Raw genomic sequence first — 50,867 nt, 5'->3', positions numbered from 1 at the left:
CAATGCATCTGACAGCCTTTGCCTGATACATCCCCTCTATGCACACCAATGACCAGTTTTCTTTCATCAAAGATTCTAACCAGTTCTTTATAATCACTACATAATCTCATGTATCATTACAAATCTGGATTTATCCAATGCAGAGCCCAATGTTTGTTTTAAATGATTTAAACTCTCTTGATCCACTGATCTCCTGATTTCTTTATTATATACTCGCAGAAGCACCGGAAGGCTCAGTGGCTCTTGAAGATGACCAGGAAATCCATTCTTTTAATCAGGCCAGTTTCTACCTTCTTTGTGCTTCCATTTTTTCTAAATAATAAATGCGAATCTCACCACAAAAAGAAAAAGTTCGAAGGGAATAATATGTAAACCCCAACCAGTATAAATACCACCAAGTATTTAGGAAGCAAGGCAGAGAAGAATCAATCAGGCCTGAGGTTCCCAATGCTCAGCTGAAATGATGCCTTGCAAATATATATAATTATAGCCAGTCAACGTCAACTCTACCCGGATTCTCAATTGCTCACACAGCAATACTAACCAGTAATCAATATTAGGAGCAAAAAAAGAACCTTTGATGTTGTCCCTCTGCAGACTGAAGCTGAAGCAGCAGTTTACAGAAATCTAGTTCAGAAGGCCGCAGACAGGAAAAATAGAATCAATAATCATCTAAATCTGTCTTATACTCTACGACTTAGATGCAGCAAATAGCACCAATTATCTTCTAGGTAAGCTCTGCCATCTGTCACTGCATTCAACAATTTACCAAATAAAAAAATAAAATAAATCCAGTGCGTCAGCTCATGCCAGTCCATGCCAAGCCAACACCACCAGCACAACACAGTATCGCATGCGCCATCAAAACAGCACAGTATGGACGCTAACCGGTGACTGGCACGCATGCAAGCACAGCCACTTAAATTCTTGATCTTCAATTAAAAAAAAAAAATCACTATCAAACTTATATCCCAGACAACTTCTGACAATAGAACCAATGCAATATGACCTTCACATCTTATAAGAAGAGATACAGTGACGAGGAACATCATAACAAAGGGCAAGCAACTGATATGCTGTTCTGCTGCCCTCATTCTCATGATTTATAGTTGCAAAGGCACATCCTCTTGGGTTAGGGGGCACATCTTTGGTGGCCTTCAAAAGTACTGTAAAATTAATCCAAGGTTACAAAAACCTCTTGTTCCCTTTTAAGTTTCCCTAATATGCATGCATGCGCATGCATTGTCACATATGCAACAAAATGTACCTCTTCTCTTTCTTTTTTTTAATCCATATTGCCGCCCATGTTAATATTTTATAGAAAGAAATAAATGCAAGATGCAGCATTGGTAACATAGTTGTAATATGGGAAATTAATCAATGACAATGAAATAAAATGAAATAGACAAACAACTAAATGCATGTATACCACTAATATGTGTGTGACGAAAGAAGTATGGAACTTCTTCCTCCTGAACAACAACAATGCATTTTAACCTTCTTTTCAGCTAAGAACCAAAAGAAACATGATGACAAAGCAACACCACAACTTTATGTTGCCTTTCATCTTCCATTCTTCTTTTGCCATATTTCAACAGGAAAAAAAAGAAAAAAAGTAGCTTTTGCAGCTACTTTTGCCATGATAACTATACATGCTATAGAAAATAGATTAAGAGATATGAATATAAAACATGGTCACAACCTATGTCAGAGTGATCCTATTTATCTTTTTATGTTCACCATTGTAGGGGAAATCTAGACTAGATATTTGAAAACATCTTTAAACAAGGTAATATTAGCAATGTCCATTCCATTGGTTGCGCCATCTACACCAGGGCTAGAATCGAGTTGGGCTGGGCTAGGCCACATGCCTGCCCAAGCCCACCTCAAAAATTTTTGGGGGGCTTTGGGCCGGACTTAGGCCCAAAATTTCTTTCCAAATCCCGGCCTGAGCCTGTGCCCAAGCTCTGCTTGAATAAGCCTGTTTAGGTTGAAAGAATGGGCCATACCTAAATTGGCCGGATTGACCTGAAATTTTGGACAGAATTGGCCCAAAATGCTCGACTAACCTGAAAGACTCCTCGTAGAATATCCTAATAGTGAATTCTAGCTGGGTTCTAGGCACGAGCTTCGGGCTGGGCCCAAGTCGGGCCAAGCATTGGCTCGAGTCCAGCCTAATATTCTATTTACACCCTATTTTTAGGCCCAAACTTGACCTAAAAAGTCTTGGGCCTAGCCTAAGGCTTGACGTCAAGCCAGCCCAGTCTGATAGGCCTCGGGCTAGCCTAGGTCCATTTCCAGCACTAATCCACAATAGTTACAAACCCAAGGCTGAAGCGTTACATGAAGAAAAATGATCATAAGTGAATTTCCACGCATGTTCAATGCAGCAAGTCAAACTCAACAAACTGGGAGAGAATTCACACCCATAAACCTTGGAGGAACTCTATTCCTAACTTCCTGATAGTCCAATAATGGAAACTCTCATAAATAGCAACATATTGGCATAAAACTACAGCTTTCAAGCCTATGTGCGCAGGAGCAACTTTCATTTTCTATGTTGAGATGTTATGCTTTTATTCAATAAGTTGAATTTCTTGATATTGATTAGCAAAAGATTTATCTTCAGTCACCTCAACGCCAAAGTTACGTACTTCTTAAAGCCTGCATCTTGCTAAAAAATTTCTTCTTGTTTATCCTTAGCTTTTTCAGTTGTGCAATAAACATCATGGAATTCATCAGATAGGAAATAAAGGATCTCCCTATGACATGGAATATTATCTTCCAATGTCTAAGCAGATTTAACAAGTTTGTACACATTCTTGGATAGTTTAGGGCATGATATGGTTTAAAATAATTTCAGGGTAATAAGTCAAAAATGCATCATTATAAGAGGATAATTTATGATGATTTATCTACCTAGGTTGATGTACGGCAAACCAATCGAAATAAAGTAAGAAAAATGTTCAATCCAAGCTGAACTATAAATGCTCTTCACTAGATGTGATAACACTGACCTCAAGAGTGTATCCGAGATTTGGTGCTTTATCCCTGTGATAATTAATTTTTGGCTTGCTTAAGATTGTTGGAATTTCAATAGTAATGTTACATTGGTTGTTTTATGAACATTAGTTGTTTTGTGTATCTGAATAAGTAGGCAAACATGAATGGGGTATCTATTGTCATGATTACTTTTGGTTTGGGTTTCTTCCACAAGTTCAAACTACCAGAGGTAACTAAAATTTCAATTTTTGGAGGGACCATGCACTATTTAAACCTTTTCTCATCTTTTGAGACTTGCATTAGGTTAGCAAAACCTTATCCAGCCTTATAAATATAGAAAGCAATCAAGAGGTTGAATCCATTGGCTTAGAATCAGAAAACATTTTCACATGCATGCAAATCAAGCAAAGCTCAGATGCATCATGACAAGCTAGTTCAGGGCATGACTGTGAGTATCAGTGCACTTAAAACACTCCTCATCTATAAATTATTTCAGAACACTTATTTGAAATCTCACTTTTCAAATCTTTATATTGTTTGAATATTAGTTGGTCCAAAGATTTAATAATTAGTATTTATTATCCTTCAAGGGTCATTATAATATTCACTCATCAGTTTCCTTCATACTACTTATTGGTTAATGCTCTGACAAGATGGCATTTGGAAGAGATACAAGATTGTATGAGAATGTTAATCACCATATGGTAAAGCACTCTGTGGCTACATGGGCAAATGCAATGCTCTAGTTGCCATTGGGAAATTCAGAGTGGGAGCCTAGGCAACATCAAGTAATCCTAGACACTTGCTTCTGCAGTTTGGGTTGGGCCAAGTGCATAGGTTGCACAAGACAAGGTGGATTGAGTAGGGTAAAGCAATTACAGTGTAGGTCAAAAGAGGCTTGAATAAGGGATAGGTGGGTCAAGCAGATTACAAGAATATTCAGTCTCCCTCGAGGACTACAGGTAACTAGAAGAGGCAGGGGCAGCAGACATCAGAGCCTAGTTTCTTTTTCTTCTCCTCTTTTTCTCTGCCTTCTCCACCTCTTATCTCCTTTTCCTCCACTTGCTCTCCTCCTCCTTGAACTGCATAGGCATCCACTAGGTAGCCAGGTGTTAGGGAGGGTTTCACAACTCCTTGTATACTATAGTTGTTTTTCCAAAATTTGGTTATGTAGCAGTTAAACTTGAGAAAAAAAGAACATAAAAGAGAACTTTCTCTTCAACTCTCTCATCTCAATCTTCATGGAAAATATTCATTACCTTTGCTTAGAAAAAAATGTGAGATTTATCTATTTTAAGCACTGTGCAATGGTGTGGGAGTCATGGCAAAGGTTCTTCATATCTTAAGGATGGACTGCCAAAGATTGCAGCATAATGAGGGCTCATTAAATTTATTCTAAAAAGATAGCCTATAACATGTCACATATATAATATGTTTTCTTTATATCACAATTAGGTTTCTACTTCATCGCATACATTTTTCACCACAAAACACAGCTTGGGAATTACTAGCAAAATTAACTAACCAATAGAATCAGTAATAAGACATACAGCTAGGCCATCCTAGTGAAGTGCTTCTAGGCACAATTCATGCATAAAAGGAAAAAAATATTCAAGATTAAGAGACACAAAAACTAGTATATCACTATTGATTTGATTTGTCTGAATCATCATCCAAAAATGAGTCAAAGCAAGAATTTAAGTCCCGATGGAATATCCCGCAGGACACCGGGATGGGGTACCATCCCGTGTGTCAAGACAGGACCATCTAGCCATCGTCCTAGCGTCCCGATCGGCATGTTTTGGGACATCCCCTATCCTAAGTGGTGGGACGGGGCAGGACGGCAATGCATCCCGTTCCATTAAAAAATCGGGACATGGGACGGGGCAGGACGGCAACGCATCCTGTTTCATGAAAAAATCGGGACAACCCCATCCTATAGAATTTAAAATCTTGAGTCAAAGTTAATACCTCACTCCATAGGAAAAGGAAAATCATACAATCCACCATCAAGAGAGCATATAAATAAACTATCTGTACGTATAACTCTATATGAACAACTAATGCACAGTCACTCAAGCAATGCTGCATCTTTGAAGATTAAAGCATTTAGGCAAACATTAAGAAAAAAGCATTTAAGATTCCAATCAATTAACTCATGCTACAATAGGATGCTTATGGTATAGAGATTATTGAAATAGTGTCAAGTCAACTTTTAGGATAGATACAGAGAAGGATAATAGCCAACAGTAATGGATTAAGATATTGATAGTTGTACCATATAACAACCCATGACAATAAAATCATCAATCTTAGAACTAAATAAGAAGACCCAGATCCATTGTTACGGGGGAGATTAAGTACGCTTCACTTTAGAATAAAAGTAATACATAAATTCAATAAACTAGGGGAAGAAAACTATCTTTCCATACATTTCAATCATCTCATATACGCTACATTATGATGAACCACCAAAATGCCTAACAACAAACAAAGGCCACAAGACTATTGGCATTAAAACTTTAGGACAAAACATGAACCCAGTTTAGATTTCAAACAAAGAATCAGACCACCTCGGATCACAAAAATATGAACAAGACAAACAGTCATCATACCTCCTAACTGTACACCATCATGCTCCCTCACTTCATCGGCAATCCGACTGTCTTTTGGCTTGCATCAAATCAACCCCGAACCAGAATCCTATGCTCCCAAATGATAGAGACTTTGAAATCCTCACACTTTTTACCCTCCAAAGAAGGAAAAGAAGCCTTTTTTCCTGGGCTCCTCCTCGACCATGACCGCAGTCATGGTGTCCTGCTCCACCAGCCTCCATGCAGCCTGCTCAAATGCCAGCCCCGCTATTGTCGGCGGCTTGTTGAGGACAAGAGGATATCCTCGATTCGTGCTTTTAATCACCTCTGAGTCCTCTGGAATAACCCCAAGCAGCGCAAGACCGAGCATTTCCTGCACGTCAAGCACCGACATCATGTCCTCCCCCCTTATAAGATCAGTGCGGACCCGGTTGACGATCATCTTGATGTCCCGAATGCCGTCGCACTCAAGAAGGCCAGTCACCCGGTCGGCGTCACGAAGAGCAGTGATGTCGGGGGTGGTCACGAGCACGGCCTCGTTGGCGGGGGCAATGGCAGTGATGAACCCCGCGTCGATGCCGGCGGGGCAGTCGATGAGGACGAAATGGGGTGGGCCGGAGGGGCGGGAGCGGAGGGCGTCGACGACCCAAGTGAGGGCCTTGGCGCCGAAGCCGAGGGGGAGCTTGGAGCGGGGCTTGGAGATGCAGAGGAGCTCGAGGGAGGGGCAGCGGCGGTCGCGGACGAGGGCCTGGTCGAGGCGGCAGTCGCCGTTGAGGACCTCGACGGCGGTGTAGTTGACGCGGTTCTCGAGTCCGAGGAGGAGGTCGAGGTTGCGGAGGCCGGCGTCGGCGTCGACGGCGACAACGGCGAAGCCGAAGCGGGCAAGGGAGAGGCCGACGTTGGCGGTGGTGGTGGTCTTGCCGACGCCGCCCTTTCCGGAGGTGACTACCACCACGCGGGGTGTCTCGCCGGCTAGCTGTGGCTTGCGGTTCCACTGGATCGCGGCGGAGATGGCGGCAGCTGGGGCCCGGCGGCGGAGATGGCGGCGGGGGGCTAGGGCTTGGCGGCGGATGAGAGCAGGAGGAGGGAGAATGTATTGAGGCGAGGAGAGGGCGTGGGAGAGAGAAGCCATGGAGGTGAGGTTTCGAGGTGGTGGTCGCGAAGAGAAAGAGGGGAGGGGGAGGCTTAGAGGCGGAGGAAAAAGGAGTCGATCGCCATGCCGCTTGAGGGAGAGAAAAGCGAGAAATGAACTGGCTTTTGGAAATTGGGGGGTCGAGACGCGAGCCGAAATTATTTGGTCCAAAATTGATTTCGGCAATTAGGTGCCGCTGTTAGGTCAAGTCATGCTACAGGCTATGTTTGAGCCTCTAAAATACTTATACCTACACTTTCTATACATTAAAGGAGAATCCAGCTCTCCACACAAAGAGACTCATATGCATATCTATGAGTGTGCCACATATTAATCTCTAGCTGAAGAAAAAAATGCCACATGTTCACACCTTTTATGCTCCATGTTCTTACCTCCAATAGTCGCTATTCGGACTACATGAGTCAGAGTTGAGGAAGATGTGTTCAACCTTTCATTTATACTCTCTAAGTGTCACATGTCGAGTTCCTGTTGAAGAGGAGAGTAATGATCAACGCCTCCAACATAGCCTCGCGCGCCTTATCTCCACCTGTGGCCTGTAACCGAGCATGGTAATGGTCACCTTAGCACGATCTGGGATGGAGGAGATTCTAGCTTTTCTGAACAGAGGTTAACCCCGCTGTTATATTCTCATGCACCTCACCCCCATCCGAGCCCAATAACTAGACGTAGCCATAATTACCTCGGTATGATGAGGGATTGGGGGCATCTTAGGACAGCCAATCTCCTCCCCTATTTTTCCTGCTCCACCTTGTCTATCTGCATCCTTTCCACCTTTCTCATCTTAGCCTTAACCTTAACTTAGGACAAACACTAGTTGCCAAGATCTGCTCCATCCCTAACCTATAGGGTTTCTCTCTCCCTCTTTCTTTCTTTCCTCTTTCTTTTCGTCAATCTAGCCATTAGGGGTTGCTACCAGGGGAAGGTAGCCTTCCTCTCCAAAATGGTCCATGATGTAAGAAACAAAGTGGAAAGTCGGGGTGGAGGGGAGGAGATGGGGGAAGGAAGGGAACATATCCAAAGAAAAAATCAATAGGAGGGAGAAAGATAGAGGAGTGGAGAGGATCACGTGGGTATGAGACTGCGAATGAAGTGGAGTGAGCAGAAACATAGCAGATGGTGGAAATAGGAAGACATAAAGTCAAATAAAGGGTTAGAGATGAGAAAAAGGAGACGGACGAGGTTGTAAGTCGCCGAGATTAGAGGGCTAGAAGCAGATTATGGGGATGATATCCTACTAGTAGAGGTGATGGGAATGGGGCGGTGGAAAAGCGACCGAGATGTAAGGGTCGACATTTCGAGATCGAATGAGTGCGATGGATATGATGGCTAGATTTTTAGGGACGAATGAAGATGATGGGACAACGAAGGGGCTCCAACCTACATGGAGGGATAGGAGGCAATGCAAAGAAGGGTGATGGGGCGGCAACACGAGGGTTAGGGTTTGTGGATAAGGAGGGTAGAGAAATTTATTTAAGAGGCTAGGGTTTTGGGCTATCCAGGGGCTTCAAGCTATGCAGTGGGTTGGTCGGCGAGGCGGGGCGGCACGAAGGTTAGGGCTCGAGAATAAGAAGTGCATAGAATTTTGTTTAAGGGGTTAGATATTTGGGCGGTTGCACGCGTTTTCCACATGCATGGGGCACATGTGGCCAAAGCTATCTCTTCTTTTTTTTCGAACAATCAGAGCCAAAATCCATTGATTGGACCCAAAATGGTCGAGCAAAATTTTTCTTTTCAGAAAAGATGGGTGCATCTCCTAATTCGAAAAAAATAGATGGTGTGGTTGAAAGCAAAATCGATGTAAGAATCAAGATCTACCTCCCATAAGATTTTAGTTTTTTCATGATTGTTTCTAGTAGTTATGTTTATTTTAGAATCGAAAATATTACTAAGTGGAAGATAAATCAAGCTAATAGTGTCACGCCCCGGACCCGGATCCGTGACACGGCCGTACTATTGCCGACTATCGCCCACAATAGCACGAAGCCTCATACCTGGGTAACAGGGTAGTCAAACCAACCGAATCTTTTCATATGAAAGCATTCTTAGTACATCATGCTGGTCAGTACCCAAATACAGAGCTTCTATGTAGTTTATGTACACAAAAGTATTCTTGCTTTACCCCAAAAGAAAGAAGCCCTGATACCAGATTAACGTGTCTCTGGCAGCTATCAGTGGTAAGGATCTGAAAGAAAAAGTAAATGAACGGATATGAGCTACACGGCTCAGTAAGTAATCCTGCATAATCCTACCGGATCAACCAGTAGACTAAACATGTAAATCAGGGTTTTGAGAAGCTGACATGCATGTTTATCTAATAATCATCCTGGCATAATAAGTATGCAATTTAAACAAAGCAGTAGTGCAAATCACAAAATTTTCATATTATATGCATATGAAACCGTGCCCCCCGGCATGCCGTGGTCCTTTTACTCTCGGATGCTACTGCGAAGTCAGACTCGGCCACTGGCGGGGCCAGCTCAGTTACTATTCAGCCACTGGCGGGGCAAGCTCAGTTACTATTCAGCCATTGGCGGGGCAGGCCCAATTCCAATTTAGCCACTGGCGGGGCAGGCTCAGTTACTATTCAGCCACTGGCGGGGCAGCTCAGTTACTATTCAGCCACTGGCGGCTCAGTCATTCTCAGTAGCATCTTTGAGCCCATTATAGTGCCTCTGGGCTAGCTAAGACTTTATAAACTTACATGCATAATTAAAATATCAGTATCATCATGTTGCATACATAGCCATAGCTTCTGGGATCATGCAAGTTACTTATGCATTGTAACATATCATGCATGAAACATATATACTTAAAATAAATGCGTAGGAAACATTAATGACATGATCCATAACAGGATTAGGACAGGTTACTTACATTCTTCACTGATCATGCATACAATTCAAATTGTATAAAAAAAACACTGGTTCATCTTATAAAACGTAATACAAGATCTACGATAGGATTAAGACAGATTACTTACATTCTTCACTAATCATGCATACAATTCAAATTGTATGAAAAACACTGGTTCATCTTATAAAACGTAATACAAGATCTACGATAGGATTAAGACAGATTACTTACCTCAATTCGCTTTCCAAATTGCTCAAGTCCAGGTGACAAATCCTTAATCACCTAAAACAACATCATAGGGTTTACATTATTTCCCATTTATTTATTATAAAATCTCTTAGTTCATCATACTATGAACTTACTTGCTTGGATCCCGTCCAAGGATCTAGCCAAGTCCAATTTACCCAATTTAGAGCCTTTGGGGCTCAGTTTAAAACCAGATTGGGCCCACATGGGTTGATTGGGTTTTTAATTGAAGGATTGGGCCTCGTTTATAATTGGGTCCAACCTTTTCTAGCCAATTGGGTCCTCTGTCAATTTACTGGGCCTAATTTAGTATTAATTGGGCCTGCTGGGATTAACTCCACTCAACTGGGTTCGGACCCAAATCAATTTGGGCCTAATTTGGTTCGGATTTGATCCAATTTGCAGTTTGGGCTCGTCCAGACTTAGCACAATCTGATTGAGCTCGGATTTAGACTTGCCCAGTCTAATTGGGCTTAGGTTAGTCAAATTTGGCTAAACCCCCTCTTTTTATATTTTTCTTTCTTTCTTTCTTTTTCTTTTTCTTTCCCTTTTTCTTCCCTTTTTCTTCTCTTCTCCTTCTTCTTTTCTTCTCCTTCCCGAAGCTTCCTCTCCTCCCTTCTCTTTCATCCCGATCTCCCCCTTCCTCTCTTCTCCGACGATGGGAGCACGACGAGCGGAAAGGGAGGACGGCGAGCGGAGGGGGACGGGCCACGACCGGCGGCGTCCGCAGCCAAGCCCCGCGGCATCCCCGGCCGAGCCTGCGGCACTCTCGGCCGCGCCTGCGTCGACGGTGCTCGCGGCCGAAGCCGGCGGCCGCCGCACTCGACGACGAGGATGAGTCCCCTCTTCCTCTCTTCTTTTCCCTCTTCCTTTCTTTCTTTCATTCTTCGTCTTTTCTTCAACCTCCCTTCACCAACCCCCCATATTCTCTCTCTCACTCCCAAACCCTCTCTCTTCCTCTCTTCATTCTTCCCCTGTGAAGGAAGAAGGGGGGTTTGGGAGGGCCGAGCCACAGTCGGCGGTGCCACGGCCGAGCTCGCGGCGTCCACAGCCGCGCCTGCGGCTGAGCCCACGGCCACGCCTGCGGCGGCCTTCTCTTCTCCCACGGGGAAGAGATGCCGGGAGAAGCCGGCGGCACTGCGGGATGCCCGCGGCCGCTCCCTTGGTCTGCCAGCAGTCCCCTTCCTCCCTTCTTTCTTTGTTTCTTTGTTGTCTTGCACAAAACAGGGGGAGAGAAGGCAGGGGGCTTACCTGGCTTTTTGCTGGTTACCGTTGGGCAGTTCTTCCCCCTGGTAGTCCCTCCTTCCTCTTGGAGCTTCAGGGCTCCTTCGCCTTCGGCTCCAGGGCTTCGGCTCTCTCTCTCGTTCAGTGTTCTTGGGGGTCTGTGACTTAGGGTTGCCGGCAGAGGCTTAAACAATTGTTTAGAGGATGAGACCCCCCTCTGAGAGGTCCCATCCGCTCCATTCCTCCCCTCTCCGGGACTGGCCGCCGCCCCCCTGTCTCCGGTGCGCAGGCATCGGCTGCCAGCAGGGGTGAGGGTCACCCTTCCCTGTCGGTCTTATCCCTTCGTTTTTTTTAAACATTATAACAGCACTGCCCACAGTGAAATTTGGGCCCAAACCCTTAACTGGGCCCATTTCTTATTGGGCCTAGTAGGTTGTGGGCCCGGACATTACAAATAGCATGCTAATGTGGTTATTTATTTTTCTTAAAAGCTCATGAGTATCATATAAAATCAGATAGAGTTGCAAATAGAATCGGATATTCGAATATAGATAGGACAGTTGTCTATCCATATCCATATCTTATTTTTTTTTTAACATTTTTTTTTACAGATAAAGCAGATATTAGTCGAATGGTTAAATTTCTATCTATATTGGATAAATTAGGATACGAGAAGAAGATTTGTTTAATAAAACCCTCCATCCTCTCCTCCTTTTTCTGTTCTCGAAGTTAAGTGCAACCGTATTTCGGAGTGCATAAACCTTGGGTGCCATCTTTCTTTGGTTGTAACCAGATGACCCGTCCATAAACGAGAGTGCCTCATGTCATGCACTGTGTTCGTGTGTGTTTATTGAGCTTTCTTCACTTCAGCGAGGAAGCTGAAGCGTTCTATGCTTACTGGACTGAGATGGAAGTTGAAAGGGTAGACAAAAGCTGGCAGGACCGTGAGAGGGTTGAATGAGACCTTCCGGTGACTCAGTATCCACATCTGGAAAGAAAGGTATATTTGAAATCCAAGATAATGCCGCATCTGCTATTCGATATATTATTGAAAATAAGGGGGAATCAATGATGGAGACTAAAAAACTGATTAAAGGTGGCATTGTCCACGAAGAAACCACCCCAAAGTCAAATCACTATGGTATCTCCTACTCCTTTGACAATAGACCGGAGGGCCCTAAACTAGCCCTCTTTCCATTCTTTGGATTAAATAAGACCTTGGGACATGAAACTGGAGCTACAGTCTCGTTTCTGTCCATCAATTGGCAAGCAAACCAACCAGACCAACTTCTTACTGCCACGGGGCAGGAGTTATGAGAAAATGCCCTGGTCTCGGAAGAGATGCAGCATAACGAGCCATTCGTAGAAGTGGTATACTATTAATGATTCAAAACTTCTTGATCGAGTGAAAGCACAAGCACTTCGTTAAAAAAAAAAAAATCTCGCAGATGGAAGGGTACCATACCAAATTCGTGAGAGAAGGAGACTTGTTCAATGATAAAAAAATGAAAACAGAAAAGAACCTTAGGGCAGTCTGTGGCCCGAAGTTGACTTGGCTTCGCCAAAAGGCCTCATCTTCAAAGCCTAGCTCGTGAGGCGTCCCTCTCGCCCAATTTGGTTCATTGCCTGCTTCTGAAGGTTAAGTAGGATCCCCATTTTGGTACAACGAGAAGGAGTTTACCATGGTCAGTGTAGTAAGATTCGTGGAATTAATTATGACCGATTGCTGAGCCCACTTTGGCTCAGCTGCACCGCCTGGGGTCGGGGTGCGAGCCACCCGAGAAGTAAACTGGAAAGGAAACATGAGATGATTTGGATTTTGTTGATTTATTACATAATGATTTTATTGAAAAAGACCAAAGTCACGGGTATCTTTTTTACCCCTTTGCCCCTTTTCCGAGATGAAAAAATAGACAGTGGGCAGAATCTTCATTTTTTTTACTATATATTTTTTGTTTTTTGGGCGTTAGATCTAGGTGGGTTTTCAAGGCTTAGTACGGGGGCCGAAAGCTCCGTTTTCTATACAGAAACCTAGCCGCAGAATGAAAATTTTTTATTGCATGATTTAGGGCTAGCTCATACGACCGAGTATGCCAACATTAAAAGGGCAAATCCTTCTGAGCCAAACAGATCAGGTCAGATATTATCCGATCTACTTAAAGCAAGCAGAGAGATAGATTAGGATCCAATTATTTTAGGTGTTATAGGTGCTGTAGCCAATTGAACTGCTGGGATCCAAAATAGAGTTCTGACAAACTTAAAGTAAGTAAAGAGACAAGCTCTCTATCTCACATTGTATTGAAAGTAAAATCTTAAGAGTTGTAAAAAGTGAGTTTAAATTAGAGGTGGAGCCGGAAAGAAGGAGAATACAAGTCTCTTACCATATAGAAGTATGAATTAGATAGAGATGACGCAAGATGCATATCTTAATATTCCAAAAATTAGAAAATCAAATATATTATTTTTAAAAATTTAATGTATGAGTACATGTATTCATCATAACTAGAAATAGTTTTTTTTGTTTTGTTTTAGAAAACAGTTTAATTTAGTCATGAATAAGAGAAGAAATGTTTAATGAGAAGAAGCTCCAAAAAAAAAAAATAAAAAAAAATGGTGTCCCTCGTCCCTGAAAGAAACAAGGAGGTCGCAGCCGTAAATTCGCCGAAAGAAAGTAGGCTTTTTCCATGAGAAAAGTCGGAAATGAAATGACACGGGCCAAGTACATTTCTATCGCGAGCGCGTTCTAATTTGGGTCACCCCCCATCTCCTGTCTCTCTCTTATATCGCAGTCGGCAAGACGAGAGAGAACTTCCCCCCCTCCCGGCCCTGGCCCCCTCCTCTCTCCTCACATCTCTTCCCTCTTCTTCGATTGGAGTTGGAATTCGATCGATTCGAGCCCTATCCCTTCACCCCCTCCCCCTCCCCGCCCCCCGCCGCCCCTGCACCCCCCGCCCCCCCCCCCCCCCCCACCCCCCTGCTTCGCCGATCGCCGTCGCCGTACGATTCCCTCGCGCCCTCCGATTCAGGTAGCTCCTCTCTGCCCTTCTTGTTTTTTTGTTTAACCCTAAATCTCTAGGGTTTTGGAACCCCCATTCCAAGAATCGAAGCCCTTTCCCGTAGATTCTGTGGTGTTAGGTTAGAAATCTCTAGATTCTGTGCGTTGATCTCTCTTTGCGAGAGGATTTATGGTTATCTGTGTTATCTAACAGGTTTCTGATGGTTAGTTGGTGATTTATCGTGATATCAGTTATCTGTGGATGGTTTTTAGGTGTAATTTTCGGAATCCGGAACTGTACAGAAGTGTAGATTTCACTCCCTAGGCTTTGGCAAGAAGGGGGTGCTTCGTTCGGGCTTTCTTCAGTTGGTAGTGCTATAGGTACCAAGTTATCATTTTTGAGATTGTTTGATTTGTTATGCGAAGTTGAGCTACCTGGAGCTTGGGGTGCATTGAATAGAGGGTGGTTGTGTACTTTTCTGGTTGATTACTTTCTTTGTGCATTTTGTCATCGGGAATGAGTCTGGAGAATGAGGCGCAGTTGGTGCCAGAATCTCAGCTTGAAAGTAAACCCGAATCTCAAAAGTAAGCATTTTTGACTTAGATCTTGTTAGCTTTTCTTAATATATTGATGTTGTTCGTTAAACCCTTCGTTTTTTGCCTTCTGGTAATGGGGCTCAGGCAGTCGAAAATATCCTACACCAGAGATTTTCTGTTGTCATTCAGCGACTTGGATATTTGCAAGAAGCTACCTAGTGGATTTGATGCTTCAATTCTGTGGTATAGTTTGAAACTTTGAATGAATCTATGTTAGGTGTTTGCTCTTCAATCTGACTCTTAAATTGGTTTGGGCTTACCCCTTGTTGTTCTTTGGAAGCAGTGAACTTGATGATGCTTCGAATAGTATACTTGAGCGGCAAAGAGGTCTAGGAGGCTCTTCTTTTCAGGGTCTAAAGCGCAACGACTATGGTTCATTGCCATTAAATAGGTTGGATGGTTCAGGTAACTATTCTCGAGGAAGCTCGGGGAGGTGGGACACCCGGTCCTCTGGGTCGACTGATAGAGATGGAGACTTTCAGTCTGACCGTGAATCTGTTATTCAAGGTTTGTTGGTTGTGTACATCACTTTTGATCAACGAAATTTTTCTTGTAAATGCTATGAGAATTGTTCTGCTCTGATGCTTGCCTAGTGGTTTCAAATAATATCACATCATTTATATGCTTGATGTAACCATTGGTAACTTTTTGTACCATTGATTGTCACTTATGTTCAAGAATTTCCACTACCTGATGGCAGTGGCACCTGCATGTTCATGCAATCAACCATCTTTCATTACCAGAGTTAATTAAAACTATGAGCTCGGTTTCCATTGTTATATCAGGAAATGAATGCAAATTACTGAAAGTTTGAAACAAACATGTTTACGTACATGCACATAATTATAGATGACATTCGAAACAATTGGAGGAAACCTTTTAATGATGCTTGGGTATGTTTGTAGTTGTCTCATTCTGCAAAAGAAAATTTCATATTGCTGAATAGCTATTATTTTCCCGCTTCCTATATTTTCCTTCTTAAACCAACTTGTTATCTGTGGGACTGTCTGATTACTTTTATTTTAATAACTTTTATTTCATAGAGCAGTGCAATTTTAACTTTTCAGAAATATTGCTATATTTAGAATGTTTGTGGATAATTTCGTATTTCAGGACTTCTCTTTGTGTATACACGTGAAAAGAAAAAAATCTTGCTTGGTGAAGCTAACAGTTAATATTAGCCTTGGTTACATGATCACAAATTTAATTCCAGCCTTGGTGAAGCATGCGCACACACATGCATGCACACACCCACGCCCACATACACACATGTGCACACCTACCCACCCACCCACACTCACATGCATACCCATACACACCCACGCACTCATGCATACCCATGCTTGCGCACGCGCACACACACGTGTGTGTGTGTGTAAGACAAATTTCAACAAATCAAATAAGAGCACAAATAAAAAAAGGTAAATTATGGCAAACTTAAATGAGATAATAAAGATATATTAAGAGATTGGAGGACCGCATATGTGTGCAACTGTGCGAGCGGAGGAGAAGCTTTTGGGTTCTTAACTTTTCTCTCCTTTTTTAAAGAAAGTTCTCTATGATAGAAATTAACAAAAATCGGAAAAAGGAGGCATAAATTTGCAAATGAAAGGTCTCCATTGAGCTTTAGGAAGTATTTAAGGATCGGTTTCATAATCCGGAAGATTAAAAAACATGTTCCATGGGGCATTAACTTAAGCCAAGTTATCAGAACTTGCCCAACCATATGTCGATGGTCATCTTAATTGACATGCAGCTTACTGCTTTCGAGGATTTTCGTCTCTTAGATTTTCTTTTTTCATGGGTTGTATCATTATTGTATGGTCGTATGCCTCTTCTTCTCTATGATGAACTTCAGTGGATTCTGCCATTTGAGTATGTGTTTTGAATCATGCAGATTCTGGTAGGCGACTTGGAAACCAATCTAGACGTTCCTGGCAACATCCAGAGCATGATGGACTTTTGGGAAGTGGTGCATTTCCAAGACCCTCAGGAAATACTGGAACCTCAGCACCAAAGGCCCGGGGGAGCAGTCATTATCAGCTCAACAGGAGTTCTGAACCTTACCAGCCACCACGATCATATAAGGTTCACCAGTTTCATTGGCATCTGGTTCTGAATTTGAATTCTTTTTCCCCTCTCAAGCTTCTTATAATGCCACAGAAATATAAGTAGTTTGGCATATTTCTATTTGACATATCAGCTTAAGCTTGCATAGATTAATGATCTGAAAAAAAATTATATCCAGGCTATACCTTTTTCACGAAAAGACTACAGTGATTCATGTAATGATGAAACATTTGGTTCTGCTGAATGTTCAAGCCAGGACAGAGCAGAAGAGGAAAGAAAGAGAAGAGGTAATTTTTTCAATCTGTACTAAACTGGTACTTGTTCAACTTCTCAGCTTTGTTTCCCCCTTGAATTTTGACTGCTTGTGTTTATTTCTGACTTGAACCAATAAGATTAAGTACATGTGTATTTCTTTCTTTTTTCTTTTCCCTTTTTTTGGTTTTATATTTGATATGCAGCATCCTTTGAGTTAATGAGGAAGGAGCAACACAGAGCACTACAAGAGAAGCCAAAGCAGGATAATAACAAAGAAAAAGTTGATTCTGATATTATTGCACTATTAGAGAGTTCTGTTGATAAAAAAGGCATAATGAACAGAAATGACAAGTCAGATGACTCTTTTACATCTTCCCTTTCCCAGCATGATTCTTCTAAGTCTTCTTTCCCTCCTAAAGCTCCTGCATCTAGGCCACTCGTGCCTCCTGGTTTTGCAAATGCACTAGTGGAGAAAAATCTATGTGTGCAGTCTTCAAGCACTTCCCATGCATCGGAGGTATTAGCATTGCACCTTTTAAAGTTACTATGAATGTTATTGCTAATCACAAAAGTAATTTACTTTCTCCTGATAGTAACTAGATGGTTTTAAACTCACTATTTAGTCTCTTTCAAAAATGATGTATAGAGTACTTCGTTTTTCATTATTTTTGCTTAACTGTTTTGTATTTACTATAATTGCTCTGCATGCCTAACTCCATATTCAACTTCTTGTTTTCTTTCTTCAATATTGAAGTTTCATTTGAATGGGGCATTATCAAGCTAGATACTATGTTTCAACTCTATTCTCTAATTTTTGTGGATATGTTGGTTTATTAATTTGAATTATCGGGTCATATGATCCTGCTGAATCTTTTCAAGGCATGAAAATGCCTAAAGTATGGTAAACTTATTTACTTGATTATGTTAACAGCTAAGATTTTGCTGAAAGAGGGAAATCTGTGTTCATGGGAAAAAAATTCTAATTCAAGAACATATATATTCTTTACTATAGTTTTGATTTTCAATATCATGAAAAATGAAATGGAAACTTATACCATGAAACTGATACTAGTAATTTGGTGGTTCTCCCAGATTCTGGATTTTTTCTTTGTTGACCTTGAAAGAAAAAGAAAACAAGAGTTAAAAATTTAGGGCAGGCCAGCTACCTAGTAATGAGGGTATCCTTTCATAGAGGGAAAGGAGCATATTAAAGCCTTTATATAATACACATTGAGATTGCCCAGATTATCAATTCACATTACCTAGGTATATGCTGCATAATGCTGATGCACTGGCCAAATCTGGAAGCAGGGGTGACAAAATGGGGTCCAATGGGTGGGTCAGATCAGATCAAGATGGTTGATAAGTGCTTTTGTGGAGGCAACAAATTAGCCTTTTTAGGCTGTTGTAATGATTGAAACAAAGAATATATCTTCACCGTTCAAATGAAACAGCAACTGGCTTCTATCTTTGGGTATCCACCCATGAGGCAACTCCAAATAAACTCCCTTGTTAATGGAGGGTGCAATTGGTATCTGGATAAAAGCCAAATCCCTGTATTCTGGACACGTGAAGCGGTTCCGTTAGAAATAGGACCTTTTGTAAATGATAATGTGAAAAAAATGAACCCAATAGCCAACAAATGACGGATTCAAACTGCTATAGCTAACAATTAATCAATGGTATGCACAGTCCTATATCCGGTCGATGGCTACCCACCCCCTTCATATCCACCCCATGTCATGAATATTCAGTACGTGTGCTGGTGTGGTGGTGGCTCATCACAATCACATTGATGCAGAGCACATAGAGTACAACACCTACAATGTGTCTTTATTGTACAAGTATTTGTATGCCTTCCATCATTTTTGCCATAAAATTCAAGTTCAATAGTGTCGATAGGCAGACATACTCTAAAATGTTGATTTGTATGTGATATTACCTAAAACTATAAAATGGTCATGTTAAAAAGAGAAAGGTGTAGGTTTCTTGGATAATTTATGATGCTAGATTTCTGTGAGTAGTTAAAACTTATGTTTGTTCAAATTATGCATATACACTAGTATAAAGAATTTAAAATTAGTCTTAAAAAAGCGGCATTTTTTAATGTCCTTATTGCAAGTTTCTTTTATGTACTGCTATATCCTTTTGTGCCACTGCATGCCAAATCTTGGCATAATACAACACTAGATGGATTTTGCCAACCTCTGATTCGCACAGATATCATAAATGGTACTTTCTCTGACACAAATGTATGCTTCATTCATAGTCCATTGTCTTACCTTAAATTTTATAATACAAAAATAAAACATCAGTATTGATTATTGCAAAGAGTGCATATTCAGCACATGCATCTTCAAATCAGCTGGTGAGTAAACTATATTAGTGGCTAGCTCTTTTCTATTCGAACTTTTTCAACATAGTAATTTTATCTGCTGTTTTCTTACAAGTCATTCATTTGAGCTAAATGAATGACATTTATTGGACAAGATACATGACACCTAAAGCTTATTGAAAGAAAGAAGAATTCTCTAGTTTGCTTGCATTGCTTTATTTAAACAGATTCTGCTATAAATTGGTATAGCCCTTCCTTTGTTCGTTATGTGTATATTAATCATGCTGCAAAATTTCTCTTTACCTTCTCAGGCTAGGAGTGTTGCTGTGGAGGATAAGATTCCTCTAGATGGCATGGATAATGATCAAGAGAAAAGGAATCAGTCAGCTGCATGCTTGAATGCAAATGTGCAGAAAAGTGGCTCCATGAGCACTTCTGTTTTTCTGGTAAATGAAAGCTTATCAGCAAATGTGGAAGTTGTTAAATCTTCAATTGGTTTTGAAAATGTGGCTGGTATGTCTGCTGGTCTTCAAAAAGTCAATGAAGTTTGGGAAGATGATATAGTGAAAGATTTTTCCAACAAAAAAGGGACCAAGTCTGAGATTATGGAGACAGTTGGTCAGGATCATTCTACATCAATTCTGGAAAAGTTGTTTGGCAGTGCTCTGTCAAAAAATTATGACAATTCACCTGCTTATGTTGAGGTATGATAATGTCTTCTGTTCAGTTCATCTCTATTTTTTTTGTCCTAAAAGTGCAGTACTTAATGTCATAGCTTTCCATTCCAATATGTCTCTTGCTGGTCCTTTTCTAACCAACAAATTTGGTGGTCATTACCGGACATTCTTACAATTATTTTTACTATCATATGGTTGTGCTATCATGAATATTTAATAGAGGATCTGCTAGCGAACTATGGTTTGCTGTTTCCTTAATATAATATTTGCTAGCCTCAGTGTTGATTAAAGATATTTGTTTACTGGATGCTTTTAAAATGGTTTAGCTGTTTATAGTGCAACCACTGTATAGTTGGAGCTTGTGTAAAGAAATATATATTATCCATTTTTTCTTCCCATTTCCAATTAATATTTCTTTGCTAAATATAAGTTGTTATAGGGGTAGTGCAAATGAATATTGGATTTGAATTTATTCTTTTCTTTTCACCATTCAATATACCATGCAAATCTAAATTTTCGCCTGAAATGCTTTTGCATGGTGCTGTAGTTGTTTGAGCAGAACTTTTTTTGTTCTCATAACCACTTTCTAAAACTTGCAGTTCAAGTTTCCATAGAACTATTATATAAATTGTTACTGACTTGGATAGAAATTCTTCTGCTTCCACTATATATTCATGTATAGTTTAGGTTGAGATTAGTTAACTTAGTTATATGACTACACTTTCTGGGCATTCACCAAATTAAACTATGGTTACTTAAAACATTGAATTAGGGGCTTTGCATTGATGTATAGGTATATGCGATGTATAGGTATATGCTGTATCGATTGGGGAAGACTTCAAATTGACAAATAATACTCTGGGACATGGTTTCAGCTGCCACGTTTGCCAGTCTGTGCCAATTGACGCATACTGTGTTGGGCCTATACTGGCACTCAGCATGAATGGGCACAGCACCTATTAAACTATTAATATTATTAAAATGAATTTTTAAAGTCTTTTAGTTTTTTGCTTTTTGGCATGGAATGATACATGTGCCAGCACAGCATGGCATGTGCCTTGCCAGCAGGTTGCTGGCACAGATACCAGCACCGGTACATCCTTGCTCCAGGATATAAATTTTGTACTTTCAATTCAAGGGGCTCATTTGTAACTAAAATATCATGCCTCTTTTGGATGTTCAACAAGGATCCACAGTTTAAGTGTTGAGTAGAAGGTTTTAATATTGCATTATGCTGTCATGATGGACCCTTACTGAAGCCATTATTGGCCATTACAATGGTCATAGTGGCTGTTATTTGCCTCAAAAAGTTGGATTTCATTTTTTTATTAAAATAATCACCATTATAACAGCTGCTATAATGGTGTTATAATGAAAGATAATGAATGGTAATGAGAAAATTGTTATCCTTTCATTTATGTTTCATTGGATAAAAATATTATGTTTGGACCACAAAATCACTTTTGAGGAATTTGATGCAAAAAATTGAATTTTGAAAAATACTATTTTATTTAAAGAATGGTACAAGTGAAAATCACGGCCATTATTTGCATTATAACAGACTGTTATAATACTAAGTGATGTGCTATATTGGCTGCTATGTTTTCTACTGTTATTATATATGAAACATAATTGGAGGTTCTTGTAAGTTGTAACCATTATAACGGCTATTGTGATGGTTATAATGCCGCTATTTAAAACCTCGGTGGAGTATAAGATTTTAAATAGGACTTGATCATTTGATTAAGGTAGGGGTTTTGATGGGCTAAACAATTTTTTTATCATAAGTGAGCCAAAGAATTTTATGTTATTATGTCTTATCAAAATTGACTATGCCAATAGCTGAGTTTCAATAGAGGGAATGCTGCCAACATGAGTATTTGAAGAAATAATTTGGTATACTTGAAAGCAAGGTACGCCGTACCGGTCTGGATCGGCGTACCGGTGGCCGGCCGGACCGGTACGGTACCGGTTCGGACCGGTACGTACCGGTCCGGACCGGTATCGTACCGGCCGGTACCGCGAGCCAGACATTTTTTTTTAAAATGTTGTCTCTGTTGGATCTTAAATTAAGTGAAAATTGATGTTTTTTTTTGCTTTTTTCATGATTTTTGATGTTTTTATATTTAAATTTAGGGTTGAAATTTGAAACATATATGATGCATGATTGCATGTTATGTTTTCCTCCCGTTCCAAATGATAAAACCATACACATAAAATATCTTCAAATTAAGATACAATCATTTACATACATTTAAAGTACTCTAGGATATCTAAAATCGGGACGAGTGCCGATGGCTCTCGTAGATATCTGGATCATAAGTATAATCAGGAGGAGGCAAATCAACCCAATCAGAAGGAACGCGCGCCAGGTTATAAGAACTGTCGGATCTCTCGCTCACGCTCTGGCTCTGAGAGGTGTCCTCTGATTGTGTAGGGGCCCATCCAAATATGGCGGAAGCAAAATCCAATGCACCATATCCATATTCGTCAGGATGAGGCTGTGGATAATAGAATCCGTATCCGTATGTTGTCGAATCTGCAGTCGTATCCTGTCTTCCTGAACGACCTCGAGGAGCCCGTCTTCTATATCCAATAATATCCTCACGAAATCTATCAGGTGGTCGACCGTGGTCCGTATCCTGTGTAGCACCCATAAATTGGGACTCACCGGTGAAATAAAGACCACCCTCCGGCTGTGTCTCATGAGTATCATACTGTCCTCCGCTCCCTCCATGGCTAGAAGATCCATCACCACCAGAACCTTCATCGCTGCTAGTCCAAGTCTCTTCCTCGACACTCTCCATTGGGATTTTTTTGTTTTCCTTTCCTGGCCCTCTCTGTCTGGCTCCCCTGTGCCTGCGGCTGATCAGCTCTAGGAGTGCGTGGAATATTACGCTCAGCCCATTGCTCTGGATCGACCCCAGCTTCGGTGGCTATGAAGGTAGCTGGTCGTGGAGGCGATCCTGGCTCGTCAAGCTCGGGCTCCTGCTGCTGGCCTACAAGCCAGCCGAGTAGTGGATCATCGTCATCAGCGGTGAAGGATCCGTAAATCGGATCTGTATATTTGAGCTCCACTTCCTCCTGGATGCACTTTAGCCTCAACCGCAAATTGTAATGCACATAAACAAGGTCGTTGAGGCGCTTTTGCGTCAAACGGTTTTTTTGTTTGCTGTGGATAAGGGCAAAGGTGGACCAATTGCGCTCGCATCCACTAGAGGAGACTGTTTGGGAGAGGATCCGGATAGCTATCCGCTTTAGATTTCTCGCGGATCCGCCAAAATGCACCCACCATTCAGCTGCAAAAATATTTATGAAAATTACATATATGATAGTTCCATAATAGTAACTAAGTAACACCAGGTGAATGTTTTTCTGATGTGTCACGTATCTGGATTCATATTGTGTTTGCTGACGACAGCCGCTCGTTGGCCAAAACTGTAGCTGCCCTCTCTAAATAATTTGCTCTGTGAAAAATAAGCATAAGAAAACCATGTTAATAATTGAAGATGCCGATATACTTACCATGCTGGTAATTACTAAATCATAATTACCTCTTCAAGACATAGGGCCGCTTTTTCTGGATCTGCCTCCATCTTGTAAATCACATTACGCAAAGCATCCAGAAGTGTTTCATCCATACCAATTCCATCTATGTTGTACTGAAATCGGGGGTTTAGGTAGTATGCTGCACATATACGAGACTATCTTAGGCTAATTATATAATTATATCCATCACTATAATTGTCACTATAATTATATCTTAGCTTACCTGCTAGATGTAATTCTGTACCCATTTGCGCTCCCCACCGTTGCTCAATGATGTTGATGTATGACCGGCCATGTGCTGGATCTGCCTCCATAATCTGATCCTTTGCCTTGACCATCATGTGATACAAAAACCCCATCTGGGGATAGATCTCGCTATCTACAGCCCGCAGCACTTCATATAATGGTTTGATAGCTTTGACTATTGTAGTAGCCCGCTGCCAGAATGGCTGTCTCGTCACCAAGTCTTCTATCTTGCTCCCTTCAGTGCCGGCATAAGAATATCTACTATCATACCACACTCGGAACTGGCAAACATCTGACGTAGGGCTCCTCTCTTCTCGAGTATGCTATCAAGTGCGATGAAGTTGGTAGCAAACCGTGTGACTCCTGGTCTCAGAATCTCTCCTCCTGCATACTTTCTCATCAATGAAAGGACCCAGTTATGGTTATAAATATACCTGGTAATGCGTTGGGCTGTCTCCACCGTTTGTTGCACCCTACGGATCTTTCCAATGTCCATCAACATAAGATCGATACAATGTGCAGCACATGGGGTCCAGAAAATATGTGGCCGCCGCTCCATCAAAACCTGCCCGGCAGTCTTATATTGCGGCCCATTATCAGTGACGACCTGCACGACATTCTCCTCTCCTACCAGATCAATCACATCCTCCATAAGTTTCAGCATGTACGAGGTGTTGTGCACATAAGCCGAAGCATCGATCGACTTGTGGAAGAAGGTCTTAGCATCACAGTATGTCAGGAAGTTGATGATGCTCCGTCTGGTCGGACCGGTCCAACCATCGCACATGATGGTTAGTCCATATATGAGCCACTTGCTCTTGTAGGAGTCAATCCAATTCTCCAGCTCCTCCTTATTATTGTCAAGAAGCTCACCGTATATGTCCTTCGGGCCTGGAGGAGCTACACCGGGACCGGCAGCTTGTATGGCGGCAATGGCAGACCTGTAGTATGTATTGTCTGCCACATTCGCTGGGATGTGGCTGAAGTGAAACCAGGATCCAATAGCTCGCCACATAGTTTTCTTCTTATCCTTCATCCACATTGTGTCTACCCTCTGCTGTTTTGAATCTCTACTGGGGAGAGCATGCGGATCTACATCATGAATTGTCGCTCCTTGTGGAATTCCTCTAGATGATTTCTTTCGGCTACCAAAACTATCTAGCATAGATGCAATCCGGCCACGTTCTTTGCCGACGCCCTCCCTGACTGAAGTTGTCCTCAAGAACTCTGGATCTTGTCTAGTGCTCCTAGAACCGCCGTCCGACTCGTATGCAGAGGGCCCAAATCGAGCCCTATGCCTGGCCACCTCCTCCTGCTGCCACTGATCATCCAGGCTTGCATGCATTGCCGCCTGAATATCTGCCTCCTCCTCATCTAGATTCTCGACCTCCTCTGGCTCCCTAGAGTGATAAGAAGGTGGCTCTGCCGCTTGGCGATCGACCTCCGCCCTCTTCTTGGAAGCCATTTCCTTCGCTTCTTTAGCCTCAGCGAGATTCTGCCTCATCAGCACACGAATCTCGCTAGGACAATTTGAGCACGTAGCAACCTCACCGTAATTTCCGGCTAAGTGTTGCTTCAACCTGGTTATACCTCCTCCCTTGAAAACCTTGTCGCAAAATTTGCATTGAAATTGGTGTCTTTGCCCCTCACTTCCAAGTCTTCGCCCATAAGACCAGCCAATATCACGCTTTGCAGGGTTCGTTTTTCTTGATGGCTCCATTTCTATCATAAAAGGACAACTTATCAAAAAATTAAGCTAATAAAGTAAAATTTTTCATTATCTTATTATTTAAGTAATTTATAAATTATTTTTTTAAATAAATTATTAACAAAATTAATGAAATAACATAGGACAAAAAAACCGCACCTTAAATAGTCTCCGCTGGATTTTTTGGGCAGGACCTCCTCTTCAATTTGTGGGCTATCTCTCAAATCTTCCCGTCTCTGATTATTCTTCAGAGGCTCATTCCTGAATTTTTTTATTAACAACGCCTCTCGTTCGGTTTTTATAACCGAACGAGCGAGGGTGCTGTCATCAGAAAAGAAGTGGCACTTCTTGTTTTTTTTGATGGGAAGGAGTGGCCGGAGGCCACTTCCTTTCCCATCAAAAAAAAAAAAAAGCTGTGGCCTCGGCCACAGCTTTTTTTTTTTATTTCAAAGAAGTGGCCCTTCCTTAAAACCACGCGCGGGCGCGTGGTTTTAAAAACCACAGCGCGTGGTGCTGTGGTTCCCCCCCCCAAAAAAAACCCTTTTTTTTTTTATTTGAAAGAAGTGGCCTGTGGGCCACTTCTTCCTTAAAACCACGCGCGTGGCGCTGTGGTTCTCCAAAAAAAAAAAAAACCCTGTTTTTTTTTTATTTGAAAGAAGTGGCCCGTGGGCCACTTCTTCCTTAAAACCACGCGCCACGCGGTGGTTTAAAAACCACAGCGCGTGGCGCTGTGGTTCCCACAAAAAAAAAAAACGGCTTTTTTTTTTTTTGAAAGAAGTGGCCCGTGGGCCACTTCTTCCTTGAAACCACGCGCCACGCGGTGGTTTTAAAAACCACAGCGCGAGGCGCTGTGGTTCCCCCCCCAAAAAAAAACACCGTACCGGTGCGAACCGGCCGGTTCGCACCGGTACGAGGCCGGTACCAAGCGGTACCGGCCGGTACGGGCTCCGTACCGGCCGGTTCACAGAAGAAAACCGGAAAATACCGGTTTTCATCTGTTTCCGGTACCGGTCAAGGACCGGACCGGTATGTACCGGCCCGTACCGGCCGGTACCGGCCGGTACGGCATTCCTTGCTTGAAAGCAAGGTAGGCGTACCGGTCGCCTGCCGGACCGGTATGGTTCAGTTCGTAGCGGAACTGGTCCGGTACGAATCGGTAGGCTCTTTTTTTATTTGGTTTTCACATCCGCGCGGAATAAATGCCACTCTGTGGCATTAATGAGCCAGCGGTTCACAACGTGGGCAGGGGAATCGCCTGTGCGGCGATTCACAGCACAGGGAACCGCGCGCAGGCGCGCGGGCTGGGGAATCGCCTATGCGGCGGTTCACAGCGCGGGGAACCATGCGCGGGCGCGGTTCCCCAGTGCGCGGGCCGGGGAATCACGCGTGGATAAATGCCACTCTGTGGCATTAATGAGCTTGCACGGGCGGAGGAATTGCTCGTGTGGCGATTCCCAGCGCGGGGAATGGTTCCCCAGCATGGGGAATCGCACACGGGCGTGATTCCCCAGTACACGAAACTGCGTAGGGCGGAGAATCGTGTGCCCGCGCGCGGCCCTGCGCTTGCGTGGGCGCTCTGCTCCGCGCGCAGGGCGCTTTGCCCGAGGAGCGCGTGGCCATTTTCGGCCATATGCTTTCCCACTGAAGAAAAAGAAAATACCGGTGCGAACCGGCCGGTTCGGACGGGTACCAGCTGGTACACCGCCGGTTCGCACAGGTACACGATCGGTACCAGTCGGGATCGGCTCGAAACAATTGGAACCGGTTTCCACGCTGTTCGGGTATTGGGTTCTAGGCTGGACTGGTCTGTACCGGGCCGAACCGGCCGGTACGGTCCGGTTCGGCAGACCATGCTTGAAAGAACACTATTATTATTTTTTTTGATAAAGGATGCACGAGCATTCCAATTAGGATAATAGAAAAAGCTTGTAATTATTTTACTCCCACTTGTATGAAAGAATGTTTACCAAATGGGATTAGAAGAACAATTGGAAAGAGGTCTGTGGTTTCGATCCGGCGAGTGTGACAAGCTCAGTTGGCTTTCATTGCTGAATTGGAGGTTATTAGGATGTCAGATGGTGGAGGTCATGGCTTGCCGCACCATCCCGTATTGCTCAGCACGGGGCGTACCATTCTGTTCCGGGTCAAAATCGATACAAAACTCATCTTCATATTGGTACAGATTTTGTACTGAGCACCAAGGTGTACTTGCCCGTACCGAGGCGTATGTCGACCTGTACTGAGGTATACCAACCTGTACCGAGGTCTACCGATCTGTACTGAGGTGTAGTGACCTATACCGAGATAAAAGGCGAGAAAAATAGTTGAGTTGTTTCGGTATGCGGTATATACCATACCATACCGGTCCATACCGTATCAAACCGGTAATGTACCGGTACTGTATCTGGTACCAAGATTGCGGACCTTGGTGGAGGTAATGCGGGCTTTATCTGAGCAAACTTGAATTAGAATTTTTTGGCATGTTAAAAACATGTGTACAATGCAAGTAGAGGATAAATTTTGGTGAAGTATGATTTTTCTATTGTGATTAGATGGGTCATAGAGGAGGTATGGGATTATGCTTGTGTGCAAGAATTTGATTAGGCAAATTACCTATCTTGCAAGTGAGGGACTGAATAAACTTTTGAATTGTCTGTTGGTGATGCTCTGACTATGAAATACTATCTGTTTTTCCAACTTTCCACATAATTCTTTCAGGTTCATAAAATAATGTCTCTTCGCGGTTAAGGACATGTATAGATAAAAGCAAAAACATCAGATACCTCAGCTGTCATTGATGTATAGTTTTGCTTCCCTATCCTTTCGCTTCTTATATTTTCTCCTCTTGTTTTAGTTTGAGACTGTTAGGTAATCTGCTATTAAGGTGCTGGTAAACTTGTGTATTGTCTTCAGCGATGTTCTGTACATTAGAAGTAGTCATAGCCTTTTCAACTTTATATTTATAATTTTTACAATTTCTTAAAACAACTTTCTTTTCCCAATGAATGCAGCATTTTCATTCATGATCAATATAGTTTGTCATCCTGCTTCACTGTTAACTGATGTAGTCTTTCTTCCTATCCTCCCTCTCCTTTTGTTTTTTGATGTATACTCTCTTCTTGAAGTGCATGCATAAAACAAGATTTTGATGCATCTGTTTTTTTTCTGTTTCCTGTTATCCAATAAGTGCTTCAGAAAATAGCAGTCGAATTAGACTTTCATCATACACTTGCTTCTGATACATGGTTAGTAGGTGCTCAAATTGTTCAAAATATTCATGTCTTTCCTCACAAACTTGTTTACTATTGAGTTGGTAGTCAATGTCCTATTTGTTCTTAGCCTGCATGGAACTCGGGGGCTGTTTGGTTACATGGAAATAATTATGGGGCAATTCCAGTTATTACAAGCAGCTTAAATCTAATTTGGTTCAATGCAACTGCATTTATGTATTTGTGCCAATGGCAGCATTTTGACCTATCGCCAAATGGCCGTAAGTTGAACTACAGTAGTTCGGTGAGTGCTGATTGTTATGTCAAAGCAATAATAATTAGGTCATTGCAATATATTAAAATTACAACATTATAAAAATGATCAGTGTATATTAAAAAAATGTACTTGTTTATTATTAATAATAAAGAGCATAGATTGTGTTATATAGTTGAATGGTTTGTACTTTGATATATTATTGATATATTAATAATATATATTCGTATATCAATTATTGATATATGTTTCCAATATGTTATTGTATATTTCTATATTGATGTATCAATGTATTTATAATTGAAATTCTACATTTAGTGTCATTTTTCTCCATTTGGTCAAAACAGATTTATATATTTTCTGCAAGCAATCTCCATAAAACCAAATATTTAACCTGTAATTGAAACCCTAAAATTTCAACCTTACGTAGCTCCATTTACATAGCGCTCCTAGTCACAGGCAACCAAACAGGTACTTGATGAAAGGTACGTCTTCACCCCCTACCAATTTATTTTACTCCGTGGACGTAATTTAGTCAAAATGCTAAAAGCTTATATACCTCAAGTTTTGTTTCCTCTGTTTCTTGTTTATTTCTTCAAGTATGTTAAAAGTCTTATGTGTGTTCTCATATGCATAGGGTATAGTTAGTTCAGAGTGATTTTAGTTATTAGAGTTGCATAGAAATGCAATGCGCATGCACATTCATCACTTTGATTTCATGTTTCTCTTCATATTAGAAATTTGCTATGATATATGCATCTGTACTGTATCATATATTCCATTCAAAAATAGTACATACTACATACCATATTGGAGACTACCTTTCTTTTAGATTTTCAGCAACCTGAAAATGTGTCGAGCAGAAGTGCCACTTTGCAGTACCTTTTAACCTGCCGGCTGGTTCTCTGGACAACTTTGCACTGAATTTATTCTTTCTTTTTTCCTGCTTTATTAAGAGTGTTACTTTGCACGCTAGTCTTATATTGATATTTGGTTTATTATTATTACATGTTGTCATTGAAGAAAGAAATCATGTATTGATGGTGACATATTTATGTATGATAAGAAACATCAGTGACTAATGCTCTTGCTACTCTACAGAATCAGGGTCTCGAAAGAGATGAGGAGACGTGCAGTCCTGCGGTATCCAAATCTTCGAAGTTTGCTTGTTGGTTTCTTGAAGAAGGTAAACCTATCAAAATAGACCTTGTATGATCCCTGAAGTGTGTTTTTCTCTTGATGTAGTACTTATCAATGTGGTTTTCTTTTGGCCTTTTTTTTGTAGAAAAAAAGCCCGTCGAAGATTTTTCATCCAGGGACTTGCTCTCTTTAATTGTCAATAACGAGAAAGTAGGTTCACAAACACCTGCAGTTTCTAATGACAAAGCTGCAGGGTATATCCCACCTAGCTTAGCTTTTGAAAATAATGATAATGCACCCAAACTCCTCACATCTCCTGCAACTTTGTTGATAGCTGGGATCTCTGAACAGTGTCATCAAGTTGATAAGCCGGATTCAAGTCCTCTTGTGCTTACATGTGAGGACCTTGAGCAGTCCATCTTGGCTGAGGTTAAAGATAGCAGTTCGACTTTACGGCATTCTGGACAGGGAGCTTGGACTGTATTGGATGGTAAATCTGAAGATCAGAGAACTAATGTGGATGACCATGCATCCCAACATCTTCTCTCTTTATTGCAGAAGGGAACAAAGAAAGATGCAATGGTGTGTCCTAGGTTAGGTATGGAATCGTTTGATAGATTCACTATGTCAGATGTGAAATCTGGTGTCAATCTTGGGGGTGTTGAGAATGCTACTGCTAGCAATTCTGAAACAGTCCCTGGTTCTGAGAAGACTGTGACGCTAGAAGCATTATTTGGGGCAGCATTTATGAATGAGCTCCATTCTGTGGAAGCCCCAGTCTCAGTTCAGAGAGGTTCAGCAGGAGGAATTAATGACAATGATGCTCCTCTTTCACATAAATTGCCAATTTCTCCCGCAGATGATGCTTTATTTTCTTCTAATTCTGGTGAGTATCCATCCAACAAGACCATTCATGAAGGAAAAATGTTATATTTAAACCATATTCAAGAAGCAAGAGGCTACAATGTTCCGGGGCCTGGGGCAGATAACAGAGACTCTCCTATTGAGGGTTCAAAGCTTGGTAGTGCTGGTCTCGAAGAAGGAGCTCTGGAGATTCACCTACCAGAAGAGGACAGTTTGATCACAGTGAGTGATTCTTTGGACTCTATAACCTCTGCCACTTTGCCCTTTGTGAATGCAAATAAAACTGAGGAGCTCTTACCTGAAAAGACTCTGGGAGAACTCAATGCTAAATTTCTTGATGCTATTCCCAGAAATGCGGAATGCATTATGCTTAGTCTGGATGGTCCACCTCATTTACGTGGCCCCTATGACATGGTTGATTCTGATAACCTTTATCATCATTTACAGGGTAGGCCATCTTCGCAATTGCCGCATCCGATGAATCAAACCAGGCCTTTATTCCAGCAATCGGATCATCTTGCTAATATGAATCAACAGATGAAGTTCACTGGTCCGGAAGGCATCCATCATGATCTGCACCATCCTTTTCCTGCTAATGTTATCCCTCCTCATGCTTTCAGCAATGCTGGTGATCCGCGGTTTGACCCTGCTGCTCATCATCTCATGTTTCAGCAAATGCCACTTCCAGGAAATTTCCCACCACAATACCCATTTCAGGGATTGCCAAGAGGTGTACCACTATCTCATCCCATCAATCACATGCCGGGTTATTTACCTCAGATGGGCAATGTACATAATCATCCAATGCCCCAACGCCAGCCAAATTATGGTGGCCTTGGAATGGGAATGCCAGGTACGGTTCGTTGCCTTTATTGAGATACTGTTTCAGTATATTTTTGATTGATTGATTGCATTAAGTTTGGTTTTGGTTGAAGCTTACATGTTCTTGCTGTTATTACAGTTATAAAAGATGGCATAAATCAATTAACCATCCATCATGTGTTGTGCTAGATTCTGTTACTTGTCATTGTCCGTGCTTGAGTCCTGGTAGTTAAGTTTCAACTGCAAGAGTAGAAATTGCTAGGAGTTGCTAGCTTATGTGCTTCAGAATCCCATGTTTCCGTTGTCTAGATGGACTAAGTAAAATTAGCAACACAACCCTTTCAACAGAACAACTGAATGTTCAACAGTCCTATAGATTTAATTGATCAATTTGTTATTTTGATCTCAATGAAGATTATATTCATATCTTATTTCATTTCAGAATCATATTGGTGAATTAAGCTGACATGTTTGTTCCTATATAATTCTCTTCTTTTTCTGATTAGTTTATTCTGTTCTTTGGTGCCACTTGCAGGACCTGTTGTTGGGGGTGGTACAGGTGCTCACCCAGAGGCACTTGAAAGGCTGATTGAGATGGAAACGAGAGCTAATTCAAAGCAGATCCACCCTGCAGCAGCTGGTTATATTCCAGGTATTTTTGGTCCTGAGCTCGACATGAACTTCAGGTATGGATGATTATTGGAGATCTCCAAGTCATGTTAATCTCAGTAAGTTGTGGAACCCCTTGTTTCTGGGGAGGTGGGGTGAATTTAATTTTCCTCTGGTGCTGGTGTATTCTGTAGTATAGGTTGTAATTTCAAGTAGCTTCTGGATGAGGTCTGGGTTTGGTCTCATATCCCATTTCCGAAACAAATAGGAAAATGAAAATTAAAAGTCAGTGTTAAAGAAGGTTAGGAAGGATATGATGGTGATGCATGAGATGGAATCCCCATGTATGGACAAGTCATGTGCTTTTTGGTGTTGATAGCTTATTAGAATGCAGTACCAGTCTCAGCATATATACTTGTCTAGCGACATTATGGGGAAAGGGCTTTTTAAATGTTTGAGGATGGATAAAGTTGGGTTTGTATAAACGTTGATGCTATCCTGAAGCCTTTTAGGAAATATGGTTTCTGTTAATTTTGCATTTCATGTTTTTTAGCTGACATTTTTTTTTTTAATCTGGCCATTTTCTTTTGAGAGGTGTTCTAAATAGAATATAAAATTTTGATGGATCGAGCCCTTAAAGATTGAATTAAGCTTCCAGGTAAGGTTTATTCTTGTCTTCAACTGGTGTTTACACTGGTTAGAATAAGCTTTTGCGGTCAGACACCTTTTCTTTTCATGAGGGTTCAACCCATGGCTGTGACCGACTATCTGATTTATTTACCAAAACATCTTTGGGTTCAAAATTTACCCAGAGAATCATATGGATTGGAGGATTCTTTATTAGAAGTTCAAGGTTTTGGTCCAAAAGAGGAGGTTCTATCCACCAGAGGAGATAATCTGCGTTGCCTTTCAGATTTCAAACAGCTCCCATCAGTACTTGTATGTCTATACTTGTGCAGTTACACTTGGAATTCGCATCTTCCATGAGTGAGGATGATGTAAAAAATCTAAACGAAAGGCATATTTGCGCCTACACTGCATAAAGACTTGTACTTAATTTATGAAAGCATCTGAAGAAAGGTGACAAGCCAGAGGCTCAAGATTTTTACAGGATGTTAGAAATCAGCCTTTTTTGCATTGTTAGTGTGCCAGCTTTGGTAACAAGAAACATGTCCCGAGAAGTTTGTGGGGTTGGAAGTTGCTGATCCTGCAGTTTTCTCAATTTTTTTGGCATGTCGAAAAATCTAGAAAGTGAGCCGCTGATTTTCCATTGATCTTGCTAACTTCTTTCTTTTCAGAAAATTTCCATGATCTCATGTAGACAAAGAAGGCTTTACTTGGATTGCATGTAACAGGCCATTTCTTCTCTCCATCTCAGCTCGTTTCAACACTTTCCTCTGGGGATGTTGCACCCACACGGGATTCAAGCATCCTGGCAGGTTAAGTGCAAATCCTCTTCAAGTTGTACATGCATCCAGTATTCTTCAAGTTATAAAGAAAACCTAAGCTAAACTTATCTTGGGTCAGAAACTTCCATGTTCTCAACCTATAGGGTTTTCCTTCTGGCTAGGTCTGTGGAGGAACCATCGCTGGCGAGATCTTACATCCTTAAAATCTTAAAAGCCTGTGAATTTTAATAGCTAGTTCAAAATTTTCATGTTTCAAAACATTGGTCATATTTAACTTTGATCATTTTTGTGATTTTGCTTGAACTGACCCATCTGAGTTAGAGGTGCGACATTGGGTTACTCCACCTGAATTTACTTGCCCAAGGACCCCATGAGGCAGTATAAACAAGGCTCTGGTTTGGGCCCAAATATCCCAACCTGATCGCAAGATTTAGAGGGTTGACCTTCAACCTAACTTTAACTTAGACCCTGACCAAAATCAAACTCAGCCAAATTGAACCCAACTCAATATCTGAATATACAAATAATTCATATCAATGTTCTCAATTTATGTTTGATGTAAATTAATTATATATTTATATGACTTTATCTCTATCTTGTTAAAATATGTGTGCACCATTGAGAATGATGAGTGTTTGATGTCTCAATTGATGAATACCAATGCAACAAAATTGTTTCAAAACCTATCCTCTTATCTTAAAATTTCTATTCATAGTGCAATCCAATCCAACCCGCTAACTAAGCTGATGGGGGGCAAAATGGATCATCCAGCCCACAACAAAGAGGGCACCCAATTTCGGCCTCATAGACACTAACGCCGACCAAACATGTCTTCGGTCCGGTCCAGAATCAGCCCGACCTCGGACTCCACCAAAAGCTCCTTCAACCTCAGGTATTCGTCGACTCACTCAACTAAGCTCGGGGCGCCTTCTGTATTCGCCGACTCGTCCGACCAAGTTCGGGGTGTCTCCTATATTTGCCGACTTGTCCGATCAAGTTCGAGGCGGTCCACTGAGCACACCTCGGAAGTCGGGATACTAGGCTAGTCTTAGCACCCGTCTAGCCGACCTCGCCAAATATCTGATGTGACCTCTCGACGAGCTCGGCCTCGCCAACGACCGCACCCATGTGCGTGCCTTCGCCCTCCTACATAGACGTACATTGCGATGCCACCACAACACGCTACTCCGGCCGTGTCCTGACACGACTGTCAATGTCTTACCGTTTCTAAGCATAGGTTCCGCCGAGCATCACTTTCAAGCTCTAGTTGCGCGCCAATCCTTCTCATGGTGGGAATACGTCATATCCTGTCATGGCTATCAACGCTTTACCGTCTTCAAGAACGGACTCCACCGCGCGCCACAATTAGGCTTAGGCTGCGCGCCATTACCACTCATGATGGGAATGGGCCATACCTCCGCCACCTAAGCGCTCCTATCGGAGCTATAAAGGATCCCAACAGGTAACGCCTAAGGGACTCTTAGCTAGACCAACAAAATCCTACTCTCTAATTTGATCGTCGGAGGGCCCTCACTGGAGGCACCGGTGAGGCTTTGTGCAGGTACATCGTCGGTCGCAAAAGGTGGCCTTTCCCGTCTTCCTCCGTACGCTCCCCCAACTCCTCCAACGTGGTCACCCTCGGGTCAGATTTGAACCACAACACAAACCAATCCAAATTTAGCTTAAGATGGTGGTGGGTTGGGTTATAGAAATCCCAATTCAAGACCCGGTTGGTTTGGGTTAGATTAAGGTTGCCATCAACCTGAGCTTGGACTAATGGTCTTCACCGAAAACAGGTGAATTAAGAGAGGATCAGAGCAGTGAGAAAATAGCAGCAAATAGATCAGGTGGAGCTTCATTTAAACATTGCACAATGTTTCGTACCGTAAAGTCTCGTCGTTTTGAAGGACTAGAAATTGCCGGTTGCTTTTGAGGGAAAAAAGAAAGAAAAAAAAGAAAAACCTAACAAGCAAAACCATGCACTTTGGCACATTTTTGCTATGTTGCTTTATGAATCATTCTCAAGCACAAAAAACATAAAATTGCAGCATCACCTGGGAATCAGAGGGCCTGCATATGCCCAGCTTCAGGAGATTTTTTATGCATGGATGAGAGTTGAGCAGGAGATATACCAAAAGGGCGCTCAATTTGTGATGGATATGGCTGAGATTGTATGCCGGTAGGTGTCCAATTTGGTTATATGCAGCTATTAAGTTGTGTCTACAGCCTCTAGTGATGCGTAAGCATAGCAAACTACAATCCCTGGAATCTATTTGACAGTATCTACTATCTAAAGAATCTTGGAGTAACATGATCCATGACCTACAACTTACCCAAAAAAATTGGATTTGGAGAGGACTTATTTCCTTTTTCTAACTGGTAGGGTTCCGGGTCGGCGCGAAATCACTACTAGATCATAAATGAGCAGGTGTGGGTTTAATCTTGGATATGAAATTGCACTTTAGCAAGCTTTATCATCAATTAGTTTATGACAGTTATACATTCTAAACTTTAATTTCATTGTGATTATGAAGATATTTTGTGAAGTTAAGTTTGATCCTATTATTCATGATTTTTGAATACCATGTTTTGCTTGCTACTTGGTTCCAAGAATGTAGTTCATGGTTCTTCAATTTTTTTCATAGTTCACTTAGAAGGGAAAAGTTGAAAGAGACTAGAGGGTAATGGGCAGGGTGATCCAATAGACATTCTAGCTAGTTTCATCATTAATTACTTTATGACTCATATATCCTAAATTTTCAATCTATTGTGATTGTGGAGATATAACGCATATGTCGACATCTAGCTCATAGTAGATATGATGCATATAATAGAATATTTTATTCATGAAAGTTGGAAAATACAAGCAGGGATCCACATTTTTTACTTTGCTTTTTAATTAGTTCGCATGGTGAGGGGGCGTGCATTTGCATTTACCATGAATCCACCAATTTCCGCCGATTCTATTATTGTTGTTGGATTGGTCATAAAACTTGCTTCTATTCGATTTGAAGTTGGTCGAGGTATTGCTGCAGCCAAGCTGTATCATTTAACATAATAGACAATCTATTTGGTTAGAAAACATAGTAAATACAAATATAAATATATGGTGTAGAGTCATAGAAAAAAATATAAACGATATTGTAGAATTGTAGTATAAAAAAAAAAAAAAACAATCGGTCAGCGACTTACGTAGGAAAAGAAACATCATGCGGTGGGGCACTCGTAAATTGCAGACAACTCAATATTAAATATATAAGATTTAAATTGCTGTTAATCATGCTAAGCATCATGCTATAAGAGATAAGGTTTATTTTCTATTTTTTTTCTTGGTTCCAAAACTAAAAGAATGTATGGTTGAATTAAATGCACTACGTCTTCTGAAACTGATTACCTTTTTTTCATGTAGGACTGCTTGATCACAATCTATCTCATAAATGCACTATCATTAACAGAAATTTCTGAAATTATTAAAACAGTTATTATTAAAAAAGAACCAAGATTCTTTCTAGTAGAGAGATTAAATCTTGAAATCACAATTATTGATGCAAAATATATAATAAAATCTTTTATATATCATAAAAAATTACATAATCGCAAAATATCACATAGTTCTTCTAGCTTATGTACAAAACTACAAACTCAACGTATCCACATTTCTGATCTCATGACCTGAAGACAACATTGATGTAAGCATGACCACATAATTAGAGTCATAGACATAAAACCAAAAAGAAAAAGAAAACGAAAAAGAAAAAGAAATGGTCCCAATAAAGAGCCCACTGGGCTTTAGATTGCAGCGCCATGTGTCCTCCCCTCAATCATGCACTCCACCACCAGGTCCACCAGTACCAGTAGAGAGAGAGAGAGAGAGAGAGAGAGAGAGAGAGAGAGAGTCATGTAAACTAAAAAGTGAAGCGAAGGAGCCAAGAGAGGGGCTGCGAAACGAAGCGAAGCGCAGTCCACGCGACCGATCCCTCGATCACCGACCCCCTCGACTCCTTTATGGTCTCCGTGGACGCCAAGCCGGCCGACGGTGGAGGCGGCGGAGGAACGGCAGTGCTCTTCTTCTCCGACCCTCACCACCACCACCACCAGCAGCAGCCGCCCAGCGGCCCGCCCGTGGCCCTCCCCGGCCTCGCCGGCGGCGGCGCCCTCGCTGTCGCTGCTCCCGCCGCCGCCGCCGCCGCGTCCTCGTCCGACGACCCCAGCAAGAAGATTCGGAAGCCGTATACTATCACCAAGTCCAGGGAGAGCTGGACGGAGCCGGAGCACGACAAGTTTCTCGAGGCTCTCCAGCTGTAAGCCTTCCACTTTTGCTGTCCTTTTGGCTGTTCTTGGACTGGAAATTGCGTTCGGGTGATGAATTTTGTTGAAATTTGACTCTTTTTGGCTCGGGATTGGGTTTGGGCTCTCCGGATTCTTATTTTATGAGGCGGGAATTGGGTTGTGATGATGGATTCGATTTGGACTTGCATTTTTGATTCGTGTATGAGGGATTTGATTCTTGGCTTTGTTTAGGGTTTGATGGCTTTGGCTCTTTGAAGGGAGAGATAGACATAGGAAGTGATGATTCTGGCCTCAATTCGTTCTTTTAAATTGGGATTTTGAAGATGGAGCAGCTGTTTCTTGTGCCATTCTTTAGTGTCAGCATGCCCCTGCTTTCTCTTGCGATTCTTGCTTTGTTGTCTCCTTTTCTTTTTCTTTTTATGGAGCGGGGAAGCAGTAGGCACTGGGTGCCTAAAGTATTTTATTAAGGAGATTCTTGTTTTCTTGAGTCCTGTAATGGATTTGATCATGGATTCAGCTTTAATTTGCCTTTTGATTCGTATCTTTTAAGAATTCGAGACATGGTGTAGAAGCAAGCCCAAAACGGGATTTTAGCAGTACCTCGTACAATTTGCTTGTGTGCATGGTGGTGTTCGAGTTTTTCTGTTTTTGATAGTATGACTATCTTGCATTTCTTGTTTCTTTGATTCGTAAGTGGAATTTGATTACGTATTCAGCTGAAAGGGATTTTGATTACGTATTCAGCTGAAAGGTGTCTTTCTGTGTTATATCATAGGTGTTCATAGCTTGGTGTCTTGTTTTTGCAGTTATTGCTTGTCAGTTTCCCTGGGTTCGCTTAGAAAACGATATCAGTTAGACATGATGGTTTTGGCCTTGATGGAACTACCCAAATTAGGATTTTGAGGATAGGGTAGCAGCTTTTCTACTGTCTTTCTAGTGAGTGCTTTGGGGTTTGGGTTTTGCTATTTTAGCCGTTCTGACCTCTTTTAGTAAAGATTGCCATGTTAATTGATATCACAAGCATTTAAAGCTCGGGAATTTTGCTTTTATAGTTATGTATGGTCGCTTTTTGACCACATTGTGTACAATGTTATCTCTGAAATGAGGCTTCGGTACATGTGTTAACTATTTAATTTCTTTCTATGTAACCATCAACAAGAACTTAGGTTTTGTACGCTTTGCACCTAAAATCCTGAGGAACCATCCTTTCGAGAAAAATGAAAAATAGCGAACAACTCTGTTATACTCAGTCAAGGAAGAGAATGTCTTAAGTCTGGGTAGATTCCATTATATGGTTGCTAGAATCATATGCTCTTATCAGTAAAATATCATCATTGTGCAAGAACTGAACCTCATTTAGAGCATCAGTGATCGAGAAAATTAACATTGATTAGAAACATGTTTTAATCTGGTAATGATGATGGGAAACATATTTTAATCTGATAATGATCAAAGCAATTAGTTTTCAGAGACACTCATATCAAGGACAGTCTTATATTTAATTTCTAGATCTTTGAAGGATCTGTCAAAATATTCTAGAAGTCATACTTATAATTTTGACATTGTACAAATGTTATTTAGCTTTATAGAGGGCCAATTTTTTTAATATTATATAGTTGGAAATTCTAAGAACTCATTCGAAAAATTTAAATTCTGTTTTTCAATTTTTTTTGTGAAAGTTTGACTTCTGTGGCGATCCTGTAACAGGGATTTTGTATTTATATGCCCACTTGAAGTGTTTAAATACTCTTAAAGGCTTATTATTGGAGATTATTGTTTGCAATTTTGTACTGAAACATTGCTTGTAGCAAAACATTCTACCTAGATTTAGTCTTTTAAAAATTTCTTTTTTTTTGTAGTTGTAAAAATATGCATGTGGAACTTATAGTTTTTCAATAATAAAAAAAAAGAGAAAAGTTCGTGTTGATGTAATCATCTTCTCCTACTGGACAATGTTAAACTATTTCTTAAGATGATCAGGTAGGCTTTTCATTTTGACACCTTATGTTGTTCGGCTTGGGGAATCAATAATTTCCTCACCTATGCATAGCTGCAGATGCATCCAGAAATTTTACTTGGTAATAATTAATAAAAAAACATGCTGTTGCACTTTGTATCTTCCCTTGTATGTGATATAATTACAATATTTATATTATTAAGTTTTTTATAAAACTGAACTGGTAGTTGCAAGTTTTTTGACTTTCAAAATGGTAAATAAAATCTTTACTCATGGTCTCCTGATTCCTGCAGTTTTGATCGTGACTGGAAAAAGATAGAAGCATTTGTGGGCTCAAAGACAGTCATCCAGGTATTTTCCAGACAACTTATGTTTTTTATGATGTAACATGTGCATTTTAAAGTAAGCGATGGGTGAATTACTTTTTGCAATTTTTCTCATATTTTTCTACTACAATTCTTTCTAAAACTCTTCTGTTATCTATTATTTATACTTTTCCAACTCAATGACTGGCTGCATTTTATGCCTGCAATATACTGTATTATCATAGAGCCAACAACTCATATAATGTGTGAATGCTAATGCAATAAATGTTTGGTGGAGCAACTAAACAAATCCAGCTAATCATGTCTTTTGCCAGAGGGATTTTATTGTTGCCACCTGCCATATAAGATCAGTTTTTATTTTTTGAGCAAGTTTTGTTACATTCTTTTTTGACGATGTAGGCAAGATGTAGGCCCACATGTAGGCCCACAGGGACCTGCATGCCAGAAAATAATGAAATCAAAATACTTGTTTTAGAAAATAAAACAAGTTTACCTAATTATAATCATAACAATAAACAAATCAAAATAAAAAAATCTTGTCTTCCAACAAAATAAAAAAGGTCACAGACATGTAAGGAAAGGTTCATAAGACACAAAATAAAAAATCGTCATTGCACCACTCCTATCCCTGTTCTAGACCCTGCGCACAGTGACTGGTGGGATGGTACATGGGGCTTGCTTGTCACCTACATGATCTTTGTGTACTGCAACAATTCTCAACTACCACGGGAGACTGGTGCATTGAGCAGGGATAGGAGTAGTGATAGGAAGTAACACTAAAAAAATTGTGATAGAAACCAAACAAGGAAAATTGAAAATACCAACTGTACAAATAAGCAAAAATATAATAAAATATTTCCTTTTTGGGGAGATCATACCAAAAGAAATACTTTCTCTTTGAATTGTCTTCCCACCATTTTGTGAGAATAAATAAATAAAAATAAAAAATTTTAAACCAAGCTGCAAACAAAAAAAACCATAATAAAAAAATGAGAATAAACAAATTAGAAAATAGAAATACCAGATGTAGATGGATCAGGGAATATTTAATTATGATATTTTCGAGAATAGATAAACATTGAAAAAGTACAAAAAATACTGTAAACAAACCATTTAATATTATCATTTTACAATTTATAAATACTACAATTTCACCCTTTTTATGTTATTTTTCCTAAAACGTGCATTAAACATGCTGATGTGCTAATATATGATTTTTTTTTTTTTTCAGCTTGAGACCTGTTAGAACAACACATACTGTCTTTACCATGTTGGTAATAATCTTACGCTTCCAACTTATGGTCATTTGCATCTCTCGTTTTCACAACCACCACAATAATGGTTGCTAATATTATAAGTTTCAAGGAAAAAGCAATATCATTTCTCTCTTCTAGGCTTTAGTGCAGGTTCAGTCCCCTTTGAAGATGAAATTAATTTTATGTTGTAGGGTCAAGTGAGAGACAAAAGGAATGTTTTGGATTTGTTTATGTAATTTCTTGAGGTCTTAATCTGGTCCATATAGACAGTGAAGTCAAAAATCATGGAAAACAGATGTAGTCAAGCTTTTTTGTCAGGGTTGTTCGACAAACACTGTCAGCATGATATTTTGCAGTTACATGGTTGATGGAAACTTTTATAAGCAATGTGGTCCATTTTTAGTAAGAATTTGCCTTCATGTATTTATGCTGAAAACAAGATGATATGATTTGAAACATTTTACACTTTTAACATGTGGTTTAGTTAACATTAAAAGTTCAATGCATGTTTTTATAGCAACATGTCTCATATAAACATTGTGTAATAAGAAGCAACAAGATTTGCACCATCTACATGGAGGTGTTCTCATAAAAATCAAACAGAAATAAGTTGCGTGAAATCCATGCTTTCATATATTCCCTTTCTAATGTACACTCCTAGTGCAAACAACTGCTTACATACGCATAGATAGTACTCTAGAAAGAACTCTAGAAGCTTACAGGTGAGTCTTGTTCTTTAAATTTGTTAATAATGTTATAAGTGGTTAACATGACTTCCATGGCTATTTGAATTGTTAAACTGTTAATTTGCTATGATAAATCCATTCCCTATGTTCTGAAAAGCAGTTTTTGCAGATAAGGAGCCATGCACAGAAATACTTTCTGAAGGTTCAAAAGAATGGAACAAGTGAACATGTACCACCCCCTCGACCCAAGCGGAAAGCAGCTCAACCATATCCACAGAAAGCGTCTAAAAATGGTGAGTCTTGCTCAACAGAATTAGTACCTTTCTTATATACTGAAATGTAACTCATATGTTTCATTTGGGAATATCTACAGCTTCACTTCAAACTTCGTCTATGCTTGAACCAAGGTATGCTCTCACGGCAGATACATCTTCTATGCTGCGGAACTCTACCACCAGTGCAACCGTGTCTTCATGGGTCCACAGTTCTGTTCAGCCTGTTAGTGCCCCTCATGCACCAAAAGGTAAAATAATTTGCTTCTTGTGTTTTTCCCTGGTCATATAGTTTGTCATTTTCACCTGTTTTAGACAGTGGCTTGTAATGTGTATGCTAATATTGTTATGTTACCTTTATAGATGATGTAGGGCCTACTGGAGCTGTTGTAGCAAATAACTGCTCCTGTAGCAGCACTGAGAGCCCATCTATAACTTGGGCAACTTGTGAAACAACTGATCAAGAAAACCATGTCCGATCCCTTTGTGGTTAGTACCACTTTGTACCATATAAATATTATTTTTCTAAAAGTGCGTATTGGAATGCTTGGTGTTAAGGAAGAAATTAAATGCATAACCAACTCACTCATCGCTTTCTCCTTCATTTTCTTCTTGCTTAGTTTATTGACTCGGTTAGTTATCGCTTCGTATGCATTGAAGATTAATATGACTTTGGTGCCATGATGTTGCTTGCTCGGTATAAAAACTAATAGTAAATATTATCCACCAGGGTTTCTTTACCAAGAGACTGAAGTTTTTGCCATTCCTGAGTATGTTAAACTATCAAGTGCATAAGCCTGTGTCATGTGCCTAATTTTCGATATGTTACCTTATCTAAGGAAGTGCTCAATAAGTTCTTGTATGTCCAAGGTGAATCTTTGCATGATCATCTTGATTATACATATTTCTTCCTTTCTTATTATTTAATACCTTATTCTACTTTGTGCTGCCTTTTGCTCTCAGCATACCAATTGGGAGACCAAATATTTCTCGAGTGTACTCTCATTGCTAGGGATGGAAATGTTTTTGGTATATCCAATCCGATCTGATAAATTTATTAATTTCTAATTAAGCTTGGATATATAGCTAATATTTTTGACTTAAATAGGGATGCTGATAGAGATATGAATATTTGCATTGTTTCCATTTGTTGAGATTGGGACATGGATATGATTATGAAGTTAGATGACAGATATTTGTGTGTCTGTATATTCATATGTACACAAAATTCACACAAAATCATCTTATCCAGATTCAAATATGGATATACTTGTGCCTTTATATTTCAGGTATGGGGATCCATATGCAAATAGGCAAAAATGTATGAGGACCTTGCCGCCGCTAGATTTCCAGATTTTCTTGTTATTGTTTTAGAATGAGGATTCCTTTTTGAAAAACAGACTTTATACTAGAATGTTTACCAGATACCTTGGCTCCTGGTGTATAAGAATTCTTTGCTATACATTCCTATCAACATTGGACATGGTTATTGCTCAAATTTTTTTCAGACTCTTATCGATTTAAATCTGATGCAATTATTGCTTGTATTTGATCCAGTATTTGTTTTTGCCAACTAGGGAATTACTTTCAAGATTGTAATGATAACTATATTTGCATTTGTATATGATGATAAAATGTTAATATGAATTTGATTATGCACTTAATCAAGCTAAAGGCTGATGTTAGTACAGATAACACGCATTCAGACTGACTTTGGGCATAAAGTCTGACGTAACACACTTGCAGTTAGACTCAAATTATGTGGAGAATCTATTCGAGCCTTCAAGCTCTGTCTTAATTGAGTAAATATAGATAGCTACCTCTATATTCCAAAGTCGAGCTGCCTCTTTTGTAACGACCAAGGACTTCATCCAAAAAGACTAACCAAAAGGTATTATTTGGGTTCTTTGGCCCTGTATAAGTATCGAATATCTCCTTAGTGCACAATCATGTAGAACCAAAAATTTGCTTGCACAGGTCCTCATATACTCCTCCTATTTAAGCCCTGGCATCCTTAATAGACTAAGGGTCTAATTATAAAGATCGAATCACAATCACCATAATTGGCTTGTGGTCAGCCCCAAAAAAGCCTACGTTGCCATATCTCTTAGTCCACATGGGCCATGAGCCAGATTCATTCTGATAGCATCTATAATAACCTAGGACCTCATCTAAAAGGGTAGCCAGAAGGTATTATTTGGATTCTTTGGGTTGTATATAAATATCCAAAATCTCTCTATCTCACAACCAATATTGGACTCAAGACACGTCCACGTGTCCTTTCTTCTCCTGTATGCTTTCTGGTTTATCATCTTCTCGTTCTACGAATATCTTTTTGCATATCTTATTTAAGATTGTTGGTTTGTTGTGGCTGGATTTTGAGAACAAGTTACTATTCCTTGTAAACTTAGGTTTTCTATCGGCATGTTGTGGACTATTTTTTCTCTCTCTTTATAATGTCAGAGGCTAAATTATCTGTAGAAATTCAACAGGTGGAAGATGCTCTAATATTTCTTCATTATTGCCATCAAACATAGTGTCTTTATTAGAATTTCCATACATGTTTGTTTCAAGTTTTACATTTCATGATTTTCAACTAGATAACCATTAGCATGATGTGCAGAAATTCTGTTTATGGCTCTCTTACTCTGCTCTTTTGCCTTTATTTATGTATATCTGGCAGATTTCTGTGCTCACAATTGTCTTTTTTCTCTTTGGTATTTCATGAAGTTATGCCAGACTTTGCTGAGGTGTACAGCTTTCTTGGCAGTGTGTTTGACCCGAATACAAGTGGTCATTTGCAGAAACTGAAAGAGATGGATCCAATTGATGTTGAAACAGTATGCCATCATCAAGCTCAATCTTGTTATAGTTCTTAATGTCTTGCAGAAAAACTTGATGCTTTATAAGCAACTCATACCATATATGTGTTTATAGTCTTATCAGGAGATGGCTGTTTAATTCGGTTGTCTCAATGTTTAATTCAGTTGTCCCAATGTTTAATTGTGGAAGAATATTAGTCATATCTATGCAATATTGAATTTTCTAACTGAACACATTCACTAAATGCAAAACCCTTAATTGGGGTTATTCACAACTTTCTTATTAGATGGATACTTGATAAGGTTACAGTAGGAAAGAGAGGTCATTGTTCCTTTTATTACTGAGGAAAAAGATTTAGTGGCATCATAACTTGGTTAGTTTATTAAGTGTTAGTTTTTCTTGTATGAGTATACTACATGCACATGACGCATTCATGCACGAGATACACATTTATGAGCACATTCATATTTCATCCCGCATGCAGCGCATTTTTTCCCCCTCCTAATTTCTTTTCATATTATGATTGTGTTGATTGTTTCATCTCATTTATGGCTTAACAATAAGCAAAATGTTTAATTCCTACATTCTCTTCCTCAATCTAACATAATTAACGTGCCTCATGTTGCATCATTTGCATTTTACAATCTTAAGTCCTAATTGGTGGTGGTTTTCCACTTTGTTAAATAATTTCAGGGACAGACAATTTTTATTGATTATGAGAATTTAAAGGCTATGGCTTCCCCCATTAGAAAGTGATAGAATTTGAGCAAGCTTGAAAGAGCACTATGGTACAAGGTTTGAAGTATTAGATGCCATGGCTAAAGATTGAAAAATACACACAATTAACCTTATTTTCTTGCTCTAATTTTCACCAGATTTAGTATATCAACAATCAAAGTAGTCAAAGTTTGAACAATAAATGTGTGATTGATTTAAACAATTTGTTTATTACAGGTCATCTCAAATGTGCTTGTGGGTGTTGATGTATATATATCCAAACACACTTAGCATACCCTTTTTAACAACCCTTTTTCTTGTATTCATTGACTTACATCAATAAAACTATCTAGTATCCAACATAGTAGGTTCCTGTAGAGTGAAGGTCAAAGCCTCCAAAACTATGGCATATGTAAGTACTGTAATGTACATTAACCATGCCAAGTACAATAATCATCTTGGACTCAACAACTCACAAGACTGTAACAAACTCAGATTTGCGGTAACTTGTGAATTTCCAAGAAACTTGAAACGAATGAAATTTCTAGCATTTGATTTTCCATTTTTTAATATAAAAATTATAAAATGATTGGAAAAATTTTGTTTTCTCAAAAGGTTTTGTATCTATAATACAATTAGATCATTGATAAAAGAGACAAATATTTTTTTAACATTTTAATTAAAATTTTAGCATTTTATGATAATTAATACCTGTAAAGTGGAAGACAGTTATTTATGATGGACCAGATAAACTAATTATGCAGCTTTTGTTGCATTTACTGATCCATTAAGCTGGCCCTGTACAGATAGGATAAAGCTTGTAGGTTGGGTTAAGAAAATTAAAACATGGCAGATACCATTATTAAAAAACAAACTTATTATTTAATGACTAAAGTAGATATAAATATAAAATTTGATGTTTATTAATCAAATTCTTGAAGATTGATTCATGTATAATATATCACTAATTATTTTGAATCTTTTTACTTCATTTAAGGAAGTGCATTATTTATCCCTTGAACTATTGATCTTTCTGTTGCATCATATCAGAACTTTATCTCTTATACTTACATTTTATGTTTGAATCAATGCCCTTCAGTGAAAATATGTGAATATGTGCATTCCGTGCCTCGACAACTAATATATGGTCCATTCGCATATGCTCCCTACAGTTTGCTATAAAAGATTGATGTTTCCGATGGTTGTTGTCCAGGTATTGTTGCTGATGAAGAATCTATCCATTAATTTGACTAGCCCTGACTTTGAGCCCCATGTAAGTGCCTTCATCCTTTAACCACTTCTATTTAATAGTTCATGATTAGCTCTACGTCTTTTAATTTTTGCACGTCTGAACTGTCGTCCATTCTCTCCATCTCCAACCAGAAAGTCAGCTGGTATCTTGAAACTGCATTCAGTATTTTTTAATCATAATATATTTTTACTGATCATAATTATTGCCAACTTGATGTCTACTCATAACAAATTGCTTTTCTTAGTGTTATTGATTGGTATGTTAGGAATGGCAATGAGTCAGGTTAGGTCATGCTAGGGTTGCATCAAGTTCAACCATTAAGAACTATGAAGCCCATGTAGAACCCAATGCAACCCGCCAGCGGATTAGATTGGCTAACACAAACCTGCTGGTGTATTAGGTGGATTGACCTGGATGCAAACTGGTTTCAACAAGAAGAAGGTTAAAAAACCACAGAACTAGAATTTGATGTCTACTCATAACGAATTGTTTTTCTTGGTGTTGTTTACTGTTATGTTAGAGATGCAATGAGTCAGATTTCGCATCAAGTTCGACTATTAAGAACTACTAAGCCTGACTAGAACCCAATGCAAGCTGCCAGTGGATTAGATTGGTTAACCCAAACCTGCTGGTTTGTTAGGTGGATTGACCTGGATGCATGCTGGTTTCAGCAAGAAGTGGGTAAAAAAAATCACAGAGAATCAAAGGGACAAAACTGGTGCTGGTTAGGTCAGGCCATCAGAACAAGAAGAGGGTAAAAAAAAAGACAGAATCAAAGGGACGAAAACTGGTGCTGGTTAGGTCAGGCCATCAGCTGTTGGCTAGCTGACAGTGTCAGTTGATGAAGGGTGTCGGGTTGAACTGGATGGTCACACTGATGGATGAGGGCTACAATCTCCTTAGCATGCCCCCAAGGTGATGTTATGGTGGGGGTGTGAGGCCTCCACAAGGCTTCACTACGCCAAGTGGCAGAGTGAAGTTAAGAGTAGCTGGATCTGAATTGTGGCTTGATGATTGGTGACTGCAGAGTAGAGGAGTTCTGCAGATCAGGTTGAGGTGGGAGATTAGATGGTTGTAAATGGAGTCTGGGTGGTAGAGGGCAGTGGGTCTTCAACAGGACAAGGTGATTGATGTTGCCAAAGTGGTGTCATGAAGGTGGGCAAAGTAGAGGAGAGGGAAAGAACACATGAAAGGGGTGCAGAGGAGTGGAAAGCCTAGAAGGGAGAGACAGGAAAGCGGAGGGAGAGAGAGCGGAGGAGGGGAGAAGAGGAAGGGGGGGGGGCATGAAGAAGGAGAGAGAGGAGAGGAGTCATTGAGGTTTGGAGTGTGTCAGTCATAGGGCAAGATCAAGATTAGAGATAGGGCGTTTATTTTTATTTATTTTTGGAAAGAATATAAGATGTATTATTTGATATTCTAATTATGTAATCTACTTTTAACTCATTGATTTCTGACCTGTCAAATTAGAACCCTACAACCAAAACACAAGCCCATTCGTTACTGGGTCAGGTGTTTTGGACCCATAAAACGGACCTATAAATCCAATGGCTTGAATTAAATGAGGATGGGTCCAAGTAAATGGGTTTGAGTTAAAATTTCCACCCATAAGGTCATAACTTCATAACTTCATTGTAAAATGCTCTCTCTCTCTCTCTCTCTCTCTCTCCCTCTAATGTTTATTGTCTACTGCCTACATATATGTATATGTATATGTATATATTTCTAGATATGAATATATGTCTATATACATACATATATGTATATCTATGTATTTGTATATATTCCTGTAAGGTGATTTGTAAGACATGCACTTTGTTATCATATTTGCAAAAATGTAACAAAAGTGTGCTACTTTTGTTTATTTATTTGTTGCAGTAACAGTTTATTTTGGACTTCACTGGTCTCAACCTTTAAATGAATGCACGCAATTGGCTGAATTGGTGTTCACATATTGGTAACATGTGCCAAGATAATACAGGTTGGTGCGCATATGAAAAAATGTACATGACGGCTGGTGTATAATGGTACGGTAAAGTCCAATATGAACTTGTTTTTGCCAAAAAAAAGGAAAAGTAGCTCCTTTTTTCAAATATGAACATAAATTGGATTTTTTGTTGCAAAATCCCATACATATGATCTGTTCTCATAATTGGTATTTGGGCACTTGGAAACACATGTTTAGAGGAAAAAAGTGTGATTGAGCAATTTGAACCGGCTTGGTTGGTTTTGATTGGTAAAAGGCTGCTTAGAGATAAGGTCGAACAGACAAAATAAGGGGATTATTATGTGTGGTAGTTACATAGAGTGGTTGAGAAGGCAGGTACCTCTTTGAATTTGAATTAACTTTTTATCTCATGAGAGATACATGTATTTTTCCAATTACGTAATCTGTCAAATATTTAAGTTAAAATATATAGCTTAATTATTTTTCCACCTAGGTGCAAATTTGACGGACACAAAGGCCCCAACTTGCTTTTTTAGGATGATGTATCATGTCCATATACTGCTTTGTATTTCTAAGTGCAGGGGAAAACAAACTTTTGAAATGGTTTTACAGCATTCTTTTTCTGTTGGTTTTCTCATGCTCATGAAATAAAACATAATATAGAAGAACAAAATTTTTCTGTATCAATGTTAATTTCTTGCAATTGCCTATGGTTGAAGCTAGGATTTCTTGTGAGTCAATATTTAGATATACATACTAGTTATGGAAAAGACAGTGAGGCCTAGTTTTCTAAAATTACGTATATAAAAGGGTTGTTGTAAATGCGGCTATGTTGCGTAGGTCTCTGGAACTACCATACAGAATTTCTTGTATGTATCTTTTCTCCCATATAGTTTATGAAATAAATTAAATCCGGAACCATGTCGTTTGGCACTGGTTGGTAAGCTAACCAATAAGATCTATTATGTCAATCCCTCTTGTTAATTTTTCTATTTTCATCCAGAGATACGACCTTACAGTACCTATAAACTGTTGTCATGTTTGTATGTGTGTGTGTGTGTGTTTTATTATATATTAGAAGATGCTTAATCTACTCATGTTTTCTCACAGCCCTGTAAATTGTTGGCTGAAATGTTCATGAGTCGTGTAACCTTGCTCAAGCTTGTAAACTTTTCATGGCTTCATGTTCATAACACTGCTTAAATACCTATCATCTATGCACAACTTCTCTTTTATGCCTAAAGGGTTATCTACCACTTGGAGACAGCTCTTTCTATTTGTACCGCTTTGAAGATTCAAAAAATTCTGATGTGTTTCTGCAGAATTGGCTGATGCACTTAACATATTATCCTTTTACAGAGAAGGTTGCTCTCATCATACAGTGCTGGCACAGAGGATGTTAAACCTGGTAGGGCTAGAGTTAGTGAAACTATGGATGCTTTATTTGTGTAAGTTTTTCATATCCTCATAAATACACACTTCCATATTATATTTTCTGCCTAATCCACTGA

General features: G+C 40.0%; 4 protein-coding genes across 9 annotated transcripts in view; 2 read left to right on the top strand and 2 right to left on the bottom strand.

Moving 5' to 3' along the window:
- Positions 1 to 5,355: 5,355 nt before the first annotated feature.
- Positions 5,356 to 6,891, bottom strand: LOC103712224 (putative septum site-determining protein minD homolog, chloroplastic). The gene has a single exon (XM_039114868.1). The coding sequence runs from the start codon at positions 6,727 to 6,729 to the stop codon at positions 5,749 to 5,751; it is 981 nt and encodes a 326-aa protein (XP_038970796.1). The 5' UTR covers positions 6,730 to 6,891; the 3' UTR covers positions 5,356 to 5,748.
- Positions 6,892 to 14,019: 7,128 nt separating this feature from the next.
- Positions 14,020 to 32,964, top strand: LOC103712233. 2 transcript variants are annotated; one of them, XM_008798704.3, is made up of 12 exons: positions 14,020 to 14,099; positions 14,342 to 14,653; positions 14,750 to 14,848; positions 14,949 to 15,172; positions 16,563 to 16,753; positions 16,914 to 17,022; positions 17,194 to 17,507; positions 19,637 to 20,029; positions 30,090 to 30,174; positions 30,274 to 31,214; positions 31,440 to 31,845; positions 32,350 to 32,728. In XM_008798704.3, the coding sequence occupies exons 2-12, from the start codon at positions 14,586 to 14,588 to the stop codon at positions 32,508 to 32,510; spliced, it is 2,991 nt and encodes a 996-aa protein (XP_008796926.2). In that variant the 5' UTR covers positions 14,020 to 14,099; positions 14,342 to 14,585; the 3' UTR covers positions 32,511 to 32,728. The 2 variants fall into 2 exon arrangements, with proteins under 2 accessions (XP_008796926.2, XP_008796925.2); XM_008798703.3 differs by having other exon boundaries at positions 14,039 to 14,099; positions 14,283 to 14,653; positions 32,350 to 32,964.
- On the bottom strand, positions 23,231 to 24,093 carry LOC120104199. Its single transcript, XM_039114867.1, has 3 exons — positions 23,775 to 24,093; positions 23,557 to 23,690; positions 23,231 to 23,469 (listed from the first exon to the last, which is right to left on the bottom strand). The coding sequence occupies exons 1-3, from the start codon at positions 23,908 to 23,910 to the stop codon at positions 23,386 to 23,388; spliced, it is 354 nt and encodes a 117-aa protein (XP_038970795.1). The 5' UTR covers positions 23,911 to 24,093; the 3' UTR covers positions 23,231 to 23,385.
- Positions 32,965 to 37,635: 4,671 nt separating the features above from the next.
- Positions 37,636 to 50,867, top strand: part of LOC103712234 (protein REVEILLE 6-like) — a 13,813-nt gene continuing 581 nt past the window's right edge. Inside the window, exons 1-9 of one of the 5 annotated variants that reach the window (XR_003386639.2) lie at positions 37,636 to 38,133; positions 40,373 to 40,430; positions 42,517 to 42,640; positions 42,721 to 42,870; positions 42,983 to 43,108; positions 45,350 to 45,459; positions 47,373 to 47,432; positions 49,287 to 49,435; positions 50,716 to 50,804. Coding sequence is in view for 4 of the 5 variants with exons in the window: in XM_008798706.3 (XP_008796928.2) it covers positions 37,838 to 38,133; positions 40,373 to 40,430; positions 42,517 to 42,640; positions 42,721 to 42,870; positions 42,983 to 43,108; positions 45,350 to 45,459; positions 47,373 to 47,432; positions 50,716 to 50,804 (1,013 nt within the window). In the remaining variant the exon portion in view is untranslated. The remainder of the gene's footprint in view (positions 38,134 to 40,372; positions 40,431 to 42,516; positions 42,641 to 42,720; positions 42,871 to 42,982; positions 43,109 to 45,349; positions 45,460 to 47,372; positions 47,433 to 49,286; positions 49,436 to 50,715; positions 50,805 to 50,867) is intronic. The other 4 variants (XM_026806632.2, XM_008798707.3, XM_008798706.3 and 1 more) reach the window with 4 other exon arrangements.

The sequence above is a fragment of the Phoenix dactylifera genome, chromosome 17 (genome assembly GCF_009389715.1).
Source record: "Phoenix dactylifera cultivar Barhee BC4 chromosome 17, palm_55x_up_171113_PBpolish2nd_filt_p, whole genome shotgun sequence".
In the NCBI taxonomy this organism is placed as follows: domain Eukaryota; kingdom Viridiplantae; phylum Streptophyta; class Magnoliopsida; order Arecales; family Arecaceae; genus Phoenix; species Phoenix dactylifera.
This window is presented reverse-complemented; position numbering and strand designations above follow the sequence as displayed.

Coding starts and splice junctions, on each gene's coding strand:
- LOC120104199 (XM_039114867.1), bottom strand. CDS start 23,910: ATGGGGTTTTTGTATCACATGATGGTCAAGGCAAAGGATCAGATTATG. Junction 23,691..23,774: donor TACAGAATTACATCTAGCAG/GTAAGCTAAGAT, acceptor GTATATGTGCAG/CATACTACCTAAACCCCCGA. Junction 23,470..23,556: donor CGGCCCTATGTCTTGAAGAG/GTAATTATGATT, acceptor TATTTTTCACAG/AGCAAATTATTTAGAGAGGG.
- LOC103712233 (XM_008798703.3), top strand. CDS start 14,586: ATGAGTCTGGAGAATGAGGCGCAGTTGGTGCCAGAATCTCAGCTTGAA. Junction 14,849..14,948: donor TTTGATGCTTCAATTCTGTG/GTATAGTTTGAA, acceptor CTTTGGAAGCAG/TGAACTTGATGATGCTTCGA. Junction 31,846..32,349: donor CCTTGGAATGGGAATGCCAG/GTACGGTTCGTT, acceptor TGCCACTTGCAG/GACCTGTTGTTGGGGGTGGT.
- LOC103712224 (XM_039114868.1), bottom strand. CDS start 6,729: ATGGCTTCTCTCTCCCACGCCCTCTCCTCGCCTCAATACATTCTCCCT.